Genomic DNA, 70,996 nt, shown 5'->3' with positions numbered 1-70,996 from the left:
AACCAGCCTATTGCTTGTGGCCTTTGTATCAGCCTTTGGGCAATATTAGGAAAGGAGATAAGGATGTTAGCAGAACAGATGTTTCCGTCCTAGCTGGGAAAAACAAAAGCCCTAAAGTACACAATTCCGCCCTGACTTTTAAAAGTCCATTCTCTGAATGTGGTCCTGCTGGTCGGTGTTTGCGTTCCTCCTTTGTTCACCTTGACAGGCAAAGAAATTACCTTAACCTATCTACTTTGGACACACCGCTAAAAGGATCGCTCCACACGACGTAAGGGGCCACAGGGACCAGCAGAAGCCACTGATTACGGGACACTAATCAAAGAACAGACGGGAGTGGGTCAGAGGGTCTAAGAAGGGCCGGACGGGACCACTGAGCAGAGACCCCGGACACACCCACTGTCTCGAGACGCGGTTGTATCTGTATCTATTGGGTTTCCGGGAAGTGGGTGGGCGAAGCCCGCCCACCGCTAAAGGATCCTTCCCCAGCCTAAGGGGAGGACCCACAGGATCACAGAAGCCCACTGATTACGGGGGACAACTAATAAAAGAACAGGGATGGGAGTGCGGTCAGAGGGTCATAAGAAGGGAGCCGGACGGGGACACCGAGCAGAGAACCCTGGACAGCGCCCACTGCTCCTCGAAGGCGGTAATGTATCTGTAGCGGGGTGATCACCCGCTTCTGCCTGGGACGGATTAAAAATAGCCCTGGGGAGGGCTGTGGCTGGGATAAAGCAGCTACTAGGCTGATTGAGGAAGCAGCCACAGCTGGCCCTACAAAAGGCCAGTGAGCCAGGAGCTGGTAGAGTCACCCTTTAGCTGAGGAGGTAGATGGATCCAGCTGCCTGAGCCCCAAAGGGTACTGGAGTGAAGCAGGACTGGGGAACTCCAGGCTGGCAACTCCTCAGGCTGAAAGGCCTGGTCCTAGGCCCCTAGAGGTACTGGATGGCAGAGAAAGGCAGCAGGTGTGAACCCCCTTGCCTATGATGAGTGACTTTTACGCTGCAGTCTGCAGGGGCTTGGTGATGGCTGGCAGTAGCCCAGACTGAGGCAAGGTGGGGATTAGAGGGTTGGGGCTTTCCCAGAGAGGGGAGACCCATAAAGACTGGTGGGGTATTGCCAGGGGGCAGCCCCAGGGTAAAGGGATACTGAGGTCTGGGAGATACATGGGGCTAGCTACAAGCGGGACACTGGCCTGCGGAGGGTGCTCTGGAGGCTGGAAAAGAGCTAATTCCCTGAGATGAGCAGCAGGAGGTGCCACAGGGGTGAGTCCTGCACCTTTACAGCATCATTTGATGTGACTTGTAATGTGCCACCATTTGCTGGTCAGTATTGTCCTAATAAAATATCTGTGGCAACATTGTATGTGAAGTTCCCAGATTCCCCTGCATGGTGTTCAAAACTCATGTAGCACGAAACTGGTCAAATGGGCCTGTCTTGGACGAAGTAGGGTGTGTTTGCCTTAGTTTTCATTTAAGTGGTAAACAGGGTCATCAAGGAGGGAGGAATAAAAAAGGAAGCTCAAACAGGTAGAAAAAACAGGGAAAATCCTTCCACTTCCTTCTTTGTCCCGTAATTCCCAGCTGGAAATGGGTTTTTTTTCAAGGGGGTGTTTGAAACTTTAAAAAGGAGCAAACGCTCCAAGACACCCCTTTCTCTCTCCCTGCCTGTCACATTCTCTGTGCCTGAGAAGACAAGAGAAAACAGCCACTGGAGTTTGGGGGAAGGGTCTTCACCAGAAGAGTTTGCTCAGTAATCTTGCTGGAAGCCTGTGGTGAGGATTTTTGCTTGGATCTAACATAGTTTGCTAAGTTTGGTACTAGTGAGCATTTTATCTTTATTTTTCTTGTAACCATTTCTGATTTTTATGCCTCATGGCTTGTACTCACTTAAAATCTGTCTCACTGTAGTTAATAAACTTGTTTTACTGTTTTATCTAGATCAGTGTGCTTAAGTTGAAGTGTCTGGGAAACTCTATACAAGTTGGTATATTATTCCCTTAAAGGAATACCAGCCTTTATATATTTGTACTGTCCAGGAGAGGGCTGGGCCGCACAGGACATACAATTCTGGGGGTAAAACTGGGATTGGGGGCATGTTGGGGTCACCCGGGGGGGAGGGATAGCTCAGTGGTTTGAGCATTGGCCTGCTAAACCCAGGGTTGTGAGTTCAATCTTTGAGGGGGCCGCTTAGGGATCTGGGGCAAAAATCAGTACTTGGTCCTGCTAGTGAAGACAGGGGGCTGGACTTGATGACCTTTCAAGGTCCCTTCCAGTTCTAGGAGATAGGTATAGCTCCAAGTATAAACAAAAAAAAAAAGACACCCCAAGGCTTGTGAGAGCAAGGGTGTGGCAGGCAGGCAGGCTGCAGCCACAGACAAACACTCAGGGCAAGGTTTGCATGCTAGAAAGACCAGTTTGAGCTATTACAGTGAGGCACTCAAGGTTGCAGGGCAGGGGTGACAGCCCCCTGCTCTGGACTGGACCCCAGTGTGTCACACAGCCACACCCCAGCTCTCTGCTTGGCCCCACTGAAGCTGGCAACAGGAACAGGAAGCTGTCTGAACTGGCACCCTGACCCAGCTTGAAGCCTGGCCTGTGACTTGTGGTTCCCAACCTCCAGTTTGTCCCCTGCCTCTGACTTCCCAGTAGCCTGACCTGTTCTGATCTCCAGTTTGTCTCCTGCTTCTGAGCTCTTGGCATCCTGGTGTAGCTGACTCTTGACTCCTGTCTCATGACTGTGTGCTCTGGCTGCCCATGACAACCAGACTAGATAATCAGATCAGGAAAACTTTTTTGAACTAGTTAAAGTCCATTATGATTCCCAACCCTCATTTGACAGAATCTGTGTCTGTCTCTTGTAGGTGTATATCTAGCCCCTACCACTGCAGTATCTGAGCCTTCACCACCTTCAGGGTATTTATATTCGCAGTTTGCCTGTGAGGTAAGAGAGGGCCTTGCAGGTTAGGAGAAAGACATAGCCTCCCTGGATCTCAATCTTTTCTGCCAAATGAGGTATTTTTGTTTCAGGCTGATAACTAACGAGTGTCAGCTCTCACTGTAAAACCCTAGTGGAGACAAGGCCTAGGCAGATTTTACTGTGACATAGCTGGCTGAGGTCAGCTCTGCACACTCTACCTGGGTTCGACCTCACCTAGCTACATTGCAGAAAAAGCTACAGTGCCTTGTTTTCCCAGAAAGACAGCAGTGTGCATGAGCTCTCACACTGTAAACACATACTTTGCTTGGAAGTCAAGACACTGGAAGTAACTTGGTCAAGGTCACAGATGGAGTCAGTGGCAGAGCAGGACTTGAACACAAGCATCCCAGAGTCTACATGAGGGCCCGAACCACAGAGCCTTCCTTCCCTTCCTTGTAATTATCTGGCTCAGCTGATATTTCAAAGCAAAATGTTCCCCAAATCACCACCTTCTCCTCGTCTTACTGCTGAAACCCCAAGTTCAAGGTTCTTAATTTCCTGCTGGGGCATCCCCATCACCAGCTCTTGGAGCCAAATAAGGACCACAGGGAAATACTCTACTTTCGGGCTGCTGGCTGCAGAGAAATTGCAGAACAGGGAGCTGGGGATGTGATGGGTGAGCAAGACGGGAACAGCTTTCTAAATAGAAAATGTAAAACAGACAATCCATTGGCAAGTCTGCCCAGTTTCCTGTTTGTGGTCTGGTATCAGGAACTGACTTTAGATGTTTCCCAGCAGCCGTGCTGCTCGGGATGTTTCAAGGCACATTGTAATAGCATGGCCGTCATGACATGCACACTGTATTTTACATTAGTGTGCCCAACACTTGGGACTTAGGCTTGGTCATCACCCAGGTTCTGTACTGCTGTAACTATGTCCATTAGAGGCCTGACTATTTGACTGAGTTCTCCAGGGGTCTGACTGAGCTCGCTCCTGTCATCTATTGATCAGCTGGAGGAAAGGACCCCACAAGCAGAGTTTATTTGCATAGATCAGCTGTGGCAAAATTACTGACCCTCCGAGCCGGATATGACAATCTTCAGAAGTTCAAGAGTTGGGGGTGTGCCTGCCAGGGCTTGGGGCTTTAGCCCCATGGTAGGATGGTCAGAGTAGGGGTTTCTGTCCTGCAGGGAGGGGGATCTCAGAGCTTCAGCCCCAGGGGAGGCAGTAGCCAGGGCTCAGGGCTTCAGCCTTGTGGGAGGCACCTGCCAAGGTTTGGAACTTCAGCCCTGCTCGAGCTCAAGTCCTGAGCCCTGGCAGGCACTCCCCATGGGGCTGAAACCCTGTGGTGACAGAAGCCAGAGGTGCCTGGTGGGGGGAGGTGTCATATCCTCCCCCTAGATTTTTGCCAGGGTTTTCTGCCCCCCCCACCCCCCTTGCTGTAGGTGTTCTCCATCTTCCTGGGATCGGTGGTCAGCAGTAGTCCCAGCCGCTCATCAGCACCTCGGTCGGCCAGCAGCCCTGGGAGCTCTGGTCAGTCTTCAGGTGGCAGCCCCAGGAGCTCCTCCTTGATGTCCCACTCTGGCAACAGCAATAAGCATCTCCCTCAGCAACTCCAGCCCAACTGACCTGCAGGTCCTGCCTTTTGTACTTCTGTTTCCTGTCCTGCCCCTTGGCTTCTGGTGGGGTGGGAGTGGCTACCCTACCTCTACAGCCCAAGGGATGGGGAGAGGTTCCTCCTGAGCTGTCTCTGAGGAAGGCCACACCCAAAGTGATCAATAGATACGTTACCAAGGTGATCAGTTGTGGCTGTTTTGGGTTAAAGTTCACTCAGATCTTAGATGCAAGAATAATGAAATGTTGTTATCCTTATTGTACAAGTAAATCAAAACAAAGTGGTAAAGTCCTCATGGATTATTTTGCTTTGAAAGGACATTTTGTTTAGAAACGTATTTTATTTTGGTATACATTATTATATCTCAGATAGAAAATTCAAAATGGAAACATAACAATTTGATTCTATAGAAATGAAATGTTTCAATTGAGTCAAAATGAATTGTTTCTTTTTTTTTTTTTTTTTTTGAAAAATTTGGCTCACAAACACTGGAATTGACCAGTTCACCTTGTTCTGCAACAAACCCCAATTCTGAAAAGTCAGAGATTCCTGTGAAACTGGAATTCCGGTTCTTGTACAGTTCCACATGTTGCAGAATTCATGGAGATAGTGCTAAGTTTGTGCTGTCACCAGGTGGCTGTCCTGTAGAACTACACTTTTATCATGTACCACTGAATGTCAGAGCTGGCTGGGGGTTGAGCTGTTTCATAACAAATACCATTTCAACCTATAATTTATAACTTTCAGCAACTGCCCTAAACAACTGGAACAAGAGAAGCCAGATCCAGGTCTCAGTTACTCTTGTGTAAATCCAGAGTGACCGCATTGGAGTCCATGGACTTGTTCTGGATTTATACCTGTGGTCCAAACCTGACCAGCCTTGAGGTGAAAATCCATTAGAGATCCTGGGATCATGAGGACAACTTTCCTTCAAAAAATGTTAATTTTTCACAGAACAAACTGCTTTGTTTCAATTACCTCTCACTAGTCTGTCGATCTATCTAGGAGTATTGCGCTGTAGAAGAATGTACCAAGACAGGCTGGGATCTCAGTGACACCAGCGTGAACAGGGGTGATTTCACTAACTGACCACTGGGCAATTCTAAGTTTTTGTGTTGATTTAACTCTATCAGTTTAGAAATTGATCGGGTTAAATCTCTGTGCCCCTGGTGTGGGGACGGACAGAGCTGTCTGAAGCTGCTTGTAACTTTTGCTCCATGCATCTGAAGAAGTGAATTTTGGCAATTAATTTGGCGATTGATCTTTGATTATCAGCAGGTAAGTATGCCCAGTGGTCTATGATGGGATATTAGATGGGGTGGGATCTGAGTTATTATAGAGAATTCTTTCCTGGGTACTGGCTGGTGAGTCTTGCCCACATGCTCAGGGTTTAACTGATTGCCATATTTGGGGTTGGGAAGGAATTTTCCTCCAGGGCAGATTGGCAGAGGGCCTGGAGTTTTTTCACCTTCCTCCGCAGCATGGGGCACGGGTCACTTGCTGGTGGATTCTCTGCAGCTTGAGGTCTTCAAACCACAAGTTGAGGACTTCAGTAACTCACACATAGATTAGGGGTTTGTTACAGGAGTGGGTGGGTGAGATTGTGTGGCCTGCGTTGTGCAGGAGGTCAGACTAGATGATCATAATGGTCCCTTCTGACCTTAAAGTCTATGAGTCTATAAATGAGGTTTTTTTTACTGACAAAAGTTTATGCCCAAATAAATCGGTTAGTCTTTAAGGGGCCACCGGACTCCTTGTTTTTCCAGTGTGGTTTATTACTCAGAAAAGCTCTGCTGATAGAAGGTGTTTATAATGGGGTAACTATATCCACACCAGGGGGTTGCATACATTAAAGTGTATCCATTTCTAAATGGAACTAGTGAAAGCAATAGAAATGCTGGGTGGAGCCAGCTCTGAGGTCAGACATTGGCCCAGAGAGGCTCTGTCATGGGAACCTGAGACCACTCTTTTGTTCCTGGGTATCTCATGGAGGGCCTGGGGTCAGACAGCAGAAAGTTACTCATCTTCCCTTCCAAGGCCCTTCACAGCCACCTATCTGTTGTCTCCCACACACTGTTGAGATGTGGTCTCATAGGCAGTGAGTGTAAGTGGCCAGGGGAAGCTATGCCTCCCCAAACAGCCTGCCTGCTGCCTTTGAAATGTGCTGCTGCCGAAAGGGTGGGTTCCCCGGCTGTGGCCCTGGCCATGTTCTGCCCCGAGGCCCTGGTCCCATCGTCCTCTTCCCTCGAGGCACCGTCTCTTCCAGTCCCTGCTCTGCCCACATGGGAGCCTCATGGCAGCAGGTGAGGAGGTGCATGCGAGTGGTGAGTAACCAGCTGGCTGGCCAGCTGGTGGGCAGGGGGGACCTGGGGTATCGGTGTGAGCAGCAGGCGGTGGGGCCAGGGGATGGAGAAAAGAGGCACAAGCGATGGGTGTGGGGGAAGAGCCACAAGTGGCGGGTGGGAGCCTCGGGAATGGGGCCAAAGGCAGAGCATTGGTGGGGTGTCTGGGGCAGGAGGCTGAATGGGGGTGGGCCTCAGGGCGTGGCCTCAGTGCACTCAGCCTCCCCAAATGAAGGAGTTACATGCCATCCATGTGTGGACTCCCACTTCTGATCAGCCCGTGCTGCCAGCCTCCAGCATCCGCTTGCTCCATTTTCAAACAAGCCCCTTGGTGCATCTCCCAGCTTGAGGTGAGGAGGAAGATTTCCCTGAGCATCCTCACAGCTCCTTCATCATCCTCGCTCCTCCGCTTTGCCCTGATTCCTGCAGAAAACTCACCAACCCTCAGGCTGCTGGTAAGCAGAGATCGCTGCCCCTCACGCTGACCAGTTCTGCCTCATTGCTTCCCTGCGCTTCCCCGTCTGTCTGCACCTACCTGTCATCTCTTGCCCTAGACACAGACTCTGCATGGCTCAAGGCAGGGACCATCTCTCTGTTCAGTGGCTGTGCAGCACCTGGCACCGTGGGGTCCAAGCCATGACTGGGGCACCTCAGCACTACAGTAATACAACAATAAGAGACTCACATGGGGCAGGAGTCCCCATCCAGACACCTCACATGGATGGGCTCTGCCCAAGGTACACTGCCAGCAGTGGGTTCATGTGGCAGGCTGACAGGCAGCAGGGACATGGGAGCAGAGATCACAGCCCTGGAGCCTCTGAGCTCAACGGGAAGGTGAGGAAAGGGGGAGTTGTCCTGGGGAAGGAGTGATTGTTGGGGGACCACCTCCTTCTCAGCTGGGGTTTGTGCAGGGCAGGCTCTAAGCATGCTTACTAGATTGGGCCCCACAGGCAAGGTCCAGCCTGGCCTGAGGATCTCTCCGGCGCCTAAGCATTGAACTGCTCAGCTGTGTCAGGGCTGCGGCAGCTGTGTTCACGTCCACTGGTGTCCAGGTCTGAAGGCAGCGCTGCTGCCGGCAGCAGCGCAGAAGTAAGGGTGGCATGATATTGATTGATGAGGCACAGAAAGGGATCCTGTTTGTACAGCACAACTCCAGGGACATGTCTTGGAAACACTTTCATGACTACTTGATGAGCCATCAACCACTGCTGAGAGAGATATGGTCTACAGAGAAACATGCATTGGCCCAACAGGAAGAAGTGCAGTAGGAAAGGACTGACTGCATGTAAAAAGGTACATTTAAATTTGATTTACATTTATTTTTGAGGCTCTTACACTTGTTATTTATAAATGTTAGTGGGACTTGTTTCCTGGAGTACAACCTGGACTAGAAGCCCTCTGTCCTACCAGCCTGTGCTCCCTCTCACACTGCGATGCTGTTGCTAAGCCACAAACCGCTATCAGGGATTGCCCTTATGCAGCCTTCCACAGGCAAGGACACACCCAACTGAATGCTTCTCCCTGCCATTCATGAACCAACAATAGAGAGGCTGCAGCCAATTCTCCCCAGCCTTGCGCCCCAGAACTCTACCATCTTGCACCAGTCAGAAGTCTGACCAGTGTAAATTCATTAAGTTCACCGCTTCTACGAAGGAAAGTGGACATGCACCAGCCTTTGAAACCTGAGCCAATTTCCCAGTCTCGCCAACCCAACCACAGTTTTAGGTAAAATATAAAACAGATTTATTAACTACAAAAAGATAGATTTTAAGTGATCATAAGTAGTGAGCATAGAGATCAGAGTTGGTTACCTAAGAAATAAAATAAATTCCCAGTCTAAGTTCCATGAACTAAACAGGATTTGAATCAAGCAGTGTCTCACCTGGATAGATTGTAGTACAAGCAAGTTACAAATCTTCAATACACGGGCTGGAACTCTTCTCCACCTGGGACCACCTCCACAGTTCAAATTCTTTGTTCTCCAGATGTGTTTCCAGGTGGTGAGTTGTGAGGGGAGTGAGGCCAAGTGATGATGTCACTTCCCCACTTTTATAGTTTCTTCCAGCTTTCTGGAAAGATCTTTGCTATGATGTGACTCAAGCAGTTTCCATTGTCCAGGTGCTCCCTCTGAGAAGTCTCCATTGTGGACAGTTCCTCGGATAGTCATTGGGAGTGTGGATTCCCTTTAATGAGTCATCAGCACGTCTGGCTCCTCCATTGTTTCACCAGAAAAGCTGTTTGTGAGTGTTCCCAACCTCACAATACATTTCAGTAACACAAACATAGCAAAACATCGTAACTCCACATACAATGATAGCACATACAATCCAACAGGATATCAATGTTCAACAGATTAAGACTTTTAAAATGATACCTCACAAGGCAGACTTTGTAAAGAACATGTCATAATTGTATAACAGTGGTGAACATGGGGGTTCCAGAGTGCTGCTTTGAGGCACAAAGTGTCACAGTTAGATATTCAAAATAGAAAGAAACTGTACAGCAGGAATGGGACCCCTCTCCCCATCAACTCCCCCACTTACCCAGCAGTGTCCTCTATTTGGGAACTTGAAATGTGGTAACCTTAGACAGGGAGATTTCCCAGTGCACTCAGTACTGGCCTCACACTGCTTCTTGGAGTCATCAGGAGTGTGGCGGGAGGTGGGGAAGGGTGAGGCCAATGCTAGGCACTCTGGGAAATCCCCCGTGGAGAGCATAGAGGAGGGGCTTCCTTTTGCATTCCAGCTTTTAATACAAATTGCTGAGAATCTGGGTCTTGATCCAGAGTGCCCCAGCATCTGGGGTATTAGGCTCGGGGTGACGGGCCGGGAGAGCCCTGCTCACATACAGTGCCCAAACTCGGCGCTGGATCACTGAGATATACACTGCACTGTGTGCACTAGCTGCAGCAGGATATCAGTTAGCGGGATGCTTCTTTTCAGGGATCTACCCCCAGCCCTCACCAGGCCCTGGGGACTGGCCTTTGTGGAACTCTGTTTAGGTCAAAGCTGAGAGGGACGCTGGCCTTGTCATTAGGGGACTGGGCTGGGACATGGCAGCCCTGGGGGCGGTGCCCAACTCTGCCACAGATGTTCTGTGTGACTTCTGGTAATTCACGTGGCCTTTCCAGGCCCCAGTTTCCCAGCTGCAAAGTTTCTGGCGAGACTATGAGCTCTTTGGGGAAAGAGAAGGGGAAGTGGTCAGTGGTATGCGGGGGAGAGCCTGAGTTTGAAAGAGATTTTCTGTCAGAAGTGCAGAATGAGGGGTATTTCTAAGTGCTGAAGACTGGGATGTCGTTGCCCGCAGTAACACCGTCCCGGCTGCTCAGTGCTTTGGTGCTAACAGCAGCTAAAGCAGCCTGCTCATTCAGCAGACCTCAATGCTACGCATAAAGAATGAGCAGCAGCTCAGTTCGGTGACAAAGGCTGCTGACCAGGTTTATTGCCATCAAGGCACAGCCATAGCACCCTCGGGTATGTGGCAGCTGCTTGTTACCTCCCCTTGTTCAGATATCTTGGACAAAACCTCCCTATTCAGTATTCTGTCAAACCATCTGATCTTGTTCTAGACTGGGGTGACTCTGTACTAGCTGGAATGCATTTACATAAATATCTAGTGCCTAGGGCACTAGCAACAGCTTTGCCAAGTTCATGTACTAGATGTTTATCTGCTTTAATACCTGGCCTGACTTTGGTTCACAGCTTCTGGTTCTGGCCTCAGATCTTGCACCAGGCCCCGTGCTCCAGGCTCTATCTCTCTACTACATCCCCTGCTCTTTGTCTTTTTATGGGGAGGATATTTACCCCTTGTGATGGGTTGTCACCCCTGGGGTGCAGTCTGGGAGCCATGGGAACTGCTGTGCCCCTCTACTCACCCAGCTTTGCTGGCCCTTTTCTCACACTGTTTTGCTGGTAACACACAGCCAGCCTCTCCAGGCCCTGTTATCATCCAGCACTACAACAGCTGGTGCCACACACCCGAGTTACCTGAGTCCAGGGGCTCGGGCCCTCAGGCCGCGCAGAGCACGAACCGTCCAGGGGCTCGGGCCCTCAGGCCGGGCAGAGCACGAACAGTCTGATGTCTTAGCTCTGGCAGATGGCAGACAAACCCAGGCCTCTTGGCCTAAAGTGGGGAGGCTGCCACCCCAGGAGTGGGGTTTGCAGCAGGGCGAAGGGAGACCCAGGTCCAGCCTACTCCACTGGATGCCAGTCTAGTGTCCTAACAGTGGTGGAGTGTTCTGCCACTGGGTCAGCAGGGATCCACCTGAAACACACTGACCTGGGCACAAGTACACCACACCAAACTACTGTCTGGTGTCCCTGGGCTACTTCCTACACTCCCCTCGCCATGTACAGTTGTTCTCCGTCTCCCCAAGTGTCATCAGAGGTCACCAGTGTGGTGCTCTGCTCTGTCCAATGTTGATAACAGACGGCTGCATGTGTGTGTTTCCGCTGTGTGCTGGCCTAGCTCTGCGCAGATAGCTGGCACAGCAGACCCCGAGAGAAACCCCAATGACCACAGACTTCGATAAGGTATGAAGGCACCCAGCCAGGTTTATTGCCAAATGAAACATAGTCTAGCTCCCTGGATCAGATGTCTACAGTTCTGCTAGTACATATGTGCTCCCTGACAATGGACCAGCTCAGTCAGTGGTGAGACTTACCACTGCCCCGTAGGCCAAACAAAGATAACCCCTCAGAGGTCCATTTTTATACACAGATACAAACAAGTTACTCCTCACTCCTGACGTATTGAGGTACAACCCCTCTACGTGTCACCTATTACCTTGTACATGTTGGTTTGAGCAATACAACTCTATCCATCATATTATCCTTTTAACCTTGTTTTTCGGATGGGTCAGCATGTTCCTGTTATCTGAGGGGGAATGTGCTTGTGCTGAAGTGTTCTGGTACCCTCCGGGAACGTGTTTACATCTCTTGTGCCCAGTACCTTTTAGGTATGTGTGTTTTTGCAGCATCAGCCCTCTTCATGCCAGATTCTGTTAGCAGGGCCTACCTCTTGCTCACAGCTTAACTTTATTTTATATCAGCAAAGTCTTGACCATGACTTTAGCTCAGGCCTCATACCAGGCCTCTGATACAAGGACTTATGTTTCAGAACCTCATCTTACTACTCACTTGCTGGCAAGCATACTGTGAGAGACTGTATCAAAAGTTTGGCTAAAGTCAAGATATATCACATCCCCTACTTTCCCCATAACCACAGAGCCAGTTATCTCATCATAGAAAGCATTTGGGTTAGTCAGGCATGACTTGCCCTTGGTGAATCCATGTTGACAATTCCTGATAACCTTTCTCTCCTCCGAGTGCTTCAAAATGGATTCCTTGAGGACCTGCTCCATGATTTTGCCAGGGACTGAAGTGAGGCTGACCAGTCTGTAGTTTCCCAGGTTCTCTTTCTTCCCTTTTTAAAATATGGGCATTATATTTGCCTTTTTCCAATCATCTGGGACCTCCCCCGATTGCCACAAATTTTCAAAGATAAAGGCCAATGGCTGTGCAATCACATCAGCCAACTCCCTCAGCACCCTTGGATGCATTAGATCTGGACCCATGGACTTGTGCATGTCCAGCTTTTCTAAATAGTCCTTAACCTGTTTTTTCACCGAGGACTGCTCACCTCCTTCCTATACTGGGTTGCCCAGAGCAGCAGTCTGGGAGCTGACCTTGTCCGTGAAGACTGAGGCAAAAAAAGCATTGAGTACTTCAGCTTTTTCCACATCATCTGTCACTTGGTTACCTTCCCCTTTCAGTAAGGGTCCAACAGTTTCCCTGACCACCTTCTTGTTGCTAACATACCTGCAGAAACTCTTCTTGTTACCCTTCACATCCCTTGCTAGTAGCAAGTCCAATCATGCCTTGGCCTTCCTGATTACACCCCTGCATATGAATACAACATTTTTATACTCCTCCCTAGTCATCTGCCCAAATTTCCCCTTTTCGTAAGCTTCCTTTCTGAGTTTAAACTCACTGAAGATTTCAAGTTTAAGCCAAGCTGGTCGCCTGCCATATTTGCTATTCTTTTTCCACATCAGGATGGTTTGTTCCTGCTATCTCAATAAGACTTCTTTAAAATACAGTCTCCTGGACTCCTTTCCCCCTCATATTAGCCTCCCAGGGGATCCTACCCTTCAGTTCCCTGAAGGAGTGAAAGTCTGCCTTTCTGAAATTCAAGGTCCCTATTTTGCTACTCTCCCTTCTTCCTTTCATCAGGATCCTGAAATCAACCATCTCCTGGTCACTGCTGCTTAGATTACCACCCACTTCGAGTTCCCCTACCAGTTCTTCCCTGTTTGTAAGCAGCAGGTCAAGAGGAGCACGGCACCTAGTTGGTTCATCCAGCACTCGTACCAGAAGTTGTCCCCAACACTCTCCAAAAACGTCCTGAATTTACTTTGCTGAGTAATATACATTTTTAAACAACAGTTAAGCCTGGTCCAGCTAGCGGTTTCTATAATGTCTCTGTAGATGACTGCGTACTCAATTGTCCATATATTGTACACTGAAATTGGTTAACCAGTCTGCTACGCCTGATGCCTGGGCATTTCTTCATTGTATACTGACATCTTCTGGTGTCTGTGGTCTGTGGGATGCACCCTTAACAGCTTACGGTTAACATCATAAAGTTTTTTCTTGTTTGCTTTACATTTCTCTTGTTTTCAATAACCCACATTTGATATAAAGATTAATTTAGCTTGTTTACACTATAATAGGAACAAAGTCCTCTATAATGCAAGCTATGCTTTTGTTCCGATTTTTCCCAATTATTAGCTTTTTAGAGTTAATTTGCTTGCCATACCAATTCAACTTTTGTTAACTGTTTGGAAGCATGCTTTAACAACCACTACTTCCATTTAATATAACATAAAAGAAAAAAAGTATAAAAATTAAACCAAAATGAATTTTAAATGCAGGTGTATGCACATACTTTGAGCATATTAAACTTTCATGACATTTGGTTTTGATTGGGAGACAAAACCCGTTGAAACTGTTTGGTTTGCAGCATAACCAGACATAGTATATATTGTTCTATTTTTAAACATTTTTCTATAACATTTTATAACTATATTTGAAATGTTTAATAAGGGCTCAAACAAGTTTATAAAAACCATAAAAAGAAGCTGACATTTTGTTACTATTAACTTTGGATTAATATTAAGGTTTTCCCCTTACATTCTTTCCTTTTGTGACACATGGCTAGAAAGGGTTAAACGGCTGGCAGGCTGAATGACCCAAAGCCCACCTTTAAAGTCATGTTAGAACAGTATGCGAACGATAAGTAGGGCCATTCAAGCTAAATAGGAGAGAACTTTGAAATGTAAACCTAGATTGTTAGAAGTAATACTAATTGTGTGTATCTTAGATGCTACCCCTAAACAGTTGCTGTCTGTCACTGATTGATTCAGCGATCAAAAGGGAATATTAACATTTGGATGAATCTTGGGTAAAATAATGTCATCATCTATATGTATCTTTGAAGTTTGCAATAGACTGCCTAATGGATAAATTGCCCTATATTAACTTGTGTAACTAATTACTGATGGTGTTTAGAAAGCAAAAGGTTACATCAAAAGTCTATTGTTTAACCAGGACTGTGTGGTCAAGTGGATGCTAGGACACTGTATAAAAAAACCCTTGGGTCTTGATCCTGTTCATCTCAGATCTGCTTAGGCTTCATTGAGGGAAGTTTGAGTCACACGACTGAGGTCCCAGTTATGCTGGTCCGCCCTGAATATGTGGATGTTGGACTATAACCTATGAACTATTTCTGAAAGAAGTCTTTGCAGCTACAAAGCTTACCATCTCTCCTATGAATCTGAACCTCAGTGAATTGAACTCATGTCTGTATGTATATTGATCTTTTAACCATACTCTCTATCTTTTGTTTTTTAATAAATTTTAGTTTAGTTAATAAGAATTGGCAGTAGTATGTATTTGGGGAAGATCTGAAACATTCATTAACCTGGGAGGCAATGTGTCTGATCCTTTGGGATTAATAGAACCTTTTCTTTTATATGATGAAATAAGATTTACAGAAATTTTCATCATATTTGTCATGGGTACCTGGATGGAGGCCTGAGGCTGGATCACTTTAAGGGAACTGTGTTGTTTGGACTTCTGAGTAGCCAATAAGGTAATAAAGAAGCTTTTTTATGCTGGCTTGGTAAATCTAAGTATTGGAATATCCATGAGCTTTGTGGGGATTGGCTGCCCCATTCTTTGCAGTTCACCCTAATTGAGTGACCATACCTGGCTCCCCACTAGGACCAGGGTCACATCTTTCAAGAAAAAATCTGTAATTAATAAAAGAGAATTCTTTTTGTTTGCAAGAGCGTTATTTCTTGAGGCTATATATCTCCATATCTATCTTTATCTCTATATCTATATGTCTTTTTGAGCTTTGTAAAAAAAGTAGTTAGTATTATGATTGTTATACCCCAAGCATAAGATTAAAAAACTGTGGTGTCACTTATATTAAAAAAAAAAAAAAGAAATACAATGGATTTTTGCTCCAACAAAACTGAAACCAAAAAAATAGTCACATGACACATACAACATAGGACAACATACAAAACAAAACACAATTATTTTAAAAAATACTATTAAATGGAACAGAGAAACGTCCATATTTTAAATATTAGTCAGTGGTTAGGATTAGAAACAGCGTTAACATTTCTGTTACTTGGCATGTAATAACTATAACTTTTAAAACAAAGAGAGAGCAGAAGTAGGAGGTGTGGGGGGAAGAGCAGCCTAGGAAGAGAGGAAGACCTGAGCTGAGAGAAGTTAATTTACTCTGTCACGTTTTACCTTAAAGCACAGACAGCAGCAGCGAATTTAGCAAACTGAGAAAGGATACAAAGGAAAACTAAACCAGTAGGTAAAAATATTTGAGAAAGAAGGTTACATTATTAGCTCTAAGCGGAGGAGTGGGGCTCTGTGGGTAAAAGCAGTTGGGAACTTGTACCCCTGGTTTTTCTCCTGGCTTTGAGAGGAGAGGGGCAGTGTTTACCTCCTCTTGCAAAACTTGGATTTATTCCCACAGTGTCTGTTTCTTTTTCTAAGTTTTTTTGTTTGTTTCTGTTACTTGCCCTGCTAGTGTTGGGGTGTGTTGTCTTAACCATCCTGGCCACAGTTTGCAATATTGTCCATTTCTTACTGTTGTTATTTTTCAAGGCGACAGTCTCTGCCCTAGCCTTACAGATTCCAGGCCATGTTTCCACACTTTGTTTTTTAAACTCACGTGGACCATTTTCTTTCCATTACCCAGCATGTCTAAAACTTATTCAGACCTGTGGATTGAAGGGAGGGGAATAGAGGATTCCTTAGCTCATAGTTTTCTGTTATGTTAGGTCACAATCCCTGAAGAGGGCAATCTGTCACCTACTGGCTCAGTGGTCAGGGTCACCGGTGTTGCTAAGTGCTGAGGCTGGGATGTTGTTGCTTTGGTAATGCCGTTCAGGCTGCTCGGTGCTTTTTGCTAACAGCAGCTAAGGCAGCCGGCTCATTCAGCAGAGCTCGATGCTTCTCATAAAGAACGACCACAGGCACAGTTTGGTGACAAAGGCAGCTGGCCAGGTTTATTGCCCTCAAGGCACAGTCATAGTGCCCTGGCTCCGTGGTTACAGATACACTAACACATGAGTGCCCAGTGGCAAGGAGCTGCTCAGTCAGCAGCGGGAGTCTCTGCTGTCCCCTCGGCCACACAGGGGGTTAAGCCAAAGTACCCCGACATTTATAGACTGAGACAAACAACAGGGATAAACAACTAATGTTCTACCTGACGTGTTCCATGACATCCGTTTGTTACCGCCCCTGGTTCCTGATATCTTGGACAAAACCTCCCTATTCAGTATTCTGTCGAACCATCTTATCTTGTACTAGACTGGAGTGTATCTGTATTAGCTGCAATATATTTACATAAATATCTAGTGCCTTGAATACTAGCAACAATTCTGCCAAGTTCTTGTACTGGCTGTTTTAAAACATGGCCTCACTGGTTCACAGCCTCAGGTCTTGCACCAGGACCAGTGCACCAGGCTCTCTCTCTATTACAAGGGAAGGGGAGCTCAGAGGTAGCTTGGGACCCCCCCTTTGGGACTCAGACCCCCGTGCTGGCTCTGTGCCCCTCAGTTCTGACGGGAAGGGAGAAGGGAGTGAATTATAACACAATCACTTTCTGCAAGTTTCTGCTAGGACCAAACAGGTGTTCAGAGAGCAGCACTCAGTTCCCACAGTGGCAGTTCTGCGTTGGCCCCCGGGAAATCCCTTGATTTGCATAGTGACAAATCCGAGTCACCCAGCCGTGTAATGGCCTGAACAGCACCCAGCCCTGATTGCACAGGGGCCAGTGACTTGTCACCCTTGGCACTTAAGGTCTGTGGTGGCTGGTGATAGAGAGAGGGGTGTGCATGGAGGCAGACAGATACGTGCCTATAGAGACTGACTTTGGGTGGGCTCCAGTCTCTTTGGGGACATGGATTTCAACCCCCTCAGCTGCCTAGGTAGGGAGTGTGGCCTAGCAACTAGGCCCTAGACTGGGACTCAGGCACTGGGGGTTCAGTCCCAGCTCTGCCACTGCTCTGCTGGGTGACCCTGGGCAGGCTGCTTCCCTCTCTGTGCCTCAGCTGGCCCATCTGTAAAAGGGGGGTAATGCTTTGGGATCTAGCAAGGAGACACCCTCTGACCAAATGGGGGGCTACTGGAAAGAAATGTGGCCAAGCTGCATTTTCAATGTAATATTTTTAGCACCATTTGCCTCTTTGTTTTGACCAGCCTCCCGTGTTTGCTCCTCACTTGAACTAGCATGGCCAAGTGCTGCTCGCTCCTCTGGGGGTGAATCAGGAGCCAGTCCCAGGAGCAAACCCAGCAAAAGTGAGATCGGGTTCAGGCCTGTAATGGGCTGGCTGGGAACCCAGCATTGTTACTGGCATTATAAACGGGGCAAATGAGCTGGGCAAGCCGGGAGTGTCGGTTGGGGGGTGGGTGGGTTAGGGAGCCAGGGGGATGCAGATCCTCTAGGGTCATGTGTAGGGTCAGCAGCTGAACGCTGGCAATGTGCAGAAACACCAGAGAGAGACAAGAACCCTAGGCCAGATCCACAGCTGGTGTAAATCACTCCATTGATTTCACCAGAGCAATGACAATTTACACACACTGGGGTCTGGTCCTCTGTGTCTCGCCTGGTATATACAAGAGCCAGGACGAGGCTGAACCAAGATCCCCTGCCTGTGCCTGGGGGTGGCTCCATACGGGGGTCAAAGATCTCTTGGCCCCAGGAGAGGCGATGGGTAACACCCCATCCCCAGGGCTGCAGCAGCCTCATCCCAGGCTGGCTGTGAGTGAGTGCTGAGCTCCTGTCAGCTGGCTCCAGTCCCTGGGCTGGGCATAGGGTGACAGGATACTAAGTGTGAAAAATTGGGATGGGGTTGGGGGGTAATAAGTGCCTATATAGGGGGTGGGGGGTAATAGGTGCCCATATAAGCAAAGCCCCAAATATCAGGACTGTCCCTATAAAATCAGGACATCCGGTCACCCTAGTTGAGTGGAGCAGCCCTTTTGTGAAAGGGAAAGCTACTTACTTCCTCTTTCGCTAGAAGAGACGTTATGCAAAGGGGAGCATGTTTTGCTGCGGTACGTCAGCAGGCCCCTTTCACAGCATCCAGGATGCCGGGGAGGGCAGTGCTGCTTGTGCTGGGTGAGTAGGGACTGGGGGGCTAGGTGCTGGGGGAGCCACGGGAGTGGGCAGGAGGGTTGGGTGATTGTACTGCAGTCCCAAGGTGCTGACAGCCCATGCAAACTGTAGGGGGGACCACCTGTCCCAGAGGAGTTTAGTGAGATTCAGAGGGATCCCCCCCTGCAGGGACAGAGAGGAGGTCTCAGTGGCCCATTCAGTCTCTGGCCAATCTGCAGACAGCCCCAAGGGGGCAATTAGTGCCAAGGAAAGGGCCATTTTAGCTGTGGGCATGAGGTGGCAGCGAGATCTGGTGACAGCCAGGGAAGACATTTCACTGTCCGAGAGCAGGTGAGACATCAGCCCCATTCACTGAGCTGCAGAGCTGGGGACACCAGGGGAGCAGCATGTGTCCTGCCCAGCTCAGCGTGGGGTCCCCTGGGTTCGCTGGCTTCCCAGATCTTCACACTCCGGGGAATGAAGAGAGCTGGGCTCTGGTCTCAGGAGGGATCCAACATGGTCCTACAGAGGGACATGCTATGGCCAATGTCATTGGGGCAGCGGGGCCAGGCACAGAGGGTTGGGCAGGTGAGCTGCTAGGGTAGCTGGGATGTGATGCCAGCAGGTGTCTCGTGTGACAAACCAGGCGCAGGCCTGGCAGCACTCCGAGTCCATGGGCTCACCCTGATCCCATCCCAGCCAGGTTCTGGTCTGTGCTTAGTCCTGACGGTGCAGCCCTAGGCGTCTGGACACCTGGGCTCTCTCCCAGCTCTGCCCCAGACTCCACGGGAGGCTTTGGAGGAGCCCCTGGCCCGTGTGTGCTCCATGTCCCCATGTGCAGGGGAGGTGAGGGTGTCATAAACAGATAGCTAAGGGTTAATGTCTCTTTCACTTGGAAAGGGTTAACAAACAACACCTGACCAGAGGACCAATCAGGAGACAAGATACGTTCAACTCTGGGTGGAGGGAAGTTTGGGTGTGGGTCCTTTGTTCTGTGTGTGTGTGCTCTCTAGGCTCTGAGGGTCACCACACCTCTCTACAGGCTCTCTAATCTTCTGTTTCCAATCTGTAAGTACAAAGGTAGAAAGACAGGATAATCCTTTTATTTGTTTTTTTTCTTTATGTGCAAATGTGTAGTTTGCTGGAAATATTGTAAATTGTATTTTTTCTGGATAAGGCTGTTTATCCATTGTTTTATAAGCTAACCGACCCTGCAAAATGTCATCTTGATTACAGAGACCATTTTTAAGGTTTTCCCTTCTTTATTAAAGTTTTCCTTTTTTTTAGAATCTAATTGATCTTTGAATATCTTGTGTAAGGAACTAGGAATTTGGTGGGGAGAAGAAAAGACAGGGGTGAGGGAAAACTTGCTCTCCGTGTTTATCTCTCTTAGTGTCCCAGGGTGGGAAGAATCTGGGAGGGAGAGAGAGGGGGAAGGAAAAACCTGCCTGGTGTGTTTATCTCTCTCTCCGGATACCCAGGAATGTTGCATGCAGATAGACTGCTGAGGCAAACAACAGTGGTAGTCCGTGCCCGGCGTGCTTAGCGCAAAACACACCGAGATGGAGAAGCAAAACACAAGTTTATTTGGGGTCCCAAAGCGGACGCTGGGAGACTTAGTACGCTCAGATCCAGCCCAGTTACAAACAAGCAGTCTGTTCCTTTCTATCCATGAAACTTTTCTCACTGCAAGCCAACCCGCCGTTTCCCTCCTCTTCTTCGTCGGACTGCCAGCATTCTTTTCTCACACACTTCTTTCTCTGTCTTCCCCCCTCCCTCTCCCCTTGTAGGTTACATTGAACAGTTAATTAAAGCTGGCGTGAATTACGACCTTGTCTTTGTAACCATTATCTCCTCTCCCTTGACCAAAAGTATGCAGGCTTCATTATTTTTGCTCCATACCATTTGAGCGCCTTCAACTGATAAGGGCTGTGCACCTGCCTTTCCCCTCTGCCAGCCTCTGAGGTCGATTAGAGTTTAAACTGAAGGACTCTTGTTCACTAGAGGCCTGAAACAGGGAGACCTTATATCCTTATTGCCTTTTACCTTCTAAGTTACTTAGGATTATCCTTAGTGACACCCACACAATCCCTCCTTGAGAATACTCAACAAACTTTTGGCTGAGTGTTCTCACATTTTAAGAACAACATGCGATTAGCTTCAGGGAGCTGGACGGCTTTACAGCAAGCAAGCAAGAAAAGAGAACAATACACACACCCACCAGTGAGTAGGAGGCGAACAATGCCTCCCCCTAGTTTCCCAGGTTGGGTAACCAGCTCCAGAGGGAATCAGAAAATAGTGGGTTCCCTTTCCTGGCCTTCACTGTCAAAAGCCTGTTTGGCCAACAGGATGTGTTTGTTAATGTCCTGTGTATTTTCTGGGACATAAGTACAGCATTTACTTCCAATAAGGGTTAATGCCCTGGGAAGCCACCCAGGAAGTGTCCACGTATGTCTCCATGATCCACAAGATCGGATGTATTCCTGATGCGTCTGTAAGGCAGTGGGCCAAGTCCTGTACTTAAGATCACTCTGAATGGCCATCAGCTGGTCACTCAGGAAATCCTGAATTCCTACACATACTAGATCCCACTTGCCAAATGCCTTCCCAGCCTCAGTATATTCATACCATCTTTCCTAGTATAGTTACTATATTACCATCTGTTATTTAAGTATTCTCAGGTACTTTCAAAAAGGCATCAACATTAATAGCATAGGAAAGGGGTTACATTATTAGTCACTCTCCATGACACAGGGCAGCCTGTAGAATAAACCCCAAAAACAATTAATATCACATTTCCAAGCATGGGTCCCACAAATGTCCTCTCGCCAGTGTATAATTCTTTGTTTCTTCACCAGGGTCAGTTCTTAATGTTCTTTCTTTGTCAGGAATTCCTGGACTTTGGCAATTTCAGTGGATGAGTGTTCTTCTTCTTTCCAAAACAGTCGTGTGCAGCATCCCCAGGGGAGAGGTACTAGCACATCACCCTGTAATGGTTTTGCTTTTTCTAGAAAAATCAAAGCACAGTGACCCGTCAAAGGACAAGGGAGAGGTTACTAGTACTTCACTTGTACTTTTCCCTGCGTCCAGAAGGCACAGAAGGGAAATAGGCTGTCATCAGCAGGAGAATTTTCCCGAGGTGGAGGGGTCTTTTTGCAGTGAGAATCTTGGGTCCAAGCAGTCAGTCTTTGGCACTTCACAGCGGTGTTGGTAGTCAGCAGGACTTGGGCCTTTCAGCATGGAGTCAAAGCAGTCTTTCGCTGGTGGACCTTTACGATCAATCCAGTTTTCTGTTCCAAGGAGTGGCAGGGCTCCAGTCTCTTCGGGTAGCACTTCCTTACCTGTGAGAAAAGAAACCTAACACTTTCATTAGTGCCTGGCAGTGTTTTGCAGATCTCATAGCTGCGTGGGCAATTCAAGCCCTCCTTCCTTTCTTGGTTGTCAGCCAAGTCTTGACTGTGAGCCAGTGTCTTATGTATAGCCTGAGCCTGCCAGTTAATTTTCCTTTTTTTCCAGTTAACTTATTTTGTTCTTTGTCTTTTTTTTTTTCCTTCTTGACTTCTTTTAACCTGTAAATGGAACTTTCACTCTTCACTTATACATTTTTTTCCGCAAATGAACATATAAACATTGTCATTATACAGTACATTAGTCTTATTATTCAATATATATATATCACACATACCCTTTTACTAAAATAACCTTATACAGAACTTGGAGCAAGAAGCTAGAAGAAGCACACCCACATTTGAGGAGTTCATTCAATTCACTCTCCAGTCCAATAGCTTTCCACCATCCCCAGCCCTCTGGCTAGAAATCTGAGGTAGCCAGAAGGATCTTCATGTACAATATGGGGAGTGGTTAACTTTTCATGTCTTGGCTTTCAAAGGACTGTTGGTATGCAAATTTTAACAACAATTTTTGCAATTATTTGGCCAATGAAGTTTTTTTCTTACTTAAGGAAATGTATTAGACTTTTAGTATATCACATTCCCCTGATTTATCCAAACCTTTGTATTCCAAGTTGAACAAGACAAGTATCTGCATTTTCATTTAACCTTTTGTTTGATTTTAAACTAGACTATTTTATAAAAATATTAACACAACAATTCTGGCCACAAGACAAACACCACAAGACAGAACATAGAACACAAAACATAATTTCTATTGTGCCAGTAAAGCATGGTACATTGAATGCTGTTCAACTGGCATCAGTTTCTTTGATTATCTGAAAGACAAAAAACAGAGGTCTGCCCCTTCTAGGCGCAACAATCATCGCTTGAAAGATACAAATACCCTTGTGACTTCAGGCAAAACAGAGGAATTACCCCATATTTTCTTGTAATTTATTTACAACATTTCAAAGACACCAAGAATTTCCTCTTTAGCATTTTTACAAGACTCAGCTCCGGTTCCCTCCAGCAGCTACAGTTAACTTCTCATCACTCCCTTAAATCACTTGCTTGTCTCCCAACAGCTACTTCTGGTCAACTCAAATCACCATTCCAAGTAAATCCTGGGTATTTGAAATCCCCTGCTTACACTTACTGACTCCTTCCTTTCCACTACATCCGCTAAAGTTTTCCAATCTGTTTTCCAATCTCTCTGTCTGTTGCCTGCCTGTCTGGGCCCGATCCTGCTTTTGAATCCTTGCACTCCGCCAGACAGGGGGAAGAACAGGAGCCACAGTGGGGATTTTTCAAGAGTCTTCCATACAAAACAGTTCAGCAAGCTACCTGTTCTCTGACAAACAGGAGTAGTTGAAGGATTGTGTTAGAATTAAGTGATCCTTCGGTGGCCACCCTTTTCTGGTCCTCTAGTTGATAATAGAGGCCAGTCTACTGTGCAGAATTCTTTTTAGTTTGCTTTTAGTTAGTGGATCTGATCCAAACACTTCCCAATTTACTAGAATGCATTCTAAGGGTGTACACCATACCTAGCACCCCATACCATGCCCTTGACCCATTATATGATGCTCTATCGTCTCAATGGGAATTAACAATGACTGGGTCCCCAGCCTCGGGCCTAAGTCCACACCACTCTGGACTGTTCTACTCTTATCCAAGGGACCGGTTCTGCAACCCGTCAGCCCTATATCCAAGGACCAGTGTCTGCACCGTCGCGCCGGCAGCTGCTTCTGCCACTGTCGCCGAGCTGCGCTTGCACCATTGTGCCTCCGGGGTCGACCAAACCACGTCTCCACCGAGGCCCCTGATGAAATCACGGGTGCGCACTGGAGCGTCGGTCGTGCGGCGCGTCCGTTGGCGCCAAGAGGGGTTCGGGCAGCAGATTTTAGCCTCAAGCTTTGCCCACCCAGGGAAGCCAAAACTGTTGGTGCAGATAGGACTGCTGAGGCAACACGTGGCTAGTCCGTGCCCGGCGTCTTAGCGCCATAAACAACACCGAGATGGAGAGCAAAACAACAAGTTTATTTGAGATGCCAAAGCGGAGCTGGGAGACTTCGTACGCCTCAGATCCAAGCCCAGTTAAAAACACAGCAGTCTGTGTCCTTCTATTCCATGAGAACTTTTCTCGCTGACTAGCAAGCCCCCGTTTCCCTCCTCTTCTGTCCGGACTGCCCAGCATTCTTTTCCACACCATTCTTCTCTGTTTCTCCCCCCTCTCCCCCTTGTAGAGTTACATTGAACAGTTAATTAAGCTGGCGTGAATTACGACCTTGTCTTTGTAAACCATTATCTCCTCTCCCTTGACCAAAAGTATGCAGGCTTCATTATTTTTGCTCCATACCAGTTTGAGCAGCCTTAACAACTGATAAGGGCTGTGCATCTGGCCTTTCCCTCTGCCAGCCTCTGAGGTCGATTAGAGTTTAAACATGAAGGACTCTGTTCACTAGAGGCCTGAAACAGGGAGACCTTATATTCTTATTGCCTTTTACCTTCTAAGTTACTTAGGATTATCCTTAGTGCACCAACAGGAAGGGGGAAAGAGAGAGGAGAAGGGAGGAGAAATCTGATTTCTCTGTGTGTGTTTCATGGAGTTTGAAGCACAGTGATCTTCTAGAGAACCCAGGGAGGGAAGCCTAGGAGTGGTATAGTGAGGGAAGAGTTTACTTTTCCTGTATTAAGATCCAGGGGATCTGGGTCTTGGGGTCCCAGGGAAGGTTTGGGGGACCAGAGTGTATCAGGCACTGGAATCCTGGTTGGTGGCAGCGTTACAGGTTCTAGCTGGTATTAAGCTTAGAGGATTCATGCTGGTATCCAGATTTTGGACGCTAAGGTCCAGATTTGGGAATTATACCATATGACTGAGGGCTTGACCACCTGGGGAGCGGGCCCCCTCCCTAAACTGTGACGCAAGAAGGGACCTTTGTGCAGGGGCAGTTCTAGGTATTTTGCCGCCCCAAGCACGGCAGGCAGGCTGCCTTCAGCAGCTTGCCTGAGGGAGGTCCCTGGTCCCACGGATTTGGCGGCATGCCTGCGGGAGGTCTGCCGAAGCCATGGGACCAGCAGACCCTCCGCAGGTGCGCCGCCGAAGGCAACCTGCCTGCCGCCCTCACCGCGACTGGCAGAGCGCCCCCCATGGCTTGCCACCCCAGGCACGCGCTTGGTGTGCTGGTGCCTGGAGCTGCCCCTGCCTCTGTGATCCCTGTGTCTGAGCGGCTGCTCAATACAGGCCAGAGGGCTTCCTGTAACAGCCCCCGCGCTGGTGTTGGGGGAAACAGGCTCTGTACTCAGCCTCACTCCTTCTCGTTTCTTTTGCAGCCCTTGGCCTAGCTGGTGAGTCCTACTCGTCTCTGATTATTCCTGCCCCAACCCCTAACGTCCAGGTACCGGGGGTGCTGCCCCTGCTCTCTAATACTAGATAGTACCTGGGTACGGGGAACTGCTCTGACATTACCCCACTACTTCCTACCACGAGACAGTACCTGGGTATGGGGGGCTGCTGTGACATTACCCCACTGCCCCCTACCACCAGACAGTACCTGGGTACGGGGGGCTGCTGGGACATTACCTCACTGCCCCCTCACTGCCCCCTAGTACTAGACAATACCTTGGTACCAAGGGGACACCATTGGGCATAGGCGGCAGGTTTGTATAATTTTTGGTGGTGCCCAAAATGATGGTGTCCACCTGCTCCCGCCCTGTAAGCCAATATAAAATGAAGCTACAACACATCAGCACCACAAGATTACAAGGGTCAATTAAAAGTGGAAAGTCAGAAGGAGCACTTGCCTGCTTCAATATACGGTATTATATTTTGTTGCACCTGTTGTGACAAAGTGGGAATGTTCTTAATGTTTTCTCTGAATACTGTGTGGGTGCCTCAGTTTCCCCTGCAAGGTGCCAACTGAAGATGTTGGGGACAAAGACATCAGGTGGCCTCCTTGTCCAGAAGAGACACAAAGGCCAGAGGAGGGAGTGTCAGTTTTGAGCTGGCTGGGGAAATGGGGAGAGGCCCAGAACTTGGGTCTAGGCTCCCCAGCCTCTAAAATGGACCTGACTGACAGGTCCTGTTTTCTGTACCTACAAGCTCTGTTTTAGACTGTGTTCTTGTTGTCCAATAAACCTTCTGTTTTACTGGCTGGCTGAGAGTCACGTCTGATTGCAGAGTTGGGCTGCAGGGACCTCTGGTTGCCCCAGAATCTGGCTGGGCAGACTCACTGCGGAAAGCGCACAGTGTGGAAGGGCAAGCTGAATGCTCTGAGGTCAGACCCAGGAAGGTGTAAGCTTCTTGCCCTGGAGACAGTCTGCTCAGAGAGAGGAGGCTCCCACAGAGTCCTGACTGGCTTTGTATGGAGTAGTTCCAAAGCATCCCAGCATCCCCTTCCACACCATGTGCTTCCCAGAAGTCCGCAGGGCACTGACACTCCCTCCTCTGGCCTTTGTCTCTTTTCCAGGCATTAGGAGGCCACCTGATCTCTTTGCTCTCCAACACCTTCAGTTGGCACCTTGCAGGAGAGCGGCCCAGGCCATCAGTTGCCCGGAGACAGGATTTCGGCCCTTCTCTGTGCAGACGGCATCACACTGGCTCTCTAGGGCTCTACAACAATCACACCCCCTTATCCCATCATCTAGATCCTTGAGAAATGCATAGGGAAACTGAGGCACACACACAGTATTCAGAGAAAACATTAAGAACATTCCCACTTCGTAACATCTGTATACGACTAGTTACATACTTTAAAGGGTGTAAAATAATCAAGTATTGTGCTAAACACGATACTCCAAGCTGACCACCAAATTTAAGTTGCACTTTTTTCCCCTCAGGTGAGGGCTCTGGGGTGGGGCTGGGGATGAGGGGTTCACAGTGCAGGAGGGTGCTCAGGGTTGGGGTGCTGGGGGCGCAGGCTCTGCGGCTGGGGCAGGGCTGGGGATAAGGAACTTGGGTGCAGACAGGCTGCCCCAGGCTAGGGCCAGAGAGGACTCCCCCACCCCCCAATGGCAGCAGCAAGCCAGGGGAGGGACCCCTCCGCTTCCCCCTCAGCAACACACTAGCTCTGCACCACGGTCACTGCACATGCTTCTAGGGCCTCTCTCAGGTCCAGAAAGCCAACTTGCCTCCCTATGGTGGGTACCGGGGTGGGTGGGGGGATTTGCCATCATATGTGGCCTCCCCTGCTGCTGCCCCTCACCATAGTCTCACTGGGGATGGGGCTGCCCCTTGCCCAGCGTGGGGCAGGAGTGGGACTGTAGGGTGGTGGCTGGCGGCGGGGAGTCACAAAATTCACCAAGCCCCAGCTGCTCAGATCTAGGAAGCCCCCTCCCCTATCTCCCCTGTGGTGAGTGGGTGCTGGGAGCGGGGGGGACTGCCATCACATGTGGCTTCCTTCCCCCTTGCTGCCCTCACCATAGCCTCACTGGCCAGCATTGGGCAGGAGTGGAGCTGCAGGGGGTGTGGATCACAGGGTCAAACCTCACCGAAGCCCCAGCAGCTGCTCAGGTGAGTGAGGTCCACTCCAGATGTCCATCTCCTGGCTGAAGTCCCCTTGGCATCTTCTCCAGGTGGGTGCGGGGGACAGGAGAGGGGCTCCAGCACGGTGCGTGCCGCCTCCCGCCTCCCCTCTCCCTCTCCCTGTCCCCCCTCAGGTGCTCCAACAGTCTGCTGGCTGCTGCTCTCTATAGCCTTAGGCAGAAGCAGCGGCAGGCAGCCGGCAGCACAAGCAAGGGAAAGAAGCACGGGCTGCTTTTTTTTCAGGCATAGAAGCTCTGAGGTGAGGGGGGGAGCAACTCTCCGGGGTGCAGGGAAGGGGCCTGTCCAGGCAGGGCCAGGGGAGAAACCCAGCTCCAAATATTGGTGGAGCGCAGCCCCAGGCCTTGAATATTCCTGGTGCTCGGGCACGATGAGCCCATATAACCTGCTGCCGCTGCCATTGGGACATTAGTCCATGACCCCCTAATGCTAAACAGGACTTGGATGTCATGGGGCGCTACTGTAACATCGCCCCCTCCCTAGTGATAAACAATACTCGATAACCAGGGGCACTGCCCAGGCAGTCAGGAGCCTAATCCCTTTGGCAATCCCAGCCTAGAGCGTAGCCCTGCGCAGTTCCCTGGGTCCGGCCTCCCATGCTGAGGGCATGGGGCTCATCTCCTCCCTTACGCTGAGGTCGGCTTTGCCCTGTTCTCTCCCTCCCTCTCCACTGGCCCTTCAGCAACTGCACAAAAGACCAGGCTGACCCTTGACCCTCCGTGGAGCACAGTGTTTAGGGGGGAGAGCGTTACTCTGACATGCAGCACATCTCACCCTTCTGGACGGAGATTCACATGGTATCGCAACCACAAGCCCTTCAGATCCACAGAAAAAAACAACCTCAGAATTAAATACACACAGGAGGAGGATGCAGGTAGATACCAGTGCAAGGCTTCTGACTCCGAGCGAAGCGACCCCGTTCAGCTGACCATTTCTGAAAGTGAGTAACATAAGAGCAGGTTGGAGCCATTCTGCTCTTCTCTGACCTGTGGGGCCCTGTGGAGCTGCTGCCCATTCTGCAGTGGGGCAAACCCAGCCTCCTGAAGCAGTGTGGAGGGAAATGCTGCCAGTTACCTGCCACAGCTTCACTCGGGCTCTGGCAGGGATCTAGCCTGCAGGTGAGGGGGCCACCTTTGTTGGATGGAAATTAGGGAAAACCACATGAAAAATAAGGGACAATTTAGGGAAACACCATTTCCCTTAGCAGAGCATGTTGTTCTCTAACATGCACATTTCTACTGCCCTCAGGAATAGTCCAATTGTTGTAAGCTTCAATTTAATATTGAATTAATAATTAGCTTCTAAGGATAGAACAAGAAGCAATGGGCTTAAACTGCAGCAAGGGAGGTTTAGGTTGGACATTAGGAAAAAGTTCCTAACTGTCAGGGTGGTTAAACACTGGAATAAACTGCCTAGGGACGTTGTGGAATCTCCATCTCTGGAGATATTTAAGAGTAGGTTAGATAAATGCCTGTCAGGAATGGTCTGGACAGTATTTGGTCCTGCCATGAGGGCAGGGGACTGGACTCGATGACCTCTTGAGGTCCCTTCCAGTCCTAGAATCTATGAATCAAAGAGTCCTTAAAATAAGGGATGGGTGGTCACCCTACCTGGAGGCCCCCTGGTTGCAGTAGAAAGGACTTGGGGCACCTGCACCTAGCTCACTGGAGCCAGAGCAGCAGTGCTCCTGTCCCTGCAGTCCTGGGAGGCTGCTCCTGGGGTGGGCTGTGGTGGGGGATCAGTCAATAGAATCTGGGTTTGCTCCTAAATTCCACGCTGCAGGCCAGCGGGCACAACTCCTCCCTCCCCTTTTGGGACCTGCCATCCCACCTCCTCTGATGCTGTTTTCCTCTCGCTCTCTCTCTCCAGAGCCCTGACCCTGTCTCCTGCCTGCACCCCTCTTGCTGTTCTCTGGCTCGCCTGCCCCAGGGCAAATTAATGTCTGACTTTCTCCTGGCTAGAAAGGATTTTCTTGTGGTTCACTTTTACCTGAGGCCTGGGGAATTTGTTGCCTAACTCTCCCTCTCCCTCCCCGCAAGGGGTGAGTGTGACTTGCAACCCACAGCCTGCAGAACTGAGTGCACTGAGATCCCTGGTGCTGTGATCTCCTGGAGCTGCTCTCGGCAGAGGTGGATTAAGGTCTCCTGGGGCCCTGGGCTGGAGCAAGTTGGGGGAGGAGCCCAGTGCCATAACCATGGCCCCGCCCCTTCTGCCTGCAGCCCTGCCCATGGCCCCATCCCATTCTGCCTCTTCCCCTATGGCCCTGCCCCCGTTCCACACCCAGCCCAGCTCTGTCCCTTCCCCTGAATCCGCCCCATTCCGCCCATAGCCCTGTCCCATTCCGCCGTTACCTCATGGCACCTCCCCCTGCTCGCTCCTTTCCACCCCTCCCCTCACCCCGCCCCCACAGCCCCGAGACTGGAGAAGTTCTGTGCCCAGGGGCCACGGTGGGCAGCAAGAGCTCCTCCAGCCCCATGGTCATAGTGGGAGAAGATTTTTCCGGGGGGGCCAAATTGGCTGGGGCCCCTGGGCATGGGTCCCGTTGGACCATGCTGTAACTCACCACTGGCCCTCGATGTCTCTCTTTCAGATTGGCTAATTCTCCAGGTCCCTTACTATGGTGTGTTCGAAGGGGACCCGCTGTGCCTGAGGTGCTACGGATGGAAAGGAGCAAAGGTGTCTGGGATAAGATATTACAGAGATGGAGTAGATGTTACACCATCCCATGTGAACTCAGAGCTGTCCATCAAACAAGCAAGGACACGTGACAGTGGCAAATATCACTGCACTGGATCAATGAGGACTACAGTCATGTTTACTGAAGTCAATTCTCCTCCGGCGTCTATTTCTGTCCAAGGTGAGGAATTTTTGTGAGTGAGGAGGCTGGGCAGAGACAAGACAGTCCCAGCTAGGGTGACCAGACAGCAAGTGTGAAAAATCAGGACAGCAGGAGGGGGGTAATATGCACCTATATAAGACAAACACCCAAATATAAGGACTGTCCCTATAAAATTGAGACATCTGGTCACCCTAGTCCCAGCACACAGGACATACTCAGAGTTGAGCCCTGGTGGGTCTTCTGTCAGTGGTGCAAGGCGTGACCTTGCACGTATGGTGTGTGCGAGGTCATGTGGTGCAGAGAACACAGTCACAATTGCTTGACCCTGGCACCTCTTTCTTCACACAATAAGCATCGGATATCCTACCCCGGCTTCCTTGGAGGGGAAGGCTTTGCCTTTACCTAGCTGCAATTAGGAGAGTCATTATTTGGCCTAGTGACTTTAGTCCTAAATCTGATCTCCCCTTGCTTTGACACTGGCCCTGTCTGCTACGGCTGACGTCTCCAGGGGTAAGTGAGGTCAGAATCAGGCCCTTTATCTCTAGCTGTAGAAACAGCAGTGTTACAGCTCAGCAGACAGGGACGGGCGTCAGCATAAAATGGATCCATTTTAGGAACGTGCCGAGGTGCCAGTTCGATTTTAAAGCTGAGATCTAACAGACTCGATTTGTCAATGTGATAAGAGCTGTAACCAGTATTGGAATGGAATCTAAATGGACAACCCCTTCTACAGAGCCCCATGAGCGGTTAGCGTATTCATTTTTATGCTAGGTTCTTTTCAGGTCAGCTTTTACCTGGGACAGTATTTCTCAGATCAAGTCACTTGGTTATTCTTAACCAATCAACAGTTTATTAATTCACTCAGGACCACACCGGTCTACCATTAACACGGCACCAGCCAAGTGTACACACAACCAGAGTTCTAGGCATGCACTGAACACACCAATAGAGTCATACACTAGTATTGAGGCTCAGCAGGTGCAGGACCACCCAGAGGATTCAGGGACCCCCCGCTGCCAAATTGCTGCTGAAGACCCACCCTGCGACCCGCTGCCAAAGTGCTGGAAGGACCCCCCGCCGCTGGTCTTCGTGGCACTTCGGCAGCGGATCCCGGAGCAGAAGGACCCCCTGCCTCCAAATTTCCAATGACAACCCGAAGCGGCAGAAGCTCCAGGGGCCAGGGCCCCACAACAGTTTTCCAGGGCCCCCAGAGCGAGTGAAGGACCCTGCTCCAGGGGCCCCAAAAACCTCTCATGGGGGCCTCTGTGGGGTCTGGGGCAAACTGCCCGTCTTCCCCCACCCCCTCTGGGCAGCCCTGGGCAGGTGTACCGAGGAAGAGTGCAGATCACCGAAATTTCTTATTTATTTACGTTCATCAGTTTTTTAGATCCTCTGATACATTTCTCATACATCCAGGATTTCTCCAGGGAGGAAGGATACGCTTGTCTCGAAGGCACTTTTAAGGCTCAGCGTGTGGGACCTTGTCATGGTACAAATCCCCACTCTGAACCTTAGCGTCCAAGAGATGGGGTACCAGCATGAATTCCTCTAAGCTTGATTACCAGCTTAGAACCTGTAGCACTGCCACCAACCAGGAATTCCAGTGCCTGGTACACTTTGGTCCCCCCAAAACCTTGCCAGGGGAACCCCAAGACCCAGACCCTCTGGATCTACACAAGGAAAGTAACCTCCCCGCACATTCCTCTCCCAGGCTTCCCCCCTGGGGTTACCCTGGAGATCACTGTGATTTCAAACTCTTGAATTACAAACAGAGGAGGACATTCAACGTGTTCTCCCTCCTTCTCATTCCCCCTCAGACGCTCCCTGAAGAGAGAAGTAATCTGCCATAGAGAGGGAATTAACGGCTCTCTCTTCCTTCCTCCTTCTCGCCCACCGAATTCCCTGGTGATCCAGACTCGCGTCCCTGGGGTCTCACAGACCAGCAATAAACCAATCAGGTTCCTTAACAAGAAACTTTAATTTAAAGAGAGAAAAAACAGTAAATAATTATCGTTTGTAAATTTAAGATGGATTAGGTACAGGGTTTTTTTTTAGCTATAGGTCACTTGGAAGACCTCCAGCCCAACTAGTTTCAAGTACAAATTAAATCTTCAGCAAACATACAAAAATCTGAACGCTCGTTCCAGCCAAATGCGACAGTTGCAAATAAGGAGAAACAAACATAAAGCCTAACTCCGCTTTATAAATTAAGTCTCTATCTAGTCTCACCTATTTCTTTGGATATAGAATCTCGTATCAGGGAGACTTGAGGACTGGTGCAGCATCTGGTCTGCTGAGCCCCAGAGTGAACCAACACCAAAACTAACTGCACACACAGAAACTGTCAGATTTGAAAGTATCCTGTCTCCTGATTGGTTCTCTGGTCAGGTGACAGCCAGGCTTACTGAACTTGTTAACCCTTTACAGTCAAAGAGATATAAAGTACTTCTGTGCTATTAACTTTTCTTATCTGTTTATGACAGCCCTGCTATTTAAATAGTTTGGGATGAAAGGGACAAGTTTAAAATACCGAAAGCAATTGCGTGACAGTATTGTTTTAACTTTTCTTAGGCCAGTTTGCCTGGGCTTACGTCAGAGACCCCTGCGTATGGCATTAGTTAGTGAGGGCTCATTAAAGAGCGCAGATTCAGCCAGCTAATCTGCAGTTTGTCATATTAAAGAATAGCAGGAGAAACACAGTCTTTGAAATGAAATCTCCCCACTTCTCCTGACCCCAGTGACCCTGGTGTAGGGGAGAGCCCTTTCCACACAGCTAGTCTGGGCATCGTGTCACACTTCTGGATTCAGCAGCTTGTTGGTAGGTTCTGTCAACTCTGCTTCATGCTGTGACCATAATGTGGGGGGAGGGGAGAGAGTCTTTTCTACGTGGGGGTTTAGTGTTGTAGCCTTGTTGGTCCCGGGATATTAGAGAGACAAGGAGTGGGGGTGGGGGGAGAGATAATTGCTTTTATTGGATCAACCTTCTGTTGGTGAGAGAGACAAGCTTTTGGGCCACACAGAGCTCTTCTCCAGGACTGGGAAAGGTACCGAGAGTGTCACAGCTAAATACAAGGTGGGACAGATTGTTTAGCATCAGGAGTTAACATATTTCAAGGGACCATTCGAGGGGAAGTGGCCAGTTAACACCCCTCCAGTCATAGGGGAGAGGAAACTGTAAGGGGGGAGGTTAGGGGGTTGGAGATTCTTGTAATAAGCCATAAATCCAGTGTCTCTATTGGTCCATGATTTTTAGTGTCAAGCAAAGTTCTGAACTGAAGTTCCCACGTTCATCTTTTGAAGGTGTTGTGCAAGTTTCCTTTGAGGACAAGGACCGAGAGGTCAGATATGCAGTGACTGTTCTGTGAAAACTCTTTGCCCACAAGTGACAGGGTTTTTTGTCTTCTGTCATGTTTCTGTGTGAGTTCATTTGAGAGCGTAGTGCAGGGGTGGAGAACCTATGGTCCATAGAATGGATCCTGAGAGCCGCTTAATTTCATCCGACCTGCACCAAATCTCTGCACCACAGGCCGAAAGCACTGAGCCTCAGCATCCCCCCACCCCTGCAGCTCCTGGAAGCAGCCAGCATGTCGCTGTGGCCCCTAGGTGAAGGAGCAATCAGGGAAGCTCTGTGTGCTGCCCCCACCCCCAGCGCCGGTTCTACAGCTCCCATTGGCCGGAAACTGCAGGCGGAGGGCAGGGGTGATGCCTGCGGGCAGTGCGCAGAGCTGCCTGGCTGTGCCTCTGCCTACAGGCTAGACATGCCAGCTGCTTCCAGGAGCAGTGCAGAGACAGGGTAGGCAGGGAGCCTGCCTTAGCCCTGCTGTACCACCGGCTGGGAGCCACTTGAGGTAAGCGCTGCATGGCTGGAGCCCACACCCCGAACTTCCTGCCCCAGCCCTGAGCCCCCTCCCACACCCAAACTCTCTCCCAGAGCCAGCACCCCACCTGCCCCAGCCCTGAGCCACCTCCCACACCCAAACTCCTTCCTTCTTCCCGGAGCCAACATCCCAAACTTCCTCCCACACCCCAAACACCTGNACTCTGAGAGAGAGCGCTCGAGATCTACACCCCGCGCCTGTCTGCCCCAGACCTGAGCCCCCTCCTGCACCCAAACTCCCTCCCAGAGCCAGCACTCCGAACCTCCTCCCACACCCGACCTGCCCCAGCCCTGAGCCCCCTCCCACACCCAAACTCCCTCCCAGAGCCAGAACCCCAAACCTCCTCCCACACCCGACCTGCCACAGCCCTGAGCCCCCTCCTGCACCCAAATTCCCTCCCAGAGCCAGCACTCCGAACCTCCTCCCACACCCAACCCCCCTGCCCCAGCCCTGAGCCCCCTCCTGCACTCCAAACTCCTTGTTCCCAGCCCCACCTCAGAGCCCGCACCCCCAGATGGAGCCCTCCCCCAGCCCGGAGCCCCCTCCCACACCCTGACCCCCTCCTTTGTAGCCCCATCCCGGAGCCTAGGGGAAGCCACAAGCCTCCACACTCCCCCACGGGTCTGTGTATGGCCCATGACTGATTTTTTCTGGGGGTCAATGGTCCCTGATAGAAAAAAGGTTCCCCACCCCTGGTGTAGTGATTGTCTCATTTTATCCACATAGTTGTTATTGGGGCATTCAGTGCGCTGGATGAGGTACACCACATGTTGGGATACGCCTGTGTAGGACTCAAGGATCTTGACAGGTATGTTTTGGGGTGTGTGGATCATTGTAGCAGTGGAGCTGTGTCTACAGGTTTTGCACCTGTTGTTCTGGCTGAGTCTGGTGCCGCTTTGGGTTGGTTGATCCTGGCCTGTGGGCAGCTGAAAGATTCTAGAAAAAAATCTTTCCTGAACCTTCTCTTCCAGCCTTCGAATAATTTCCCAGCCTCTTCAAGCTCATCATCGGAAGCCAGCTCCCCACAGACCAGAACCCACCAACTCAACCTAGTGTTTAGCTGTGACACTCCGAGGGTTTGTCTACACATAAACTGCTACAGTGACACAGCAGCATCGTTGCTCCTGCAAGGCTGTAGCACCTCAGTGAAGTCACTACCTACACCAACAGACAGGATTCTTCCATCAGCATAGGTAATCCGTCTCCTTGAGAGATGGTAGCTAGAATTCTCCCATTGGCCTAGCCTTGTCTACACCGGGGATTAGGTTGGTTTAACTGTATTGCTCAGCGGGATGGATTTTTCACAGTCCCGAGTGACACAGTTATACCGACCTAATTTCCTAGTGTAGACTACGCCTGAGGACCTTCCCTGGACCTGAAGAAGAGATCTGTGTATGCACGAAAGCTTGTCGCTCTCACCAACAGATGTTGAGCCAATAAGAGATATTACCTCCCCCACCTTGTCTCTTCGATGCTGCTGTAAGTCAGAAGGTTTAAATCATTCCATGGATTGTATTTCAGTATTAGCCTGGACTATGAACTGGGCTCTCCGATTTTATATGCTTATATCTCTTAACATTCCTGCCTCTTGCTTGTGCTACACAATAGCTGTCAGTTCTAGAGCTCAGCAACCAATTAGAAAGGAAACAAACAACCTCTTATAGCTCTGTAAATCAATGGACAAGGGCCAGACATTCTTTGATTGTATCTAATACGTTTCACATCCCATTTTCCAGGGCTTATCATAGGACATGAGACATTGCATCAGAGGAACAAGACAGATTATTCACACAGAGATAAATCAGGCAAACAAAAGTGCAATGGGGCTGGAGGTGATGGCAGGGTAGTTTAGATTTCTTGGGGGAATGGGGTTTACCCTGTTTGACCTTCAGTTTTCTGGGTCTCCCAGCCAGCTGGCTCTGGTTGGTTTAACTCCTACAGCTTCCATCCTCCTCCCTGCCCTTGGTTCACACATAGAAGGCACAGGGCACTCTGCATGGGAAAAGGGACAATTATTCCTGTCAGTCGCCTGGCAGGGGGTTTCCTTAGCTAAACTAAAAGAGATGGGAATCTTAGCCACAGCAGGGAGGGGTAGCTCAGAAGTTTGAGCATTGGCCTGCTAAACCCAGGGTTGTAAGTTCAATCCTTGAGGAGCCATTTGGGGATCGATCCTGCTTTGAGAAGGGGGTTGGACTAGATGATCTCCTGAGGTCCCTTCCAACCCTAATGATCTATGATACATAAGTGAATGGTGCAAAGATTCTTTATAAAAGATCAGAGCTTCGTTTCCTGGGAACTGCATCTTTTAACTTTAGCCTAATTAGTGCTCCCCAGACAAGATGTCCCATCTGTTGGGATGGGGCTCCTGACTCTTGGCTTTGGCTCTGAGGGGAAGCTAGGGGGTTGGAAAATGCACAAGGGTGAGTGATGACAATTTTACTTGCTGCAGACAGAAGGGCAGAGAATCAGTGGCAGATTAGGCACTGGGCCAATGGGGGGGCCTGGAAAAATGGGCACCCCCATTCCTTGACCCATTCCCCCTACTCACCCAGTGCTCCTGTCGGGCAGCAGGAGAAGCCTCTGCACCCCAACCCCACTCCCTGGCAGGAGTGCCAGGGGAATGTGAAGGGGGGCTTCAGGCAGAAGGGGCCCCCATTTGTTCTGGTCCAGGGCCCCACAAACCCCTAATCCACCTCTGCAAAGAAGGAGCAAGAGCTGTAGCTGCTAACAACGTATGTTTGAGAAATATTTTAATATCTGTATGTCTACACGGAGCAAAGCAAGTGAGGTTGGATAACACAATGAAAGACAATGATGATAATACCTAATAATGGCCTCACAAATGATCATCTGGCACCTGCTACCTGCCTCCCTCAGGGGGCCTCAGAAGACAGAGCACAAAACATGCATTCAAACACAGTCAACAGGAGCCAATAAATAAATATCAAAGTGGGCTCTGAAATCCTGCCCTCCCCACCTCCGAAACCAGCCTCAGACCACAACAAACAACCATCCCCCGCAAATCTCGGACAGCTGACAGGGAGAGAGAACACCCTGGGGTCCTGCTCTGACATGACCTCCCCGTCCATCTGCACCGAGGTCTGGCTCTGCCTCCCCTTGCCCAGCATTGCAGGATCAGCAGTTCCATCTCTGCAGCTCCCAGCTGCCATGATGGGAGATAAAACAGCAGAAGGTCCCTCCAAGGAGGTCCGTTCTGATGTCGTCAGAGACTTTAAACACCAACAAAAATTAATGATGGGCTGTTACAGGGGATCAGGACTCCAAATGACAGTGAAATGTTCTCTCAAAGGGAAACAGGTTCATTATGATGGGAGATTTTAGGAATGGGGAGCAGAGATTGGGAATGAGGCAGTCTGTCTGTCTGTCAGTCTGAAATGCACTAGTTTCCAAAGCCCACCCTGGGCTCTGGCACTGAACACTGTTGGTGACCAAGTCTGATCTCCTTCTAGAGTTGTTTTCGACTCCAGTGCTGAAGGCAGCAGGCTCGGGTGACCCCATAGAAGGAAGCCCGGTGACCCTGAGTTGTGTCATGCAGCTCAACCCCCAGAAATTGGACACACCGCTTCAGAGATTCTTCTACAAAGACAGCAGGGTCTTGGGAGAACCTAGGAGCTCCCCTGACTACCACATCCCAGTAGCAGGGCTACAAGACTCAGGATCTTACCATTGCGAGGTGCAGACGGTGACCGCAAGTGTTTGGAAACAGAGTCCCGAGTTAAAGATTGCTGTTAAACGTGAGTGTCTGGGGCAGGGATGCTGGGGACAGGTTCTGAAGGTTCCCACCTACCTGGGATGGAAAGAAAACCACATGGAATCTATGCAGAGCTTCCTGTGGCTTCTGAGCCCACATGGGGCCAACCCGCCGCTGCCACAGTCCAGTGCATTTGCAGGCTGAAATCCAAGGTGCAGGGAGGACCCTGATAAATTCCATGGTGCAAAATAGAGCTTCAGACCCCGGGAGACAGGAACTGCAGCTGGAGTCGAATCAACTCTGCTTGCATAGGGCCAAAAGAGCACAGTACGTCAGCTCATGGGAGAACCTGACCAGGGTGGGGGATGCTGGGGGTTGAGCTCATGTGAGAATCTGGCCCTGGATACAATGAAATCTTGGCAGAAAACTTGATGCCAAAGCAAAGGCTTGGAGGCCTCAGGGAGAGGGGCCAGATGACATTATCTTGGATTGTTCTGATTTGCTACTGTAACCCAGCTGACAGGATAGGTGAGACTGACCCAGATAAAGGGCCTGGTTTGCTCCTGTTGGAGTCAATGGAAAAATTCCCCTTGCTGCAGTGAGAGCAGGATCACAGCAGAGCCTAGACTGACCGATGGTACAAAGGGGATCTCGGCATGTTTTTGGCAGGCAGATTAACCCTCATGTGTTAGGGCTGATGCTGATTTGACCATCAGTGACAAGGCTGGGTCCTGTGGTGTGGGCAGATTATCCCCCAGCTGCAGATTCTGACTGTGGCGGGATCCCTGGGGTACAGCCTGGGACTGTGGGACCACTGAGTCCCCTACCAGCCTGGGCTGTCTCTCACAATGGTTTGCTATTGACAAGCAGCAAACCCAGTGGTGAGCTGGAGCCAGTTCCCACCAGTTCGTGGGAACCAGTTGTTAAATTTAGAAGCCCTTTTAGAACTGGTTGTCCTGGTTCTAAAAAGGCTTTTAAATTTAACAAAATCTGTGGCAGCTCTCTGCCTTGCCCCTGGCCCCAGTTCACCTAGCTCCACCTCCTCCCCTGACGCTCCCCCCGGCTTCTGCTCCCCCTCCCCTGCTTCCCGTAAATCAGCTGATTCGTGGGAAGCAGGGCTTCCTGCAGGTGAACGGGGGCAGCGATAGGGCATGAGAAGAGCTCCAGGCGCCGCACGGCCTGACTCGGTCCGCGCAGCGCAGCTTCTGGCCGGACCCCAGCCCAGGCCCTGACTCTGGCTCCAGGCCGGGTCCTGGGCCCAACTCCAGCTGCGTGGCTCTGGCTCAGGCCCCATCCTAGGCCCTAACTCTGGCACATGGCACAGCTCTGGCCCCAGTCGGGCCCTGACTCCGGTCCCCAGCCTTGACTCCGGCCGCGCGGCGCGGCTCCAGCCAGGCCCCGGTGCGGGTAAGAGGCCGGGGTTGGGGGGATTGGATAAGGCAGGGACAGGGAGCGGGGTGGGGTTGGATGGGGCAGAGGCTTTTGGGGGGCAGTCAGGGGATGGGGAAGGGAGGGGTTGGGTAGGTGCTGCGTGGGAGTTCTGGGGGTCTGTCGGAGTGTTGGTGGATGGGGTCAGGGCAGTCAGGGGACAGGGAGCAGGGCGAGTGGGCAGGAGGTGGAGTCCTGGGTAGTTAGGGTTGGGTGTCTCGGGAAGGAGTGGTCAGGGGACAAGGAGCGGGGGGCATTCGGGTTGCGGTTTCTGAGGGAAGCAGTTGGGGGCAGGACATGGGTGGGAGGTGTACTCACCGGGTGGTTCCCTACCGGGTCTTCGGCGGCGGGTCCTTCACCCGCCAGAGCCGTGCCACCAAAGACCCGGTAGGGAACCGGTTCCTAAAATTTTGGCAGCTCATCACTGAGCAAACCCCTCCAGGTGCTGTGCTCACTCAGCACAACAGCATGTGGAGCCTCCCACCCAGCTAAATTGCATGAATGTCCCAGAGCCACTGGGGTTATTTAGTCTGCAGAAGAGAAGAGTGAGGTGGGATTTGATAGCAGCCTTCAACTACCTGAACGGGGGTTCCAAAGAGGATGGAGCTCGGCTGTTTTCAGTGGTACCAGATGACAGAAAAGGAAACAGTGGTCTCAAGTTGCAGTGGGGAAGGTCTAGGTTGAATATTAGAAAACACTGTTTCCCTAGGAGAGTGGTGAAGCACTGGAATGGGTTACCTAGGGAGGTGGTGGAATCGCCATCCTCAGGGTCGGCTTCCGGCACCAGCCAAGCAAGCAGGTGCTTGAGGTGGCCAAGGAGAAGGGGCAGCAAGTCGGTCTCTTCGGCAGCAATTCAGTGGCAGGTCCCTCGGTCCCTCTTGGAGGGAAGGACCTGCCACCAAATTGCTGCCGAAGAAGAAAGCATCACAGTGGAGCTGCTGAGGATTGCGATCGCGGCTTTTTTTTTCTCTTCAGCCACTTGGGGCGGCAAAAATCCTGGAGCTGGCCCTGGCCATCCTTAGAGGTTTTTAAGGCCTTGCTTTACAAAGCTCTGGCTGGGATGATTTAGTTGGTGTTGGTCCTGCTTTGAGCAGGGGGTTGGACTAGATGACCTCCTGAGGTCTCTTCCAACCCTAATATTCTATGAATCACACAGAGAAAGGCAGAAGCCAAATCCCCCCAGCTCCCAGCCTCATACCTCAGGAACAGACCATCTTGCGCTGCTCAAGATGAGCAGTGCGAATTTATTAATTGATTCACCACTTCATCAATGGCCAGTGAACATACACCAGCCTTTGCAGACCTGAGCAGATTTACCACACACTTCATGTGGGCCCATGACCCGTAGTGTTGTGGGCCTGGGCCCTGCCTCCTGTCCCCTCCTCAGATCAATGCTTTACACCCAGGAGCCTACCCTTACCTGGGGGCAGAAGTGCTGATCTGTCTGGATGGCACCGCGCCCATCCCTTGGGTCACCGCAGCACGTCCTGCCCTCCTTTGTCCCCCTCTCCCACAGGAATCCCGGCGTCCCAAGTCTCCCTGGAGGTCCAGCCCCTCGGGGGGCAGGTGACGGAAGGGGAGTGGCTGATGCTGAGCTGCTCTCTGTCTATGGGCACAGGGCCAATCACCTTCTCCTGGCACCGGGAGGGCTCCAGACAGGCTCTGAGAACAGAGACTCAGAGCTCTCAGAGGATGGTCTATGAGATCCCTGCAGCCACGGAGACCGACACAGGAGAGTATTACTGCATGGCCTCCAATGGCAATGTCCCAGCATCGAGCCAAAGGGTGAAAGTTGCTGTGAAGGGTAAGCCAGGTCCCAGCTGAGTGATGTGTTGACAGAGGCTTTACCCCGCCCCGGGTGGGCATGAGACACTCTCCCTAGCCATAAGGTCAGCAGGAGGGCGTTGGGGGGACACTGTTGCTGGCTTGGGACTGCTGAGAGGGGCGAGGCCCATGGATGTAGCAGCTGGAAGCCCCAGGGAGGGATGTGGCCTCCGCACGGGGCTGTGAATGGTGCTGGTTGAACTGCTTTTGTCAAACTCCCCTACAGGGCAGAGAGGCCTGTCACACACACCCTGGGGGGTACCACTGCCGACTGCCAGCCTCCCCACCCTGCAGAGATGGAGCATGTCACACTGCGCCCTCAGGCAGGCTGCTGGCAACCCGGAGAACCCGGGAATGGGCTCTAAATGTAGGAGCCTCTCCTGCCTGAGTCGAAAGCTCCAGCTCAGCAGCCACGACTATAGCAGGCTCAGCTACCACTAGGCATAGCCCAGCACCACTAGAGGGGGCACAGAGCCAAGCTGGTGGGTGTGGGGTACGCTTGTGTGCAGGGGGATCGCAGCTGGCTGGGGAGGTGGCTGGGCCTCAGAGCAGCCTGGGGTTGCCAGGCGTCTGGTTTTTGACCAGAACACTGGGTTGAAAAGGACCGCCGGGTGGCTCTGGTCAAGCATACCGCGATGGGCAGGTAAAGTCCAGTCGGTGGTGCTGCGGCAGCGAACGCAGGTTCTTAACTGTCCTGGCTCTGTGCTTGCCCCGCCAGCTGGTCTGGCTCCTGGGTGGAGGGGCACTGGGTCCGCACACTGTCCCCGCCCTGAGTACCAGCTCTGCAGTGGGGTGATTGCCTGTGGGCAAGAGCAGCGCGCTGCCACTTGCCCTGGGAGCTGGATGTGCTGGCGGCTTCCTGGCACAGCATGGAATCAGGCAGGCAGGAACCTGCCTTACTCCCCCCCACCGTTGCATCGTCGTCGTGGGGAGTCGCTGGAGGGAAGCCCATTCCCCACTCCAAGCCCCAACCCCTGCTGCCCCAGTCCTGGGAGGCCCCAACCCAGAGCCCCCACCTGCACCCCAATTCTCATCACTGGCCCCCCCGGTCTGCACCCCCAGATGGAAGTCCTCACCTCCCTCTGCACCCCAAACCCCTCATCCCGCTACACCCAGAGCCCACATAGCAGATGGAGCCCTCACCTCCCTCTGCGCCCCAACTCCCTGCCTCAACCTGCATCCACTCCTGCACCCTGAACCCCTCTGCCCACCTCAGAGGCCCTCCCATACCCTGAATCCCTCTGCCGCCACCCCCGAGCCTGGACCCCCTCATGCACCCCAAACCCTCATCTCTGGCCCCACCCCAGAGCCACAACCCCCAGATGGAGCCCTGACCTCCCCCTGCCTCAACCTGCAGCCCCCTCCAACCCCTGAAACCCTCATCCCCAACCCATCTCAGAGCCCGCACCACCAGATGGAGCCCTCGCCCCTTCCTGCCACCACCCCCTGCCCCAACCCAGAGCCCCTCCCACCCTTTGAACATCTGCCCACCCCTAGCCAGAGCCTCCTCCTGCACCCAAACCCATCGATAAATCATAGATTATCAGGGTTGGAAGGGACTCAGGAGGTATCCAGTCCAATCCCCTGCTCAAAGCAGGACCAATCCCAACTCAATCATCCCAGCCAGGGCTTTGTCAAGCCTGACTTAAAAACCTCTAAGGAAGGAGATTCCACCACCTCCTAGGGAACCCATTCCAGTGCTTCACCACCCTCTAGTAAAAAAGTTTTTCCTAATATCCAACCTAAACCTGCCCACTGCAACTTGAGACCATTGCTCCTTGTCGTCATCTGCTACCACTGAGAACAGTCTAGATCCATCCTCTTTGGAACCCCCTTTCAGGTAGTTGAAAGCAGCTATCAAATCCCCCCTCATTCTTCTCTTCTGCAGACTAAACAATCCCAGTTCCCTCAGCCTCTCCTCATAAGTCATGTGCTCCTGCCCCCTACTCATTTTTGTTGCCCTCTGCTGAACTCTTTCCAATTTTTCCACATCTGTCTTGTAGTGTGGGGCCCAAAACTGGGCACAGTACTCCAGATGAGCCTCACCAATGCTGAATAGAGGGAAATGATCACATCCCTCAATCTGATGGCAATGCCCCTACTTATACAGGCCAAAATGCCATTAGCCTTCTTGGCAACAAGGGCACTCTGTCGCCTCATATCCAGCTTCTCGTCCACTATAACCCATAGTCTCTTTTCTACAGAACTGCTCCCTAGCCACTCAGTTCCTAGTCTATAGCAGTGCATGGGATTCTTCCGTCCTAAGTGCGGGACTCTGCACTTGTCCTTGTTGAACCTCATCAGATTTCTGTTGGCCCAGTCCTCTTATTTGTCTAGGTCCCTCTGTATCTATCCCTACCCTCCAGCATATCTACCACTCCTCTCAGTTTAGTGTCATCTGCGAACTTGCTGAGAGTGCAGTCCACGCCATCCTCCAAATCATTGATGAAGATATTGAACAAAACCGGCCCCAGGACCGACCCTCGGGGCACTCCGCTTGACACCGTCTGCCAACTAGACATGGAGCCATTGATCACGACCCGTTGAGCCTGATTATCTAACCAGCTTTGTATCCACCTTATAGTCCATTCATCCAGCCCATACTTGAACTTGCTGGCAAGAATACTGTGGGAGACTGTATCAAAAGCTTTGCTAAAATCAAGGAATAACCCATCCGCTGCTTTCCCCTCATCCGCAGAGCCAGTTATCTCCTCGTAGAAGGCAATTAGGTTAGTCAGGCATGACTTGTCCTTGGTGAATCCATGCTGACTGTTCCTGATCACTTTCCTCTCCTCTAAGTGCATCAGAATTGATTCCTTGAGGACCTGCTCCATGATTTTTCCAGGGATTGAGTTGAGGCTGACTGGCCTGTAGTACCCCAGATCTTCCTTCTTCCCTTTTTTAAAGATAGGGATTACATTAGCCTTTTTCCAGTCATCCGGGACCTCCCCCGTTCACCATGAGTTTTCAAAGGTAATGGCCAATGGCTCTGCAATCACATCCACCAACTCCTTTAGCACACTCAGATGCAGTGCATCCGACCCCATTGATTTGTGCTCGTCCAGCCTTTCTAAATAGTCCTGAACCACTTCTTTCTCCACAGAGGGCTGGTCATCTCCTCCCCATCCTGTTCTGCCCAGTGCAGTTCTCTGGGAGCTGACCTTGTTTGTGAAGACAGAGGCAAAAAAAAGCATTGAGTACATTCACTTTTTCCACATCCTCTGTCACCAGGTTGCCTCCCTCATTCAGTAAGGGGCTCACACTTTCCTTGACCACCTTCTTGTTGCTAACATACCTGTAGAAACCCTTCTTGTTACTCTTAACATCCCTTTGTCCAATCTTCCACTTTTAAGCTTCTTTTTTGTGTAAGCAGAGTCAGGATGAGCTCTACCCTGACATCTGGTGGTGAATTATGGGGAGTGTGGAAAGGAATTTCAGGTATTTGCATTGGCACACCCACCCCACCTAGCACACCCCATGGCAGCTTGGGATGGTTATTTTGACAGCTCTGGGATCCCCAATTTCTTTGTTATTGGGGCAGGAGGAATAAAGTGTTGTCACTCTGATTATGTGAATGAGAAACTATGAGACTGCTTTAGGACAGAGATGTCTCAACATCAATTAAGTAGCACTTGCTAGACAAGGGACATGGGTGCCAAAATCCACTGAAATGATAGAGGTGGGGGATTGGTGTGTGTGTGCGCGCCTGATGGTATGGGGCCCTTTTGAGGCTGCCTCCCAGGTTCCCATCCACTTTTGCTTCCCCTACTAATTCTTCTCTGTTTGTGAGCAGCAGGTCAAGAAGAGCTCTGCCCCTAGTTGGTTCCTCCAGCACTTGCACCAGGAAATTGTCCCCTACACTTTCCAAAAAACTTCCTGGATTGTCTGTGCACTGCTGTATTGCTCTCCCAGCAGATATCAAGGTGATTAAAGTCTCCCATGAGAACCAGCTGTGATCCAGTAACTTCTGTTAGTTGCTGGAAGGAAGCCTCGCCACCGCATCCCCTGATCTGGTGGTCTATAGCAGATTCCCACCATGAATGACATCACCTTGTTGCTCACACTTCTAAACTTAATCCAGAGACTCTCATTTTTTCTGCAGTTCATACTGCTCTCTTACATCAATGCAACTCCCCTTTTCTGCCCTGCCTGTCCTTCCTGAACAGTTTATATCCATCCATGACAGTACTCTAGTCATGTGAGTTATCCCACCAAGTTTCTGTTATTCCAATCACATCATAGTTCCTTGACTGTGCCAGGACTTCCAGTTCTCCCTGCTTGTTTCCCAGGCTTCTTGCATTTGTGTATATGCTCTAAGATAACTCGCTGATCGTTCTGCTTTCTCAATATGAGGCAGGAGTCCTCCCCTCTTGCACTCTCCTGCTCGTGCTTCCTCCTGGTATCCCATTTTCCCACTTACCTCAGGGCTTTGGTCTCCTTCCCCCCATGAACCTAGTTTAAAGCCCTCCTCACTAGGTTAGCCAGCCTGCTGGCGAAGATGCTCTTCCCTCTCTTCGTTAGGTGGAGCCCGTCTGCCTAGCAATCCTTCCTCTTGGAACACCATCCCATGGTCAAAGAATCCAAAGCCTTCTCTCCAACACCACCTGTGGAGCCATTTGTTGACTTCCACGATTCGATATTCTGTACCCAGGCCTTTACCTTCCACGGGGAGGATGGATGAGAACACCGCTTGCGCCTCAAACTCCTTTATCCTTCTTCCCAGAGCCACGTAGTCTCATCCCCAGCTCCACCCCAGATCTCGCATCCCCATATGGAGCCCTCACCCCCTCCTGCATCCCAATCCCCTGCCTCAACCCAGAGCCTCCTCCCACACCCTGAACCCCTCTGCCCAACCCCCCAGTCTGGAATCCCTTCCTGCACCCCAAACCCCTCTTCCCTATCCCACCCCAGAGCCTGCACCCCCAGATGGAGCCCTCACCCCCTCCTACACCCCAATACCCTATGCCAGCCCAGTGAAAGTGAGTGAGGGTGGCGGAGAGTGAGCCACCAAGGGAGGGGGAATGTAGTGAGTGAGGGGCAGAACTTCAGAGAATGGACGGGGGTGTGGCCTTGGGGAAGGGGCAGGGTGAGGGTGTTCAGTTTTGTGCGATTAGAAAGTTGGTTACCCTAGAGCAGCCTGCTGCCTCAGTGACACGAGGGGTAAATGGGCTGAAGTGCCAGGTCCAGAACATGATGGTCCTTCCCTTCGAATGACCTGATATGTACAGGGCAGTGCCAAGGAGCACAGCCAGGGCCCTGGCCCAAGGCGCTGGGCACTACACAGACACAGAGCCAGGAGACACTCTCGCCCAGAGACCTCCTAATCCTAGTGAATTCCCTGCCCCTCCTCTCAGCTCCCTGGCGTAGAAGCTGAGCCCTGACCTGCCCTGATTCTCTCTCAGTTCCAGTGTCTCCACCTCACCTGACCATCAGTGCGGCCGGCACCTGGGCTGCCATCGGGGACGTGGTGGTGATCCAGTGCGAGTCGCCCCGTGGCTCACCCCCCATCCTCTATCGGTTTCATCACGAGGGAGCCGCTCTGGGGAACAGGACGGTCAGTTCCCGAGGGCCGGGATCCCTTGCTCTGAATGTGACATCTGAACGGGATTCTGGGACCTACTCCTGTGAGGCTGATAATGGCATGGCCAGCGGCCCCCAGCACAGCGACCCCTTCCACCTCTCCGTGCTCGGTATGCCATCTCGGCGTGCTCTCTCGGGGATTGGGGGGGCAGGATCTGTGCCTGTAGACTGGGATGATGGTGGGACAAGCTGCGGTGGTGACTGTGTGGAACGGGACATGGCAGCATCCTGCCTCCCACATGTAAGGGGTCCTCCATGTTCTGTCCCTGGTGCTTCTGTGTGGTGGGCAGGATGGACCCCACGCTGCTCGTTGGGCTGCGGGACTCTGCCCTCGATCCCCCCATCGTGGTAAGGGAGCCCCCTTGGGTGAACAAGGTCCAGACATCACTGCCTCTTGAGCCTGTTCTCTGTTGCGTGGCCCAGCCTGGGTTACCCCTTTCTGGTGTGTCAGCATCTCTCCACCCCCAGCCCTGCTCTCAGGCTGTCTCCCTTGCGCTTGCAGTGCCTGTGTCCGGGGCCACCATCGCCGCAGATCGCATGGGGCCAGAGGTCGTGGCTGGAGAAAGCCTGAATCTCAGCTGCTTGGTGGAGTCTGGCACCGCCCCTCTCTTCAAGTGGCTCCACAACGCCCAGGAGCTGGCTGCAGCCTCGGGGCTCAACCCACCCATGGCTGTGGGGAACACGCTGCATTTCGGGTCTGTGCAGCTGGGCCATGGAGGGAATTACCAGTGCATTGCCAGCAACCAGCTCAGCCCCCAAAGAGTCTTCCAGGCCCCCAGTGAGATCCTGGCCATCACTGTGATAGGTACCTGCAGGGCTTGGCTCAGGGACAGGGGAGGGAGAGGCCAGGCTGGGATCTAGACTCAGGTCCAGTTCACATTCAGGTTCAGAATTCAGATTCCAGACCCCGTCGGGATGGGATGTCCGTGAGTAACCCCCTGTCGAGTATCTGTTACGTGTCCCTCTGGGCCTGGTCCCCAGAGAAGCTGGGTCCAGTACAGCCCCTGCTTGAGAGGCTTGGCTCAAGCTGTAGCAGGTCCTGCTCTCAGCTCTGGAGGTCCCCAGACCAACCCCTGGTGTGTCGGCCAAGATGGTGGCCATCACAATGACACCAAAACCAGATGGTCTGACCTTGTGCAGCTTTGGACACAGGCTGTGAAACTCTCACAAGATCAACTGTTCCAATGAGATTCCAGCCATGCTGGAATGGAAGCTGGGTTTGGATCTGACCCAGAACCAAAGCTACAGAGGCAGAGATTAAAATCTGAGCCTCCTGCACCTTAGTCCTTACCCAGAAATTGAAGGGCTCTGATTGCTGGTGGTGGCCCTGTTCTCTCTTTTGATCCTTACAATAGTGACCAGAACAGAGCTCCTCATTGCTAGTCCCCAAAGAGCAGATCAGGGTCACTGGCCCCATGCTCTAGTTCAAATGGGAATTATTTTCGGGAGGTTCAAGGCCCTGTGCTGTACAGGAAGTCAGACTTGATCACAGAGGCCCCATCTGGTTTGAAATCTATGATTTGTATAGATGGGGAAACTGAGGCACAGAGCAGGGACAGGGCCTGCCCAAGGCCACACAATGAATCAGAGGCAGAACTGAAGTGAACTCAAGTGTCCTGGCTCCCGGTCTGAGGCCTGACCCATTGGACAGAGCCCTGTGCCCTGTGGTCACTGGCAGAGGTGTGGTTCGACAGGCTCAGTTGGTTTCTGTCGGGAAGTCTCTTCTGCAGGAGCACTGTGTTTATCTGGGCATGTTCCCTTTGTCTTCTCCAGAGCACACGAGCGCCCGGGTGGTTGTGCCTGTGACTGTCTCCATCCTGTTCCTGTTCCTGATGGGTGTCACTGCAGCTCTGTTGTTCTACTTCAAGTGCTGGAAGAAAGCAGGTGTGTGGCTCCTTCCACAGAGTGCACCTATCACAATCCATCGGGTCCTTGGAAACTCATGGTCATTTCTGAGTGTCTCTGGGAGTCTTGGTCATGCCACCACTCCTCGGGAAAGGGCGCTTGAACTGGTCGGAACCAGGGCAGATTCCAACGTCCTGCCAAATTCACACCATGAATTCTAGACCTTTGTCCCCACGCTTGCTCTGCTGTAATTTAGCCCTTTGGCCAATCTCATCCCACAGCTTTAGCCCTGGAGGCTCCTGAATGGGAAAAGGCTGATCCCTTCGGTCACATTCAGTGTCTCATCTCCTGTAATAAGTCACCCGTGCTCCCTCTCTTGCATTCACTCCCCCTGAGAGCGACCCAGATCTGATGGCCAAGGTGACACGTCTGGAGAGATTAATGCATCTTTTTCTCACTTGTTTTGCAGAAGGAATGGTTTTCGATGCCCCGGGGAGGTGAGTCGGGCACAGATAGGGTGAAGCATGGTGGGGTGGGGGCAGGGAAAAGGACAAATTCAGAGTTGCTTTGATTTAAATGGGTCGTAATTTAATCATTACGTGACCCGTTGGTTTCAGCTCTTGGCTTTCCTGGCTGCTTCCCCTTCGTTCTATGTGGGCTCTCTGGAGCTGACTCTATATAGCATGTTCACCTGAACGCTTTGGGGCCCAATTCTCCATTGCCTTGCACCTTGTGCATCATTGAAAAGTGCCATCAGATCAGAGCAGCAGCGTTTTACAGCCACACTATGCTGGTGCAGAAGGAACACAAGGGACAGGGCAGCAGAGAAAAGCAAACATGGTACCTACCTTTAAAAGTGGGAGCAAAGAGAACCCGGGGAATTATAAACCTATCAGCCTGACTTTGATACCTGGAAAGATACTGGAACAGATGATTAAACAACCAATCTGTAAGCACTTAGAAGACAAAAGGGTAACAGGTCCCTTCCAACCCTGACATTCTATGATTCTATGAAGTCATAGCCCATGTGGATTTGTCAAAAACAAGTCATGCCATACCAACCTAATTTCCTTCTTTGACAGTTACTAGGCCAGTAACTCTGTCAAAGAAGGAAATAGAACATAAGAACGGTCATACTAGGTCAGACCAATGTCCGATCTAGCCCAATATCCTGTCTTCTGACAGTGGCCAATATCAGGTGCTTCAGAGGGAATGACTAGAACAGGGCAATTATCGAGTGATCTACTCCCTGCTGTCCAGTCCCAGCTTCTGACAGTCAGAGGCTAGGGACGTCCAGTGCCTGGGGTTGCACCCCTGACCATCTTGGCCAACTTAGGCACCGACTCTGTGGTGCTCCAGGGCTGGGGAGTAACTGGCTAGGCAGTAGAACTCCTGAAAAGCACCTGGGGATTGTAGAGGATCACAAATTGAATGTGTCAACAGTGTGATGCCTTGCAAAAATGGCAATGTTATTCCGGGAGGTGTTAACAGGAGTGCTTGCATGCAAGACACAGGAGGTAACTGTCCCATTCTACTCAGCACTGGCGAGGTCTCAGCTGAAGTACTGTGGCCAATTTTGAGTGCCATGCTTTAAGAAAGATGTGGACAAACTGGAGAGAGTTCAGAGGACAGCAAGGATTCTATGATTATGTCTTGCAGTCAAAATATCTGGTTCCACAAGAGCATATTGCTTGGAAACAACTCTTCTCTGCCTGTTCAGAGACAATCTCCAACTCTGGCTGAGCAAAGGCCAGCAGGCTGATGTCTGTTCATCCATCCCCAGAGCCCCGTGGCAACCAGGAGAGGATCCCGTCCCAGAGAAAAGGGGCTACAGGACAGAATCGCAGCAGGGGAGGAGCCAAGAATGCCAATAGGCCTTTAAGGATGTGGTTCTACAAAGTTAGTTGGTGTTGGTCCTGTTTTGAGCAGGGGATTGGACCACACGACCTCCCGAGTCTCTTCCAACTCTAATATTCTATTGATTCTATGAAAGGGGTGTGGCTCAATGGGTGGGGTTTATTCAGGGTTTTGCCTGCCAGGAAGGGGGTGGCCACAGAGGGCCAGGTGCATTTCTGCAACTAGATTCACACAACAGTCACATTTAGTGAAGGGATGGAGAGGGCCCAGGACCCAAAAGCCGCAGGACCCCTCTCCCCCCTCAACCCTTCCCCTGGAAATGTTCAGGGCTGAATTCTCATTACACTCAACCCTGTCACCCCTGGCCCTGCCCTCGGTGTGTACGAGCTCTGGCCCTCGGCGTTTTCCTGCCTTCTCCATCTCATGCCAGCTCTTGCTCTCTCTGGTCTATGTCTGCCCTATTCCGCTGTGCTCACTGTGTCTTCCTATCCCCAGGGCCACATGCCTCCCAGTCCAGCACGAGCCCCCTGGCCAGAGGCTGCCTCCACCGGGGAGCTTGGGCCTCCATGCTGAGGAGCCGTCTTACAGCAATGGTAAGGGGAAAGAACCCGCGCTCAGGGGACGTGACACTGCTGGAGGCCTGCGTGTGGCTGACACCAGAGAGAGGAGGTGGTGCCCCTGCCCCGAGGCGCAGGCTGGGTCCCAAGGCTGTGGAGAGCTGCCCAGGCACTGTGGCTGTGCTGTTCTCTCTGTTGTTGTCTCATTGTGCACACAAAGCCTGTGACCCTGCTGGGAGGCACGGGTCAGACATGCCTCTGTGACGCCGGCTGCTGATCTGAGGGAGCCACGGTTAATACCAGTGTGTGGTTAATACCAGGGCCTTGTTGGCCTTGTCCGCCCTAGAGCAGGGTTCTCTGCCTTTCCCAGGCTGGGGTCTCCATTTCCATACCGGGACCCCTCGGAACCTCCAGTCCTCCCAGCTGGGACCCTGCCTCCTCCCTTCCAGTGAGCAGTGAGAACCCCAGCACTAAAGAACTGAGCCGACCCCTTGTATTGAGCCGGTTTGGGTGCAAACAGCTCAGTGTGCCCATGCTGGCCGGGCTGGGTCATGTTCTGAATCTTTGCATGTCCCCACTAGTGCCATCCTTCCAATCGCAACACCCACTGAGTACCTATCCCCCAATCCCTGGTGTGGGGCTGTGGTGGGAGGAGGGTTTGCGCCATTTCAGGGAGCTGGCTCCACCCTGGCACTGAAAGGGTGCAGGTGGCAGTGGTCAGCGCTCAGCCCTGCTGTAGCCTGCTCGGATCCCAATGAAACGTGGCAAGTCGGCACGCTGCTGGGACGCCCTCCGGGAGTGGGCAGCAGGCACACTGCAGCAGCTGCAGGGAGAGCAGATGGTGCCTAGCATGGCCACAAGACCTAAGGGAGATATGGCTTTGTTTTCACAGTGTGTCCCCTGGAGCCGCAGAGTGAAGACGTGGAGTACACAGTTGTCAACATCAAGAAAAGAAGTGGGGGTGAGTGGAACAGAACAGTGTCTTGCCTCAAGAGCAGGGGCAGTTCTAGGCACCAGCAAAGCAAACAGGTGCTTGGGGCAGCTCATTTGCAGGGGTGGCAGCTGGCAGGGATCCAGCCTGGGAGCTGAGAACTGGCAGGGGGCTCTGGGAGCTGTAGTTCCTTGGTTAGCTCCCTGCCTATAGAGCCAGCCCTGGAGCAGGGAAAGAACTACATTTCCCAGCATTCCCTTGGCTGCTATCAACAGGAAAGGGATGGGGAGGGAATATGGTAGCTGAAACCTCATGCTGCAGCTTGCTGTGAATGGAGAGCTCACTGCTAGAGTGAGGTGGCACTGTGAATGGGGAACAAGTGTGCCCAAGGAGTAGGCGGCTTTGGCCCAGATATCTCCTTCAGAAGACATCCCCAGACTGAATTAGGGATACTGGTGGGACCTCACCTTGCAGCCCCCAAAGAAGGAATTGGATGGACTCAATGGACAGTGCACCTCTCGATCTGAAGCCTAGCAAGGGAGGTATGTGGATCCCACTAGAATTTAAAATGAAAAGTAAGGGAGGGGAGGCTCTGGACCGGGGCAGCTTTAGATACAGTACAAGACACATAGGAAGATTTCCACTTCTAAGCCATGGAAGCAGAAATTGACTTTTCCTTTCCAGATTTAGCTAATATTCAGAAAGGGAATCTAGCACCTGCCTGTCCGAGGACTTTGATCCCTCAAAATCAGCGAGTGCTCAGCCAGTTTGGCAGCTGTTACTTTCTTCTCCCAACATCAAATATACTGATCCACTGTATTTGCTCTAGAAACTCTGAGATACAGTTGAGCAACAAATGCTCCCAGTGGTTTTTAGGACTGGAATTGCTATTTTCAACAGCCACTGCCTTTTTTTTTTTTTTTTTTAGTTTGTTAAAGGAAGACAGTGATATGTATTGGCAAATCCCATAGAAAGAAAGAGTGGAACAAAAGAATAATAAAGGCACCTCAACTTTTCCTCATTTATAGAGGACAGTCTTATATATTGCATCCAGTATCTCCAATCACACAAGCTGAAATTGTTCCATTTACTGCAGTTCTGTAACCATATGGGAACCAGCCTGTCTGTGTTCTGTGCACATCCAAATCCTGCTGAATGACCTGCCTTGGACAAGTTACAAGTCACCAGGGCTGGGGAGGAAGGAGGTGCAGATGGTGGGTGGGAAGAGCCAGGGTCGGGGGCGGCAGGGAAGGGGGCACTGGTAGGGGAGCGGGGGGAGCCCAGAGCTGGAGCAGCACGGAGTGTGTGTGGCGGGGGGGGGGAGCCCAGGGCTGGGACGGCAGGGGGGTGCGTGGTGGGAGGCCAACGGGGTGGCAGGAGGATGCAGGTGAGGGGGAGAGCCCAGGTCTGCAGCGGCAGTGGGTGTGGGTGGGGAGAGGCCCAGAGCGGGGCAGCACGGGATGTGTGGGGGGGAGCCCAGGCTGGGACGGCAGCGGGGTGTGGGTGGGGAGGCCCAGAGCTGGGGTGGCAGGAGGATGCAGGTGAGGGGAGAGCCCAGGGCAGGGCAGTGGGGTGTGGTGGGGAGAGGCCAGAGCTGGGGCAGCACGGGATGTGTGTGGGGGGAGCCAGGCTGGACGGCAGCGGGGTGTGGGTGGGGGGAGGCCAGAGCTGGGGGCACAGTGTGATGCAGGTGGGGGGGAGAGCCCAGGCTGCGGCGGCAGCGGGGTGTGGGTGGAGGGAGGCCCAGAGCTGGGGTGGCAGGTAGGTGCAGGGAGGAGCCCAGGGCTGGGGTGGGGGCAGCCAAAAATTTTTTTATTAGGGTGGCAAAAAACCAGCCCTGCTCAAGAGGCAACAAAGGATTTAATAGAGATGTAGGGGATGAAACAGGTAATGAAGCTGATGTTTCACTCACTTGTTCTCAGCAGTGGCTCAGGGACAGCAAGCCGCGGGGGTCGCCCTGCTGGGGGCAGCAGTCAGGCAGCCTTTGGTGACTTGCCTGCAGGGGGTCCACCGGTCCTGCGGATTCGGCAGCAGTTCAGTGGTGGGTACGCTGAAGCCATGAGACTGGGGACCTCCCGCAGGCATGCCGTCGAAACTGCAGGACCGGGGACCTCCCGCAGGCAAGCCACCGAAGGCTGCCTGGCTGCCGTGCTTGGAGCCGCAAAAAAGCTAGAGCCGCCCCTTTTTGCTCTGCGACTCTGCAGGCCAATTAACTGGTCCCATGCAGGCGTACAGGTGTGGTTTGTAAAGTCTAAAAAACCTGAAGTGGCTGAGAACTGAAAAATGGACGGTAACAGCCTGTGAGTCACAGTGATTTGACCCTGGTGAAATCCTGAAGAACAAAGAGCTCTCGCTCCTGCTTGTAGCTGTTTCCATGGCCTCACTCTGACTCAACAGACACTCCAGGCTACAGAGTGACAGAAACAATCCTGGAAGCTGGTTGTATAGATTGTGCCACTGATTTCTGTCTGTGTGTGCACAGGGGCAGAGTGAGCACAGCAGGTGATCAGCAGGGATGTGTTTCTTGAAGGAGGAATTCGCTCCACACAAGGCTTGGGCAGCCCAAATTGCATTTACAACCTAACAGGCGACACAGGCTGTATTTCTCCCATACAGATCACTCCTCTCCACCCACCCTAGAAACACAGCCCCTTGGGAGTAGTGCTTGCTGTGTGAATGGCACAGTGACAGGGCAGAACACTGAGAGACAGGAAGTGGAGGAATATCACATCTGAGTCACTTAAAGGGACACTGTCAACTTGAATTTTTTAAAGTGACTGATTTCAAACAATTCTGTTTTGGGAGAGAGCCCCCTTTAAACAGTGCATCCCGAGTTGAAAGGAAGAGGGGTTCTGTGCTCCCCTGTTGATGTTAAATGGGGTCTGCTCAGTTAGTCATTTTCTTCTGTGGTTGACTGCTTGTTCAAGGAAATTACTGTTCGAGTAGCCCCAGTCATGGCTCATCAGTGTAGTTTGAACCTGAGACTTTTAGCAGTAAAAGCATGGGCCTCTACCATTTGACCTAAAAGAGTAAGTCCATAAGCTGGTAGAAGTAGTAGGCTCTTGTCCTCTATGTGGAGCAGGCATTAGTAGGGAGGATACAGCCCATGTAGCCAGAGTCTTATACTGTCAAATGACAAAATAAACAAAAAAAATGGAAAAAAGTACTTTTTCTGCACTGACTTCCTACAGGTTCAGTCATCTCAGGTGTTACTCATAACATCATAACTATAAAACCAGCAGATGAATGTGGTTTGCAAGTTGAATGTGTCCCTTTAAACCAGCAGGAAATACTGTGCTGGGTGAATCTCATGGGTTGGAATTGGGATGCTTTTCTGGATCTCGTGGGTGCAAATTTCTCCTGAGATTTCTGGCTCTCTTGGCATCCAGCTCTGGCCTGGAATACTGTGGGAATGGTGTTTCCCTTGGCATTTTGGCTCTTGTGTTGCCATTCCCCATCAAAGTCTAGAAAAACCGAGGCAAACGCAAACATGAGGAATAGAATCATAGGACTGGAAGGGACCTCAAGAGGTCATCTAGTCCAGTCCCCTGCACTCAAAGCAGGACGGAGTATAATCTAGACCATCCCTGACAGGTGTTTGTCTAACCTACTCTATCTCCAGTGATGGAGATTTCACAATCTCCCAGGGCCATTTATTCCAGTGCTTATCCACCCTGACAGTTAGAAAGTTTTTCCTAATGTCCAGCCTAAACCTCCCTTGCTTCAATTTAAGCCCATTGCTTCCTTGTCCGATCCTCAGAGGTTAAGAAAAACAATTTTTCTCCCTCCTCTTTGTAATAACCTTTTACATACTTGAAAACCGTGATCATGTCTCTCTCAGTCTTTTCTTTTCCAGACTAAACAAACCCAATTTTTTCGATCTTCCCTCCTAGGTCATGTTTTCTAGGCCTTTAATCATTTTGTTGCTCTTCTCTAGAATCTCCAGTTTGTCCACATCTTTCCTGAAATGTGGTAGCCAGAACTGGACACAATACTCCAGTTGAGGCCTAATCAGCATGCAGCAGAGCAAAAGAATTACTTCTCGTGTCTTGCTTACAACCCTCCTGCTAATACAGCCCAGAATGATGTTCACTTTTTTTGCAACACTGTTACACTGTTGACTCATATTTAGCTTATGGTCCCCTATGACCCTCAGATCCCTTTCTGCAGTACTCCTTCCTAGGCAGTCATTTCCCATTTTGTATGTGTGCAACTGATCGTTCCTTCGTAAGTGGAGCACTTTGCATTTGTCCTTTTGAATTTCATCCTATTTACTTCAGACCATTTCTCCAATTTGTCCAGATCATTTTGAATTTTAATCCTATCCTCCAAAGCACTTGCAACCCCTCCCAGCTTGGTATCATCCGCAAACTTTATAAGTGTACTGTCTATGCCATTATCTAAATCAGGGGTCGGCAACCTTTCAGAAGTGCTGTGCCAAGTCTTCATTTATTCACTCTAATTTAAGGTTTTGCGTGCCACTAATACATTTTAACGTTTTTAGAAGGTCTCTTTCTGTAAGTCTATAATATATAACTAAACTATTGTTGTATGTAAAGAAAAATAAGGTTTTTAAAATGTTTAATAAGCTTCATTTAAAATTAAATTAAAATGCAGAGCCCACCCAGACTGGTGGTCGGGACCCGGGCTGCATGAGTACCACTGAAAATCAGCTTGTGTGCCACCTGCAGCATGAGTGCCATAGGTTGCCTACCCCTGATCTAAATCACTGATGAAGATATGGAACAGAACCAGACCCAGAACTGATCCCTACTGGACCCCACTCATTATGCCCTTCCAGCATGACTGTGAACCACTAGATGGATGGGAAGGATGGGAAAAGTGAGCTTGGCTTTTGAGACCCTTCAAAGCTTGTTCAGAACTTGGTTCCAGAAGCAGGCGGTGGGCTGGCAGTGCAGGGCTCTGACCTCTTGAACAGATCCACCCTGATTAGCATTTATGTTGGTGGATGTAACTCCCCAGGCTGGGATCTGGCCAGTGGCAAAGCCCTGAGATCCTGAGCACCTCGGCTTTGTGTCTCACACCCATCCCACAGCTGGGGCTGCTCACTGAGGAGCTGGGCTGCTGGTGATGGGGGCTCAAGGGGTGAACGTTAATGCCTAGTCCTGATCCCTTCCTGTTCCTCTTGCAGATAAACCCAAGGGAACTCCGCCAAGGGACAATGTAAGTGCAACATCCCCCCTCCCCTAGTTCTGCTGCTCCCTCCCTGCTTTCTCTGGCCTTTGTCTGCCCCTGTCCCTGCACTCACTGTCCACGTGCCCTCTCCAGGATGAATACTATGTCAGCTACTCTGTGCTTCCGAACCCCAAGCCCACCTGGGAATCAGCTGCAGGGGCGAGGGCTCCAAGAGGGAAATCCCGACCGGACAGTGACATTTATGAAAACGTTCCCCACCTGTGACCTGCGAGTGACCCCAGCCCCTCCCCTGGCCCAGCCTGGGGAAGCCTGACTGCCTCGTTAACTCTTCACTCCCCTGCTTGGCATGTAGGGCATAGAATGCAGCACATGCAGGCTGGGGCCATGGAGGCCTTGTCCCTGGCTGGTGCCCTCTGCATTAGGACTGACAAGCCAGAGCAGAGATGGAGGCAAATGCTCTGGGTCTGCACAGCTGCTGCTGCCTAGTGAGGTGTAGTGAGCAGATGATTTGCTGAGGGGCCCGGACAGCAGCCCTGATCTCTGTTAATCCCTGTGATGGGTCTCCGGTATCCATCCCAGGGGGTTGCCGGCTTGGGTGTTGTGACAACTGGGCTAATCCGCCCTGCCGCCAACAAAGGTTGGATTTGCTACATGGTTTGTCTTTGAGATTTTTTCATTTGCTTAACATGGCTTTATGTACAGCCCTTGTCCCCGGGGACTGACCTGCGGGAAGTGCCCTCTGCCTGTCCTGCTCGCCTAGACCCCGTGCAAAGACATGCTGAATAGAAACTCATCCATGGCTTGATCCTGGAGAGAGCAGGATCAGAGTAACACCCAGGGAGCAAGTCTGTTAACTAGGGAACCTGCAGCTGGGAGAGAGATTTTCCATCCTGCCTGGCTATAATGCTGGAATACAGCACTAGACCAGCGTCAGGTCTAGGTCTGGGGAATGGCTATATCCACGATCACGCAACATGGAGCTTGACCCAGCTGGTGTCTGACCGTGGTGATGGAGGTGATTTGCGCATTGGTTTTCTCCAGCACAAGGACACCAGGTGGCCAGAGATTGCTGGAATTTCCCAGCCTCCTCTCTCTGGAGGAAACTTGGTTCAGTTCAGCTTTACAAAGGTGTTTTCAAAACTGTTTCTTTTCTTAGAACTGGAAACACAATAAAACACCAAAGTGCCCAGAGCAGCTGGAGAAAGCCACTGTCCCCTGTTTCATGGATTCCAAGGCCAGAAGGGACCATTGTAATCATCAGATCTGACCCCCCTCTGTAACGTAGGCTAGAGAACTTCCCCCAAATAATGTAGACACAAGAACAAATGGGTGTAAACTGGACACTAGGAAGTTTAGACTTGAAATTAGATGAAGGTTTCTAACCATTAGAGGAGTGAAGTTCTGGAACAGCCTTCCAAGGGGAGTAGTGGGGGCAAAAGACATATCTGGCTTTAAGACTAAGCTTGAATTAAGTTATATGAAGGAGGTTGGATTATTGAATGGGTTAGCTTAATTTTGGCAATTGATCTTTAGATTATCAGCCAGGTAAGATTTGCCCAGTGGTTACTGTGATGGATGTTAGATGGGATGGGATCTGGTTACTGCGAGAATTCTTTTTCCTGAGTGCTTGTTACTGGATGAGCTCTTGCCCACATGCCTCAGGGTTTAGCTGATCGCCCTATTTTGGGGGTCAGGAAGGGAATTTTTCCTCGGGGGAGATTGGCAGGGGCCCCTGGAGGTTTTTCGCCTTCCTCTGCAGCGTGGGGCACGAGTCAACTGCTGGTGGATTCTCTACAGCTTGAGGTCTTCAAACCACAATTTGAAGACTTCAATAACTCAGACATAGGTTAGGAGTTTGTTATAGAAGTGGATGGGTAGGATTCTGTGGCCTGCTTTGTGCAGGAGGTCAGACTAGATGATCATATTGGTCCCTTCTGACCTTAAAGTCTATGAGTCTATAACAATTCCTTGAGCAACGCTTTTAGAGAAACATCCAGTCTTGATTTAAAAATTGTCAGTGATGGAGAATCCACAATGATCCTTGGTAAATTGTTTCAATGGTTAATTACTCTCACTATTAAAAATTTACACCTGATTTACAGGCTGAATTTGTCTAGCTTCAACTCCCAGTCATGGGATCATATTATACCTTTCTCTGGAAGACTGAACAGCTCATTATTAAATATTTGTTCCACATGTATATACCTATACATTGTAATAAAGTCCTCCCTTAGCCTTCTCTTTGTTAAGCTAAATAGATTGAGCTTTTAGAGTCTTGCACGATAAGGCATATTTTCTAATTCCTTATTCATTCTCATGGCTCTTCTTTGATCCTTCTCCAATTCATTAATATCCGTAATTGTGGCCATCAAAATCTACATTGTGGACACCAGAGCTGGACACAGTATTCAAGCACAGGTCGCACCAGTGCCAATAAAGAGGTACAATAACCTCTCTGCTCCTACACAAGATTCCCCTGTTTATGCATCCCAGGATCACATTAGCTCTTTTGGCCACAGCGTCACACTGGGAGCTCACGTTCAGCTGATTATCCACTACAAACCCCCCCAAATCTTTTTCAGAGTCACTGCTTCCCAGGGCAGAGTCCCCCATCCTGTAAGTATGGCTTGTGTTCTTTGTTTCTAGATGTTTACATTTACATTTAGTCATATTAAAATACATGTTTGCTTCTGCCAAGCTTATCAAATGATCCAGATTGCTCTGAATCAGTGACCTGTCCTCTTCATTATAAACCACTCCCTCAATTTTTGTATCACCTGCAAACTTTATCAGTGATTTTGTGTTTTCTCCAGGTCATTGATAAAAATGTCATATAGCATAGGGCCAAGAGCCAATCAATTCCTGCAGGACACCACAGGAAACACACTTGTTTGATGATGATTCCCCATTTACAGTTACATTTTGAGACCTACCAGTTAGCCAGCTTTTAATCCATTAAAGTGTGTCATGTTTACCACTCAAGAAAGAGATTTTGGAGCCATTGTGGATGGTTCTCTGAACACATCCACTTAATATGCAGTGACAGTCAAAAAAGCTAAAAGAATGTTGAGAATCATTAAGAAGGGGGTAGATAATAAGACAGAAAATATTATATTGCCTCTCTATAAATCCATGGTCACCCACATCTTGAATACTGCATGCAGATGTGGTCGCCCCATCTCAAAAAAGATATATTGGAATTGGAAAAGGTTCAGAAAAGGACAACAAAAATGATTAGGGGTATGGAACAGCTTCCGTATGGTGAGAGATTCATAAGATTGGGACTTTGCAGCTTGAAAAAGAGAAAACTAAGAGAGGATATGATGGAGGTCTATAAAATCATGACTGGTCTAGAGAAAGTAAATAAGGATGTATTATTTACTTCTTCTCATGACACAAGAACTAGGGGTCACTAAATAAAATTAATAGGCATCAGGTTTAAAACAAACAAAAGGAAGTTTTTTCTTCACACAATGCCCCGTCAATCTGTGGAACTCTTTGCCAGAGGGTGTTGTGAAGGCCAAGACTATAGCAGGGTTCAAAAAAGAACTAGATAAATTCATGAAGGATAGGTCCATCAACGGCTATTAGCCAGGATGGACAAGGATGGTGTCCCTAGCCTCTGTTTGCCAGAAGCTGGGAATGGGCAACAGGATGGATCACTTGATGACTACCTGTTCTGCTCATTCGCTCCCACTGTCCAAAGACAGGATACTGGACTAGGTGGCCCTTTGGTCTGACCCAGTATGGTCATTCTTATGTTCTTATGAACAATCAGTTGCACACATACAAGATGGGGAATGGCTGCTTAGGTGGGAGTACTGCAGAAAGGAATGTGGGAGTCATAGTGGATCACGAGCTAAATATGAGTCAGCAGTGTAACACTGCTGTAAAAAAAAGCAGACATCATTCTGGGATATATTAGCAGGAGTGTTGTAAGGATGACACAAGAAGTAATTCTTCCGCTCTACTTTGTGCTGATTAGGCCTCAACCGGAGTATTGTGTCCAGTTCTGGGTGCCACGTTTCAGGAAAGATGTGGACAAACTGGAGAAAGCCCAGAGAAGAGTAACAATAATGATTAAAGGTCTAGGAAACATGACCTAGGAGGGAAAATTGAAAAAATTGGGTTTGTTTAGTCTGGAGAAGAGAAGACTATGGGGGGACATGATAACAGTTTTCAAATACATAAAAGGTTGTTACAAGGAGGAGGGAGAAAAATTGTTCTTGTTAACCTCTGAGGATAGGACAAGAAGGAATGGGCTTAAATTGAAGCAAGGGTGGTTGCCTGTGGGCGTGGCTTCAGTCTAATCAAATACAGTGGAATGTGTCAGCCATCTTTATTAAGGGACGCATCATGCCCGTGCAGATAGCTGCAGGGCAGTGGCCACATCTTGCTGGCTTCAGCTGCATTGACAGAAATGGCAGATGGCGGCCATCTTGAATAAGGGAAAATTCACCAGTTGGCACCTTTCATCGTGTTTTCATGAGGCAGGTAAAAACCCACATGAAAGTGCTGAAGTTGCGATAAAATTGTGATAGTTGGCAATTCTGGAACTCTGCTGTCTGGAGGCAGCAAGGTCCCATGCTCCAGTTGTGCCATGTCCGGGGGCTCTGTTGTCCCACCCCGCTGTGGTTGCTAGGGTGACCATAGATTCATAGATTCATAGGTCAGAAGGGACCAATATGATCATCTAGTCTGACCTCCTGCACAAAGCAGGCCACAGAACCCTACCCATCCACTTTTATACCAACCCCTAACACATGACTGAGTTATTGAAGTCCTCAAAATTGTGGTTTTCAAAAGGCGAAAGCGGGACACATGCAGGAGCCCCACCCTCTCTCTGACCACACCCTCTGCCCCACCTCTTCCCCTGAGGCCCTGCTCCCTGGTTGGGCCAGAAGCCAGAGCTTGGCCATGGTAAGAGCTGCCAAGGGAAACCAGGCCACTCTAGGGAGCCCTGGACGCTCCATCTGCCTTGGGTGACATGCCCCGGGGGGACAGGGTCACTGGCCTGGGGCTGCTCTTGGGCACTCTGCCCCACCACCCAAGGCAGGTGGAAGGTCCTGGGCTCCCCACAGTGGCTTGGTGTGATGGGTTCCCTTGGGTGCAATCTGGAACTGGGGTACCGCAGAGCCTCTGTCTCACCAACCTGGGCTCCCTCTCGCACTGTGATGCTGTGACAAGCAGCAAACTGCTCCAGGTCCTGCACTTACACAGACATCCACAGGCAGGGAAGCACCCAACTCAGTTACATGAATGCTTCTCCTATTCACTCATGAACCAACAATAGAGAGGCTCCAGCCAATTCCCCCCAGCTCGCCAGCCTAGCACCCCAGGCCTGTACCGTCCTGACCACTGTACGTTTATTACCTAGTCTACCACTTCTACAAAGCAAAGTGGATGTGCACCAGCTCTTGTTCCTGAGAGATTTCCCCAAGCACTTCAAGCAAAATACACTGTTTTAGGTAAAATATCAAACAGATTTATTAACTACAGAAAGATAGATTTTAAGTGTCTATATGTAGTAAGCATACAGATCAAAGCTGGTTACCTAAGAAATAAAAATTAAAATTGCAATCTGAGTTCTATAAACTAGACAGGATTTAAATCAAGCACTGTCTCACCCTGATGGTGCAGTTCCTTTATACACATGCTGGGATTCTCCTCTCCAGCCTGGAACCACCTTCCCAGTTCAGTCTTTGTTCTCCAGATGTATTTCCAGGTGTTGAGTTGTGAGGGAAGTGAGGCCCCAGTGATGATGTCTCTTCCCCCTTTTATAGCTTCTTCCAGTTGGCTGGAAAATCCTTTGCTATGACATGAGTCAAACAGTCTCCATTGCTTATGTGCTATCTCTGAGAAGTCTCCATTGTATATGGTACCTGGGACAGTCCTTGTGAGTGCATACTCCCTTTAATGGAGCATGATCAGTTTCTGACTGCCTCATTATTGTACCAGAAAGGCTGGTTGTGAGTGTTCCCAACCTCACAACATATTTCAGTAACACACACGTAGCAAAACTTCATAACTTCACATACAATGACAGCACATACATGCCAACAGGATATTAATATTCAACAGATCAAGACTTTTAAAATGGTACCTCACAAGACATCCTTTGCGCAAAACATATCATAATTATGAGGGTGCCAGGATGTTGCTTTGGGGTACAGAGTGTCACACCAGAGCTTCCTGGGCAGCTCTTACCACAGCCCAGCTCTGGCTTCTGACCTGGTTAGGGGGAGAGACCTTGCAGGAAGAGGAGAAGCAGGGGTGGGGCCTTGTGGCAAGACGGGGCTGAGGCCCATCTCAGCCACCACCTCCCGAAAGGAAGAGGCTGGTGCTTCCCCTGAGCTGGCATGGAGTGGTGCCACAGGAAATCTGGGACAAAGGTTGTCCTGGAGTCATTCAGCCCAGGACTAGAACTTGAACTCTGCATTTCGGGTCTGTCCCACCCGATTCGGGACAGGTGCTCACGCTCATGCTGTCTGACAGCCCTCAGGTAAACATCCGTTTCTGCACTCCTTGTATCACTCTTTTCTGGGATTCCCTGAAATACGAGTCTGCCTGGGTGATGCCCTCCCATGGCCATGTCGTAACCTCCTTGGACCCATTGCTGTTTACAGCAATTGTTCTGCAGCATCATTTCTATGAATGGGGCCAGCTACTGAAACCCAAATCATACTGAGTTTTTTGTTTGTCCATCTCTGCCTCAGTATATGTCTGCAAGGCCTTGGTAACTGACAGCAGTTTCTATCAGAGCAGGCACGCTAGTTTTCCTTTGAACAAAACGTCAGGAGGTGACACCCCATGGTTCATCAGTGCCATTCTGTAATGTAAAAGTGCTAAATACAGAGCAGAGTCTGATTCTGCAACATTTTTCAGTAGGTGCTTTATTATTTTGACACCATTTTCCACCAACTCATTGGATTGGGGATAATGGTACTCGTGGGGAAATTCTGCGCCACTGCATGCAGCATAACTAACATGCCACACGTAACTTTTTTTCCACATAAAATAACTTCTGCCAGAAAGTTTCTGCAGTTCCGCCTTTTGCCCACTGTAGGCCGCTGCGGTGCTAGAACAGAGTGGCCACTCCCGGGCAGGAGCAGGCCCAGCTGGCAATAGGGCAGTGCCCTGCCTGTGAGGCCAGATCAGGAGACAGGGGCTAGGGGCAGACAGCTGGGGGGATGGGGGCGGTCACAGACTGGGGTTTATAAGGGCTGCATTGAGGAAGGACAGGCTGGGGAAGGGACTGAATGGGAGTGGAGATGCTGGGCCACATGGGGGAAGGGAGAGAGGATTCAGGGCCACATGCGGGGAGGGGGTGGCTGAGTGGGGGCACAGGGACGGATGGGGACTGGGGGTGCAGGACCACATGGGGATGGTGGGAGGGGCTGGCTTAGTGGGTGCAAGGACACAAGTCGGTTGTGGGGGGGCTGAGGTGGCACGGAGACACATGGTGACCGGGGGGGGGGAAAGGAGTGCAGGGACACATGGGGATGGGGAGAGGGGCTTGCTGAGGGAGTGCACGGACACATGGGGACAGGGGGTGCAGGGTCACATGGGGAGAAGGGGTGGCTGAATGGGGACACAGGGATGGGTCGGGGAGTGGGAGTCTGAGTTGGGGTGGAGGAACACATGGGGATGGGTGGAGGGGGTGCAAGGACACATGCGGGTACAGGGACACTTGGGGATAGGGACAGATGTGCCTGGACTGAATGGGAGAGACTAGGGGTCACCATGGGGGAGGCTCCCTACCAATCCCTCCCTGCCCTCCCCTGCAAAAAAACTGTTCCATATTTCTCTCTCTCTCTCTCTCTCTCTAACCGCCGGTTCACTCCCAAGTTCCTTCTGTCTCCCTCAGCTCCTCCATTACCCTTGACTCCCCCAAGCCTTTGCACTGCTTCTGAGAGGGGTGGGAAATATGGCTCTGTATTGTAGTTTAAATGAACATAAGAACAGCCAGACTGGGTCAGACCAAAGGTCCATCTAGCCCAGTGTCCTGTCTTCTGACAGCGGCCAATGCCAGGTGTCCCAGAGGGAATGAACGGAACAGGGAATCATCTACTCAAAGTTCCGTATTTATAAGCCTAGCAAGGAATCTATGTGACAAAAAACATTTCCTGAATCTTCCTCATTATCTGTATTGCTGCAGACAGACTTGCTGACAGGTATTTTGAAATAAATTACCAAAATAATTGAAATTGGTGTGATTATATTGTGTCATTTTGACAAATAAAAAATGCTGAATTTTACAATATTGTGTGTAGAATTTTTAATTTTTTGGCCAAAATTCCCCCGGGGTAATAATAGGGACTAGTGGTTACATACCTAAACCCAAACTTTACTGCAAACTGCTTAAACTCATGCCTACCAAACTAGCCTATTGTCATACATTACTATGTCACACATACCATGTCTAGCAAAACCAGATTGGAAAGGCACTGTTTAGCTGTAGTATCCTCTAGTGACTGTCTCAGGGGAGTGAGAATAATAGTCCAGGACAAATACATCATGTTTTGCCATCCATCACGAACACACCTATCCCTACCATGCTCCAGGGGGACAATTTTTCCTGTGTCTCCTTCCCTTGACTTGGCCTTTATTTTCAGGATATGCAGCAACCCTTAGCAGCTTCCTCAAAGTTGCTGTTCGTTTGAGGCCAGCATAAATTGTCTCTTAGATTTTTTTTAATTTCTAAATGACCTGCAGGCTGCTCTAGTTCATCCCTGGATCCTGCCCAGATCCAGAACGCAATTTAGAGCCCCATTTCCCATCCTTTTGTCCCTGCCCCAAGCACAGGAAGGGGTAACTCAGACATCCATCTGCCAAATGACATGCCCAGCTATGGGGCTCTATGAATAATAAAGGGCCCGATATGGAGCTGAGATCCCTGACCAGCTGACCTATGTGGGGGGACATGGGCAAGAGGCAGGGTTTGGGGCTGGGCATTTAAATTATTGGTGCAGAGGGGACACTTTGGGGGGACTTTCCAGAATGTCTGGTCCCCCATCTCCCCAGGTGTGGGTCACGGCTGCTGTTAGGGCAGGTCATCGGTATCTGGGGCTATCATCCTGCCTGGTCAGGCAAAGGGGCTGGGGTGGTCTGAGCCTGAGGACCTGGCTGAAGGGAGCGCTGCGGAACACACAGCCAGTATAAATCATTGCAGACTTATTGCACTCCTAGTCAGTGACCTGGCATGAGAATTTCTTCCTTCCTTGGCATCTGAATGGCATGGACACAAACCTGCTGTGTCACAAATACCTTGGAGAGAAGTTGCCCTGATCGCCAGGAGGGATTTGTGCATGTCACATTCCAGCTGCTGACAATTCACAACCTGAATCAAAGGCAAAATTCAGGTGATAAATTATTTTCTCAGCTCTAGGTAATGACCTACTTCCCCCTGTGCAAAGAGCCGTGGGCTTTTTAGTGACCACAAGATGTGAAGGCCTTAAATCTCTCATCTGACACAGGCACCTTCATTAGCACAGCACCCGGAACACCATACCCAAGCATTGGCTCAGCATGACTCAAAAGAAAGAGCGCCCCCTTCTGAATTTCCAGCACCATTTCCTGTAGCACTTGTGATTAGATTTGGAGGTTTCCTATCTAAACATTGACCAGGCTTGACCAACCCTGCTTAGCCTTGGAAACCTGTTAAGATCACATAGGCCATGGTGAAACCGCTGAAGGCAGAATAGGAGCAGAGGGTTGAAACAGTGAAATGGGTAGAGATCAATGATAAGCCGTGTAACATACCACAATATTATGCTAGGCATGAAAATGAAGGAGACGTAAGAATAAAACAGTTTGCACAGACAGAAGTGTTGCTTTGAATCCCAGATGTTATCGGATCTGGAAAAATGCGGAGTGAGTGAGTAGCTGGAGTATCCATCTATTCCATGTACAGAAAACAGCTTTGTATTCCTGCTTCAACATCCAGATGCTGTAACTGCACAGTCTGTGCAAATGATTAACTGATGCTTGGATTTTTTTTTTCCTGCAGTAAATTTATGTTACTGGCCCCACTCCCTCCCCCCTAAATCAGCCCCCTCCCAAACACACACACATACTTTATCGCCTTCTATTCAAACAGCTTATTGGAAATTTCCTTCCTGCATCTTGCTTGTTGGGAGCTTTTGAAAGAAAGCTTTCCTGGCTGCAAAAAGCTCCTGTGGGTCTGGGAAGACTTGGCAGGTCTGCTAGAGAATAAGAGTAGAGCCCTGTGTGGGACTATTTTTTTTATCCCATTCTCACTCGCTCCTGCATTGTTTCTTATGTTTTTATCCCATCTCCACCTGCAAACGCCTTAGATCCCACAAACCCTGCAAAAGAGACAAATTTCCCCATGCTACTAACGAACAAAAACCAGCAACAGTCGGTTAATATATATCTAAATAGAATTCAGACACAATTTTTACTACTAAATGAATAAAACAAATCTTGCTTAAATTATGTAAAAATACTTTAACTCTTGTTGTAATAGACATCAAATCTCTTTCTATTCCTCTCTTAAATTTAAGAATTAAAACCTTTTATTAAAAAAAAAAAGAAAACCTCGCTTTACGTTGCTGAAATTCACTTTATGACAAACTGCTGTTGTGTGTCTATCGCACGGGACGTCAAAACAAATTGCGCCACAATTTTGCCTTAAAATGTGCAGATGTTTTTTAATGATCATAAAAAGAAAGTTGTTTTAAAAAAACTGGAAGTTTTTACACCGTTTAAATACTCGTTTTAGAACTTTGAAACATACCAGTCAAGTTATTTATATGTCAGGATTATTATTGCTTTTGAAAAACATTGAATGGAAAAACTGCTTGCAGCACTAGGTTTTTGATAGAAATAAATGTTAAAACAAGGCTCAAACTAAGTGATCGACAATAAGGTCATATTAACCAGGCGGTGTAGGTAAGCTTGCAGTTTGTTTTCCTGCAAATTATTGCAGTGTGGGTTTTTTGCCCATCCAATCCTGCCCGCAACAAAGTACATTTTACCTGCTCCCACTATTCATAGAATCACAGAAGATTAGGGTTGGAAGGGTCATCTAGTCCAACCCCCTGCTCAAAGCAGGACCAATCCCCAACTAAATCATCCCAGCCAGGGGTTTGTCAAGCTGGGCCTTAAAAACCTCTAAGGATGGAGATTCCACCTCCTCCCTAGGTAACCCATTCCAGTGCTTCACCACCCTCCTAGTGAAATAGTGTTTCCTAATATCCAGCCTAGACCTCCCCCACTATAACTTGAGCCCACGCCCTTGTCGTCACCCACCTATGTAGAACAGCCGACTCCATCCTCTTGTGAACCTCCTCATGGTAGTTGAAGCGGCTGCTACAAGATCCCCATCACCTCTCTCTCAGATTAAACTAACCCAGTTTCCTCAGCCTCTTCTCATAAGTCATGTCGCCCACACCCCTGATTATTTTTGGTTCCCCCGCTGGACTTCCCTAACCTTGTCAACATCCTCTTTCTTATTGGGGCGCCCAATAACGAAGCTAATACTCCAGAGGAGTCTCCAACCAGTGCCGAATAAGGGAGTAATCATTCCCAACTCTGGCAATAGGCGCCGTATCTAATTGCAGTCCAATATGCATTAACCTTTCTGCCACTGAGGCACACTGCCGACTCTATCCACCTACGCCGAGATCCCAGGTCTCCTTGTCTGGCAGAACTAGTGCTTAGCCAGCCTGGTCCACAGCCTGTTGCAAGAGATTCCTCCATTCCTATAGTGCAGGGACTCTGCACTGTCCTGTTGAATCCCATCATGATTTCTTATGGGCCAATCATCCAATTTGTCTAGGTCACTCTGGACCCTATCCCTACCCTCCAGCATATCTACCTCTCCCCAGCTTAGTGTCATCTGCGAACTTGCTGAGGGTGCAATCCATCCCATCATCCGGATCATTAATAAAGATGTTGAACAAAACCGGCCCCAGGACCGACCCTTGTGGCACTCCGCTTGATACCAGCTGCCAACTAGACATTGAGCCGGTGATCACTACCCGTTGAGCCAGACAATCTAGCCATCTTTCTATTCACTTTATAGTCCATTCATCCAATCCATACTTCTTTAACTTTCTGGCAAGAATACTGTATCAAAAGCTTTGCGTAAGTCAAGTTATATCACAGCCACTGCTTTCCCCATATCCATCGAGCTGGTTATCTCATCATAGAAGGCAATCAGGTTGGTCAGGCATGACTTGCCCTCGGTGAATCCATTTTGACTGTTCCTGATCACCTTCCTCTCCTCCAAGTGCTTCAAAATGGTTTCTTTGAGGACCTGCTCCATGATTTTTCCAGGGAGTGAGGTTAGACTGACCGGTCTGTAGTTCTCCTGGTTCTCCTTCCTCCCTTTGTTAAAGATGGGCACTATATTTGCCTTTTTCCAATTGTCCTATCCAATCATGCTGGTGAAGGTGAGAGTCTCCTCTGAGCAGTAGCCTCCGTAAACCGGTGCCGCAGCAGTGCAGAGTCATGGCCGCTGGCTCCGTCTTTGTCTCTGTCCTGTGGACCCCACCCGTTGCCATGTTCCAGCTCACAGCTGACTTCCGGGAGGATGGGGATCTGCAGAAAGTCAACCTGGGGCTGGGTGTCAATTGCACAGATGAGGGGCAGCCCTCGGTCCTGCCAGGAGTGAAGAAAGTTGAGCAGAAGATCTCCCATGATTCCAGCTTGAATCAAGAATACCCGCCGATCCTCGGCCTGCCTGAGTTCTGGGCCAACACTTAGAGAATCGCGCCTGGGGAGGATAGTCGTGCTGTCAAGGAGAATCGTGTAGGAGGCGTTCAGTACTTGGGCAGGACTGGCGCTCTGCACAGCAGAGCAGAGCTCCTGAAGTGCTAGTACAATGAAACTAACAACCCAGCAGCTCCTGTCTACGTCTCTTCTCCTTCCCGGGAGAACCACAACTTGGTGTTTGTGAACGCTGGCTTTAAACCGTTCCAATCGTCCAACCGTCCTATGATGGCAGTGGGTCCTGCATTGGGTTGCCATCGTTGTGTTTCAAAAATAAGAAAGTTTTCTTAGCACCCCAACCCCATCCCTCCTCCCAATGGAATTATTATCATGATCATTGCATTATTATTAATAAAAAGCAGAACTCACCTACGTTGACCAGGGGTATTTCTTGCTGCTTTTTGCAGCACTCAGGAACTCCCAATCTTGTTGTACAGAAATGAAATAAGGGATGTCCCTTGTAATAAGGGACTGTCTGTTGGCAACCCTAGGATGGGACTTGCAGGATCCCAGTCCCCCTGCAGGGATCTGGTGCAAACCATGACACTAGGCCCTGAGCTTCGCAGCCCCCTCTAGTGGGGATCTCTGAGTGAGCAGCTCTGGCTGACAATCCAGTACCAAGTGCATCCTCTAGGAAGCAGCCTGGAAGTGCCACTAGCTTTGCTGTTCATGTGGGTTCAAAGAGCTCTGGTGCCACCTAGTGGATGCTCCCACCAATGCCTCTTCACAAAATGCTCCTTATCCCCTTGGCCCAGATCCACAAGGGTATGTGGGTACCACCGATTTCAATGGAAGTTAGGAGCCTAAATGCCTTTGAGGATTTGAGCCCTTATGCCAACCTGAGGATACATATACACGGCAACCTGCAGTGTCATTTCCAGACCGGGGAGACATACCTACTAGCGCTGATTGAGCTAAACACAGAAGTGTAGTCATGGTGGCGTGAGAGTGGTACAAGATAGCTGCCCCAGTTACCCCATCTGAAACCTTAGATACATATTCACAGGGCCGGTGCAACCTATCAGGCGACCTAGGCTGTTGCCTAGGGCATTAGGATTTGAGGGGCGGCATTTTCTTCGGCAGTAACTGCAGTGGCCTGATCTTCGGCCACCCCGGTCACCACCAGCATTTTGGCAGAGGACGCTGGGG

General features: G+C 50.2%; 1 protein-coding gene across 2 annotated transcripts; it reads left to right on the top strand.

Moving 5' to 3' along the window:
- The first annotated feature begins 18,503 nt into the window (after nucleotides 1-18,503).
- Nucleotides 18,504-58,408, top strand: LOC116834321 (Fc receptor-like protein 3). Of its 2 annotated transcripts, none has more exons than XM_032796315.2 (14): nucleotides 18,504-18,594; nucleotides 25,293-25,307; nucleotides 28,184-28,441; nucleotides 30,092-30,358; nucleotides 37,689-37,973; nucleotides 40,875-41,162; nucleotides 46,585-46,872; nucleotides 47,265-47,567; nucleotides 48,536-48,646; nucleotides 49,077-49,104; nucleotides 50,960-51,057; nucleotides 51,914-51,982; nucleotides 57,105-57,136; nucleotides 57,462-58,408. In XM_032796315.2, exons 1-14 carry the CDS (start codon nucleotides 18,504-18,506, stop codon nucleotides 57,603-57,605), a joined length of 2,277 nt encoding a protein of 758 aa, XP_032652206.2. In that variant the 3' UTR covers nucleotides 57,606-58,408. The 2 variants fall into 2 exon arrangements, with proteins under 2 accessions (XP_032652206.2, XP_032652207.2); XM_032796316.2 differs by having other exon boundaries at nucleotides 57,242-57,547.
- The last annotated feature ends 12,588 nt before the right edge of the window (nucleotides 58,409-70,996 follow it).

Source organism: Chelonoidis abingdonii, chromosome 11 (assembly GCF_003597395.2).
Source record: "Chelonoidis abingdonii isolate Lonesome George chromosome 11, CheloAbing_2.0, whole genome shotgun sequence".
Lineage (NCBI taxonomy): Eukaryota > Metazoa > Chordata > Testudines > Testudinidae > Chelonoidis > Chelonoidis abingdonii.
The sequence above is the reverse complement of the archived record's forward strand: the minus strand, read 5'-3'. Positions and strand labels throughout refer to the sequence as shown.

What these genes read in the sequence shown, in the direction of transcription:
- LOC116834321 (XM_032796315.2), top strand. Translation starts at nt 18,504, where the DNA reads ATGCAAAGGGGAGCATGTTTTGCTGCGGTACGTCAGCAGGCCCCTTTC. An exon ending in GTTAAAGATTGCTGTTAAAC is followed by an intron (nt 37,974 to 40,874) that starts GTGAGTGTCTGG and finishes CCTCTCCCACAG; the next exon opens with GAATCCCGGCGTCCCAAGTC. An exon ending in CATCAAGAAAAGAAGTGGGG is followed by an intron (nt 51,983 to 57,104) that starts GTGAGTGGAACA and finishes TTCCTCTTGCAG; the next exon opens with ATAAACCCAAGGGAACTCCG.